The 72,089-nt window shown below is 42.8% G+C and overlaps 1 protein-coding gene across 5 annotated transcripts; it reads right to left on the bottom strand.

The window, feature by feature from the left end:
- Positions 1 to 12,917: 12,917 nt before the first annotated feature.
- Positions 12,918 to 55,107, bottom strand: FAM124A (family with sequence similarity 124 member A). Of its 5 annotated transcripts, none has more exons than XM_066989397.1 (4): positions 54,890 to 55,099; positions 44,957 to 44,988; positions 26,396 to 27,135; positions 12,918 to 14,657 (listed from the first exon to the last, which is right to left on the bottom strand). In XM_066989397.1, exons 1-4 carry the CDS (start codon positions 54,985 to 54,987, stop codon positions 14,058 to 14,060), a joined length of 1,470 nt encoding a protein of 489 aa, XP_066845498.1. In that variant the 5' UTR covers positions 54,988 to 55,099; the 3' UTR covers positions 12,918 to 14,057. The 5 variants fall into 5 exon arrangements, with proteins under 5 accessions (XP_066845498.1, XP_047924239.2, XP_047924238.2 ...); XM_048068282.2 differs by having other exon boundaries at positions 12,918 to 14,654; XM_048068281.2 differs by having other exon boundaries at positions 12,918 to 14,855; positions 54,890 to 55,090.
- Between the last annotated feature and the right edge of the window lie 16,982 nt (positions 55,108 to 72,089).

Genomic DNA, 72,089 nt, shown 5'->3' with positions numbered 1-72,089 from the left:
GTACAACATTGTTTCTCTGATGACAGTTTCCTACAAATAACGTTTGCATTTGTATTTATAGCAGTTTTTTTTGTTTGTTTCTTTGTTTTTCAGCAAGGAAACTGCCATAGCACACATCCTCTGTAGGCCTGAGCAGGTCTTCACCAACTCAAACCTGGACCTGGCATTTGGTTCCTTAGCGAGGAGATCCAGCTGTTGAGGCCACTTTGTCCCTTCTCTCCCAGTGGAGCATCTGAGGGCTCCTGTATCTCTCCACTGCATTTGAGAGAGAGCTAGCGGCTAAGGATAAGCCCAGGGCTTTTCTCACTAGGAGGCAAAGCAGATTTCTTTAGTCTTCAGGGAAGAGCTCAGGAAATTATCCACCTGAGTCCCCTGGCAGCAGCTGGCCTTGGGCCACCAGTTTCTCCTCCCTGCCTTTCTGCACAGGCTGTGATGAGCTAGTGTTGCCTGCTGGCTGTTCTCCAGCCTTCCTCCATCCTCCTGGGGCTTTGGGCAGCATTCGGTCTCTGGCACCAAGGTCATAGGAACATCATTTCTCCCCTCAGTGCGGAGTTAGGGCTGAAGATCTCGGCCCCCACAGGAGCAAGGGTTAATTCGCAGCCAGACCCTCCTACCCACCAGTGGTGGGATGGGATGGGATGGGATGGGATGGGACGGGATGGGATGGGATGGGATTGGGATGGGATGGGATGGGATGGGATGGGATGGGATGGGATGGGATGGGATGGGATGGGATGGGATGGTGCTCAGCTCTGCCCACTGATGGCCCACTTTCTGCTGAGGGGACAGAAAGCTGGGTACATGAAGTGGCAGGAAAAACTTGTTAGAGAGCCAAAATAGGCCTTGCACAGTGTTAATGCTGAACGTTAATGCTGCAAGAGGCAAGAGGGCTTGTTGTCTGCTGTCTCTTTTTCTCTGGGGAAACCGAGCTACCATGTGGCAGAAGGACTTGTGTGAAGCCACGCAGAAGGCATGTGCCATCAGCTACAGGATGGGTGCTGGTATTACAGCCTAGACTCTGCAACTGGAGTTGTTCTCCATGAACTTTTGTCCTGAGATGCCTTTCAAGCTAGGTCTCTGAGCACTGCTGTATTCCCAGCCCCTGAGGCTGTATGTCTAACAGATACATGTTCTGGAAGAAGAAATTCAGCCTCTAAACTATCTTGTTTCATCAGAAACTTTACTAGTAATAGGAAAGAAAAAGCTCTAGAAAGCTAATTGCTCTTTCTGAAGGTCACTTCTTTGAGGATACAACGATGTGCTGATTCTGCTTGAGATGTGGCACAGCACATATGCTCACTGCACGACTGTTGTAATTAAATATCAAACATTTATTTCTCAGCGGGTTTTTTTCTCCTTGCTTAATGTGTCTCTCTTGCTGCTTTGTCTCTTAACAACTCTATTAATTAAGAAAAAGTGTCAAAGGACCAGCTGATGAATGAATCATAAAATTAAGAAATTGCTGTTTTTCAACTTTTTTTTTTTCTTTTAGAGGTAGAACTGTTACATCTGTCTGTAAATGCTCTTGTCAAATATGGGGACATTTAATATTGCAGTTCCTTGGAAAATAAGACTTTTCTTTTACCTCAGTGTTTCAATACGAGATAAAAAAAATATTCACAGCTTGTTTAGGGAAAAAATAAAGCTAGCAGTTGTCATAGTGTCAAAATTAATTATTTTGGATTGATCCATTTGCCTTGATCTTTATGACTCTCAAGAATTCTAAATACTTATCAGTCAATCATTTAAATTCCTCAGCTAAACCCTGTGCCTCATTAAATAAAGAAATTGGGAAGGCCTGGATATGCTTTTCTTTAGGCCTGTCACTCCACAGTCTGATAATACAGATTATGGCATCTTAAAAGATTCTCAAGAGTTTCATTTGTAAGTAGCAAAAGAGCCTTACGCTCCCCTATGAATTTCGTCGTGTTCTCATCAGTGTCACTTTCTTGCTGGTCCCTCCCAGGACTAACTTCAAGTTCCAGCCTCAGCATCAGCGGTGGAAGGAGACGGGTGCAGCATGGGACATTGCGTTTACTGGTGACTGCACTAACGTCACCAAGCAAAAAAAAGATTGCTGGGTGTTGTGATCGTGTAATGAAAGGGAAGGGGAAAGAGAGAAAGAGTGGATTTAGAAGGCAGATATAACAAAGAATTACGATACACGTGAACCTTTTTGTATGGGTACTCGCTTTTTAAAGACATAGTGGTCTAATGGGAATATTGCAGAATGGAAGGAGCAACACAAAATATTAGATTTTAAGACTGCATATGTCCCAGATGTCATGCTCTCATCATTCTGGGTGCAATGCAGAGCAGAGGTCATCAGCTCTGTAGCATGTAGCCTGCTGAGACACAAACCACACTGAAGAAAAGCAGACATGCCTTTGGGCATTATGGGTGAGAGGGGAGATGAACTCCAGATTAAAAAAAGTGAAGATGTTCATACGTTCATATGTTCACACCTCATTTTCCTCTCAGATATTGGAAGGAGGCTCCCCTATATCGGTCATCTTTGTGTTTCTTTGGACCAAGACCACCGTGCTTTGTTGAGCCACAGTAACATGCATGATGGCATGCATGAGTGGCGTCATCTTTCTCTTCCCAAACCACCCTACTGTCACAGCCAACGTTCTGCTGATGTGTCAGATCCAATATCCAAACCATACCAGTAGATGCATTTCATGTACATCATACATATCTATTGATACATGAAAGCCAACTTTTGCTCTGATCTGTGTTCTCTCATGATAGATCATTTGCTCTCTGGGCATTCAGCCTAAATTATTTCCTGCTTCTTTAGGATGGCACAGTCGGTTTGTTTTCTACTTTCAGCTTTCCACCTCTCATCCACTTTCCCCCTTCTGTCACACCACAATGAGCATTAAAAAACAGTATTTGGACCTGGACAGCTGCCAAATGAAAGTCAGAGCCATTTACAAATCAAACCTGCATAGATTTTGCTGCAATTTGTGTCTTATAGTATTGCGTGCTGTGATAACTCGAAGGGGAAAGGCGTCTCTCTTCTCTCTTCTAAGGTATCCCTTCAAGGAAGAACTTGTATGTTTACCAAGCAAATGGACCACCATGGAGAAGGGAATTCAGTACCTGAGGGAATTGGCCGTACGGGAAGTAATTTATAAGGCCCTAGACGACGCACAAACATCCGCAGATCCAGATGCAGTCCGGTGTACACTACCCATGTGGCGGAAGTTTGTATAGAGTGCCCCATCATCATATGCCAACTCATTGGCAATACTAGCCTGGAAAACGGAGGAGAATCCCACAGTGAATGAAGTGACTAAAATACTCCGGCAGTACGAAGGAAATCTCTCCTCTTCCCTAAAGGCCTGTGTCTCAGCTGTGGAGAAACTCTCTGAAGAGGTCCACCAACTTAAAGAGAATTTATCTTCCCCTCCACCTGAACGAACCAGTGTCCACCAGCTAAAAGAGAATGCTTTAGAGAAACTTTCTGAAAAGATCCACCAACTTGAAGAAAGATTATCTTCCCCTTCACCTGGGAAAGTTTGTGTTTAAGAAAACAAGTGATGCACAATGCAATTGCTCACCACCCGCTGACCGATGCCCAGCCTATCCCCGAGCAGCCGGCCCCCCACCCCGGCCAGCCACCCCTATATATTGTTTAGCACGATGTCAGATGGTATGGAATACCCCTTTGGCCAGTTTGGGTCAGCTGTCCTGGGTCTGTCCCCTCCCAGCTCCTGCTGCACCCCTAGCCTGCTCGCTGGCAGGACAGAGCAAGAAGCCGAAAAGTCCTTGGCCTGGTGTAAACACTGCTCTGCAACAATTAAAACATCAGCATGTTATCAGCGCTCTTCTCATCCTAATCCAAAACATAGCACCCTACCAGCTACTATGAGCTACTTAACTCTGTCCTAACTGGAACCAGGACAGCGTCAAACATTCAGGGGGTAAAGAAGCTCAGGATGCTAGCATTTAAACTCAGTTCCCCAGATAGAGTCCAGACTCCTCAAGTTTCTCTACCCCTAGCAGGTAAGACTTCGTGCAGCGTGGTGGCCCTTGTCTGGATATTACGAGTTACCCCTGCCAACAGCCCATATTCCCCCAAGACAGCAGATCAGCAGTTGGATCCTTTCCTGGCCTTGGTGTCCCCCCAGCCCCAGTGGATGAAGCCCAAAGGCACACCACATATTGGGCCAGCCAGTTGCAGTTCGTGCACATGGATGTAGAGCAGGCAGGAGGCCAGGGTGTTGCCCTAGAAATGAGTCATGGATGTAGGGGGAGGAGTGGGATAGGAACTGGTTATGAGAGTCTTACACTGACCATTGAAAGAAATAAAAACGCCCAGTATCTTCCACTTTTTCTTGCCTCTCACTGCACAAACATCTTCAGGACAATCTCTTCTACATTCATCGCCCTCTTCTCCATCATTCTGATTAGCTTTTCCCCTCCTAATGGCTGTTTCATGGAAAAGTTGTTGCTCAGTCCCTGAGACTGCAGGTCCCTAAAGAATTCTGGGAACCAGAAATAAGAAATAGGGCTGACTGTCATTCCTGTCACTTTTGTGGAATTCTTTTGTGTAACTTCTTCTGATTTACTTTGCTTCATATACTGTTTTCTCTACAGCATTCTTTTCATGTGCCCAGAATCTTAACTCCTGTATCACAGATTGCAGTCCTCTGCCTGTACTTCTCATCCATCCGTGTCTCAAATCTTCTTTTTATTCATTCCAGTCTTTACATCATTGCATATCATTTTCAGAAGATTTCACACTTCTGAAAGTCCATATGGTTGTCAGATTCTTTTCTGATGCCACTTGTTTATGGCTTCAAAATAATCAACATGGATTCACACTTTTTTTTTTTTCTTCCCCCCCTTTTTTTTTTTTCTTCCCAGTCTCTTTTGTACACAACTCCAATAAGATTAATTCACTTCTTCTCCAAATGATGCTGCCAAACTTAACACATCAGCAGAGGATGCCTGGGGCAAAAATCTGTTCAATCCTGCTATTCATCCATGTCAGGCTGCAAGCTAGCTGTCACTCCAGAGAGCAGCCAGGTTTTGCTTTGACCATCTACCAGAAACCAGAAAAGACATGCTTTGGTGACCTGGCACGTCTATCAGACAACAAGCATCCATGTGCAGAGAAGAGTGGGGCACACCGGCAGCTGCGTCCTCGCGGATGTGACTGGATGATGACTCCTGTTGATGCTGAAAACAGTTTTGTGCCCAGCAGCTCTCTAGAGCTAAGCTGTATACCAGATCCCCCTTGATTTAATAAGGAGATGATCAGGAGAGGAGTTCCAGGAGGAAACAAGGCTGGGACCTGCCCTGCTCCATCCTGGATGCAGAACTGCAGGTGCAGCCCCAAACTTGGGTGCTGTCTGAAGAGATGAGAGCAACCATGTACTGAAAGGAGGCAGCAAAGTACCTGGCAGAGAGACGTGGGGGCAGAGTTTGCTTTGCTGTGGATTTATGTGGCTCGGCAAGGGAATGCTGGTGACTTGTCAAAACCCATGAGCAGAGTAATAAATTAAAGCTTTGCTATAATTGTGACCAAAACAACAAAAACAAGTACGAATAATATAGGAAAATCATAGATGTGTCATGGCAAATCATGCAAAAAAAAAAAAATCATAATCACAATTCTATTAAAAAATTCATCCATGCAATAGCATGTGAACTACAAAAAAAAAAAAAAAAAAAAAAAACGTGTCTGCTAATTCACCAAAGAAGGGGAGTTATGAAATTTGTGCTATCCGTTGCATTCTTAACCCGTACGGGTTCCTGGAGGCCCTGTCGCGGAGCGCATTGCCCCGCAGGAGCCGGCATGCACTGGTGGCACCGCTGGACACCGGGGCCTAAGAGGCAGCATTGTCTTGGCAGGACTTGGGTCATACTTAGCAGATTATCCCCGTACCAGGAGGGCTAAAATTTTCAAGTAATAGAGGAATTTGTGACAGGCAGCCGGCTTACCGCCCTGTGCTCTAGGGCTTGCTCACAGCAGATGCTCGGCTTGGTCTGGCAAAGCCGAAGGACACGGCAAAGCCATTTGGGCCACCAAACGATGTGGTTATTTGGCTCAGCAGCTCTGTGAGTGAAAGGAGGGTGGTGAAGCACGTCGAGGGGGTGGGAGCGCAGCACAAAACCAAAACGCAGCACACAGGCTGGGCTGGGTAGCGGATAGCTGGAGCAAGGCCTGCTGTCTTCCCCCCTCTGGAATGAGTGTCACCACATGCACGGCGTGCTCGCTGGGGATATTTACTACACCCAATATGCCTTGGGGAAGGGTGCACGGCATCGCTGCCTGGTGCTGAGGACACCCTGCTGGGGCCACCAGTCCCCAGTCCTGGGCCTTGGGGCTGTCACCAGCGTGGGCTGGCAGCTCCTTGCTCTGACACTCGTGTTCAGGGAAGCCACCAGATGGCACTAGCAACTCCTGCAGGCTGGTGGCTTTAAAAAAATAAAAAGTTAAAAAAAATGGTTAGCGTGCTGCATTGCTGTGTTCCCTTCACAAAACATGCAGGTACTCTGCAGTCATCTCCCCTCAGTCCTGCAGCTGGCCGGGTGTTCCTCTTACTGACCAGCTTTGGCTAAACCCCTTTCAGTTGCCACTTCAGGTATTAATGGTCAGAGGTTTTGATTTACAATGTGTAGGTGAGATTAACAGCCCCCATCTACCAAGCTAGTTTGCATTTTATGCCTCGTATATTCAGGAGAAAAGCAATTAAAAAGGGCAACTGATTCTAAAGTGAGGCATGTTTAATCCAAAAGGCTGAGTGAAAGAAGATGCAAGATTGTGCCTGTTCAGCTGTGAGGCTGTCAGACTCCAGATGCCCTTTCTGTGGCCAGGCAACACTGTCTATCTGTAAGTGGCTAAATAAAAGCAGGCTGAAGGCTGCTATCCGGCTCCCAGCCCAGCCCAGCACTGTTTGACTCATGTCCCTAGCCTTCAGAGCTATCCCACAGGCCACAGAATACCAGACAGCACCGGGCCTAGGTTTCCTCCTGGCCTACTGCAGGCTGTAGGACACCATTATCCCATTTTGCAGGAGAGGTTGTTATCTGAAATAATGTCAGAGGTGTTCTTACAGCATGACCCTAAGGAACTGTGGGATGCCAAAAGGCATGTGAGAGGACAGGAGGGTGCAAAGTCTGATCACAGAACCACAGCAGGGCAGAGGCTGTCAGGGAGCTCTGGAGGCCCCCAGCCCCAAGCCCTGCTCCAGCAGGGCTCCCCAGCGCAGGGTGCCCAGGACCCAATGCCTTGCAAGGGCTTTCTACACCAGGCAGTTGGATTCCTCCTTTGTGTACATGTGCAGGATGTTTCCTCCCATTTGTCTCTCAGCGTGTTCATTCCTGGGCTCAGCTGAAGTAACATTGCCCAGCAGTCTGCGCTGACCTCACCTGGAAGAGGAAGCACGCAATGAAATTATCTCAGTGAAGGCTGCAAATAAACACCAGTATCTTTTCATGTAGAGGGTGAATTCAGTGCTGTTATTGCCATGAACCATTGTGGAAATGAGAGGAATGAAAAGAAATTCAACAGGGAATTTGACAAATTCACTAATGATAAATCAATTGGTAGCACAATATAGCAGGTGGTGACACAATGATCTGAACACGGGGTTTGGCTCAGGAAGCCTGGATTCTGTGTAAATTCATCAATTTACACTGTGCTAAGTCCTGGAAGCTGGAAAGGGATGCTGCAGGGAGGAATGCTCTATACTCAAAGGACACAGATACAGTTGAGAGAATTCATTATTTGTACAGAAACCATTTTGAGTCAGTTTGGGGAAGAGTCAACGTGGTTTTATACAGGAAAATCACACCTCATAAATCTATTAGACACTTCAGAAGGCATCAAAAGATGTGTGTACAGCTAAGAACAGTTTTCCAAGGCCCTTCATCATATCCTCTTATAGAAATCATGTTGTGATGGTTTAAGAGCTAAGGTTATGTGAATAAAAAACTGTTTAAAAACAGGAAACAGAAACTAGAAAAGATAGCCAGTTTTGACAGTGGAAGGAGGTTGGTAGTGGAGTCATGCATGGATCTGTACTCAAACTTATATTATTCATCATGCCTTAAAGCTGGAAAAAGGGTGGGCTCATGAGATAGGAGTGTGTGGAGGACATTAAGCATTCAAGATAGTAAGGATGGTGGACAACTGGGGAAGTTGCAGAAGAATCTTACAATACAGAGCAACTGACCAATAAAATGGCAGATGAAATTCAGTGTAACTAATTCTAAAATAAATTAAATTGAAAAATAACTCTAACTTTACAAACATGATAGTAAATGGACTGACTTTTACTCCTTTGGAATTGGACCTTGGGACTACATAAAATTCTATGAAAATGGTAGCTCAGTCCTCAGCTGTTGATAAAGAAAAAAATCACAATTTACAAATTACTAGGAAAGGAACAGAGAACAAAATGGAAAACAACTTCAGTCAATTCTGTAAATCCACAGTGCATCTACATCTCCAAAATTATGTGTGGTTATGGACACCCTATCTCTAAAAGCACACTTTAAAATAAGATGCAGAGAGGTAAGAAGGATAAAGCATTGAATGGTTTCCCTGTGAATGTTAACTGATTAAATTAGGATTTCTCATCTTGAGAGGAGAAAAGAGAGCAGTGGGTGGATATTACAGAAACTTATAAAAATGTGAGTGATCTGGAAATGGTGAATAACATAACGTTATTGACTATCTCTTCCTGAAGAAATCTAGTGTTTATCAAATGGAGTTAATAGCTGGAAGGTTTGGGAAATGACACTTTCTGTACAGCATGTAATTAGGCAGTAGAACTCCTTTTCACAGGATGCTGCTACTGATAGATCAGAAAACAATCAAACAAATTCAAACAAGGAAACCATTTACAAAGGTGCCATCATTGGCACCACAGGCCTTCCTGAGACATACTCATAGAATCGCAATCATGGAATCATTGAATGGTTTGGGTTGGAAGAGACCTTAAAAACTGCCTTGTTCCAACCCCCTGCCATGGGCAGGGACACCTCCCACCAGACCAGGTTGCTCAAAGCCCCATCCAGCCTGGCCTTGAGTAATTCCAGGGAGGGCACATCCATGACTTCTCTGGGTAACTTATTCCAGTATCTAACCACCCTAATCATTCCTATAGCCTTCTGGTATATTCTTATGAACGCAGCTCAGGTGTCCAAGGTAGGCCACTGCAGTTCTTGTCACCTAGGCATGAAACTGCAGGCCTTAAAAAGCTACCGATCAGAATCGCAAGAGCTCATCTCCTTGCTGATACCAGCCATTGAAAACACCAATGTGTTCCAATATTCTGGTTTCTTCAATAGTTAACGTATCCTCTGCCTCGAAAGCCCTTCATTGGATTGGACCAGGCAATACAAACCAAGAACAGGATAGCTCCATGCAATGTCATCTTTGTGGCCCTGCTCTGGACCCGTTCTAACAGGTCCACATTTTCCTGTGCTGGAGGGTCCCAGACCCGGACGCAGTACTCCAGGTGGGGCCTCACGAGGGCAGAGTAAATGGGGACAATCCCCTCCCTTGACCTGCTGGTCACTCCTCTTTTGATGCAGCCCAGGATGCAGCTGGCCTTCTGGGCTGCAAGCGCATATTGCTGGCTCCTGTTGAGCCTTTTGTCCACCAGAACCCCCATGGAGGGCTGCTCTCAGTGAGTTCTTCCAGTATCCTTGTATCCAAATCAACCAAATGTGGACAGGATAGCTGGACTTCAACGAGAACCTCTTGAAGTTCAGTACAGACAAAGGCAAGTCTAGTGCCATCCATGGACTAAGCCTGTATGACAGCCCAGGCTGGGCACCTACTGGCTGGGGAGCAGCTCTGCAGAAAAAAGATCTTGGAATCCCAGTGAATAACATGTTGGACATGAGTAAGCAGTGCATCCTCACAGCGATAAGGCCAGCAGCTTATTGGGGGGTATAAGGAAGGGAGTTGCCATCAGATTGATGGAAATTATTCTTCCTTCCTACTCAGCACTCCTCAAACCACATCCAGACTGCTAGCTCCCCAGTACAAGAGAGATATTGACAACCTGGAGAGAGTTCAAAGGGGCTGTAGCCACTGAGATGGTCAGGGAGCTAGAGCTTGTGATGTGCAAGGAGAGCCTGTGGGAGCAATTGCAGTCTTTCACCACCAAAAAGGGGATTATAGAGAAGACAGAGCTATTCTCAGCAGTACACAGCAAAACATCAAGAGGATAAAGATCATGAGTTGGAACATGGGAAACTGTGACTGCAGAGTAGGAAATAATTCCTCACCATGACTGTGGTTAAACACTAGCATAGGTTGCCCAGAGACACTGTGAAATTGTCATCTTCGGAGGTTTTCAAATGTGACCGGACAAGGCCCTGAACAACCTGATCTGACTTTGAAGCTTTGAGGTTTGAACCTGCTTTGCTTTGGACTAAAGAACCTCCAGAGGCCTCTTACAACTCCTGATATTTCTACAATTCTATAACTGCCATATAAATATATACAAAACCCACAACATTAAACCATAAAAACTAAACAAAGCCAAACCTACATAGCTTTGCATGTACAGTGTAATGTTGACATGCAGACAAATCTCATGAGGAGAATAAAAAAATATATATAATAGATAACACCACACTGATGGAAATAATGGGGAAAAACTGTTATGAAGACCAACATACATGAAACAAACCAAGATAGGGTCTAAGTATGCAGGGTTACCAGTATTTGTCACAGCTCCTATTTCATCATTCAGCTTTACTGGAGCAAATGATTTACAATAATACAATGAGAAACAAAAGATCCGGTCTGCAGAGGCAAAGCTGAGTCGAACATAAAAATATTTTTGCTATGTTTATTTTGTAATTATCCCACTGACAGGCACTGCCAAGAGCTGGACAGCTTGTGTCATTGCATTCATTTCGAAGCCTAGTTAAAATAGTCAGCGAGTCTGCAATACCTCATAAATGAGCACACAGAAGGTTCAGCAAAACTCACTTTTTGTCTCTATTTTATTTAACAGAAGCAACACCTTCTGGGGTGAGGAGAAAGTCCAAGAAAAACCTGCAGTTCTCAAATGACATTGTTCATAAGTTAACCAAAATAATATGATACATAAATGTCATGAAATTTGTGCATATTCAGCTCTCCGAAGAGATCAGCCCCTTCTTAAATAATGGAAACAATGAATATTACCTTCAATGAAACACTCTTCAACTTCTGGCTTTCCCTGTTACAGACAAAAAGTTTTCTGTACACTATCATCACTGCTTTTCCTGACAGTGGCACACTCAGTTATCCCAAAATTTGGTTACAAGCACCATGAATGTAAACAATAAAAACCTTAATTTCTAGTTAACTATCAGTAAACAGAACAGACATACTTGAGGACACAACCAATAGAGACACCGTAAATTCAGAGTCCATGGAAGTTCATTCAGCTTTCTTCCTGTTAGCATTAACGGGATGAAATCTGGAGTTTAGATGTTTGTGGAGCTGCAGGTTAATACCACACGTGAACCTCACGATTGACACTTAAACTATCCTGTGCTTGTCTGTAGACTTCCAGTACCACTGCTTCCTGCCATGTCAGGAGATGGCCCCTAGATGCGCTGAACTCCTTGCGGAGGCACGCGCTATGCTGAAAGACATTTCAAAGCCTCCTCTTCATTAAAAACCCCAGTGAGTTTTTGTCAAGAGCTTGAGTGCTGGCCTGATTCCAGGGTCTAACAGATATGTCAGCTGAAAATGACTCTCTGAAGACTTTTTGGTTCTGTGTTCAGATCAAATGTTACCTGTTATTGAAATATTTTGAAAAGTTTATTTTTTTTCCCTCTTCCAAATAATGAACACTAAAATTTTAACAGTATTGAACCAACTTTATACTGTTTGTCATATCTGGAAGCGGTTAGCATTGATGAAATGGCAGTCCAATAAATATACAATGCTATTTCATCATTTATTTGTGTACTACTTTAAATATGACAGAAAAGATGTGGAACCTGGGCTGTCCTGGGCATTGCTGCTCACACAGTGATTTCCAAGCTGCTGGAAACCATGGCTGGTCTGACCTCACAGTGTTTTACACATATTCTGACTACAGAGCAGGTAAACACATGCATACCACGACAAATCCTTCACTGGTGCCATTTCTGGTCCCAGACATTTCTTAAGAAAACGATTTACCAAAAACTGCAGTAAATCTAAACAGTTGTGAGCACAGGAGAAGGCCAATAATCTCCTGTGCTCTTAGAGCTGAACAGAATTTCCTATTTATACATGGTATTTAGCACAGAAGACAGCCCTACCTCTGGTACATGCTACGATAGCATCTCACAAAGAGACTTGGACTTCAGCCTGATGCCTCCTTCTCTGTGAGGAGAAAATGACTGAAAAAGAAAAAGCCTTAGGGAGTGGTTTCCTGGCTCTGACAGTCCCTCTGGCCTCTTCTGGATTTGGGGTACAAGTTTAGTGGAATACTCCCTCCTCCCCCATAAAGCTGTGTTCAGTTTCCCTCAGACTTTCTTCCAGAATTGTTTGTGCAGACTGTGCATTTACTTAAATCATTACAATGGGCCAGGGGAGCTGTTTCACTTTTTGTAACTACTTTAGAGTATGTGTGTGTTAATTTATTTTTATTTTTTAAAGCAGCAACTCTTCCGAGTAAAAATCCCTGGTAATATAACAAACATTTTTCTTCCCAAATGCATTTTTTTCAATGCTGTCACAGTAGGTCTTCAGCATGTGCATATAGATTACATACAGCATTAAACATACACCTTTTATCAGGGTCACTTTCCTACTGGCTAAACCAGAACTGCAATCAGTGCCACTTCTCTGTGGCACCAACGTAAGTTTTCAGAACTATAATCAATCTATAAATCTGACTTAAATCCCGCTGAAGGTACTTAGCTGCCATATTAATAGCTTTGTACTTACAATTTATTTATTTATTTATTATTATTATTAATAACATTTTAATTGGAGCAAACCAGATTATCAAGAATGTGTATTTTAAAAATATAACTTGAAAAGCCAGTAAAATCTGACTTGTTTTCCCTTTGGATAGATTTATTTGAGAGAAAATGTATTTTACCCAAAACCAAGTACGCTTGCACTGAAAATATGAAGAATACATTTTTGCATCAACTGTTTTTAACAGAAAAATAACAACCCCTAAGAAAGCAGGAAGTTGCTATATATTCAGGACTAGTGGTGTAGCAATATATAAAAATGCTGGGTTATGTCTTTTGTTTTGCATTCCAAAAAGGTAAACTCTGTATTGCCTGAGTTGGAAGTAGTAAACATTTTTTACTTAGGTTACCACTGACTACACGAGTGATTCAGACTACAGTCACAGCTGGAAAGAATGGGATTCACGTGGAGATGGGTAGAAAATGTTCTGTAAGGTTTCCTGTTTGGCACTTTCCATACCCTGGACTGTCAAAATAAAGAGATTCAGTGGAGATTCCTCTTCCCTGTGGAAGAAATGGAGCTTCTCCCCCTCTCAGTACTGTAAACTCTCAGAGGTTAGAAGGAACCATGTGTGTCCCCGCTGGAAACATCTTGTCTGAGGCTACTGGAGATGTGCTGCTGGGACCTGCTGTCCTTAGAGTTGCCTTTGGAACCTGTAAAAGGGAAAGAAGATCCCTTTCTCCTGATATCTTTCCATAGTTAAAATAATTTCGCAGAAAAATTGAAGCTGTTTGGTGTCACAAATTACTCTTCAGTTTCTGCCAAAGAAAATTCTATTATTTTACATTTTTTCTGGAATTTCCTTCGCTGTCAGTCCAAACAACCGCTGTCATCGGTCACAGAAACCATCCACCTTGCACTGCCATGGACAAGCCTCGGTACAGATCACCCCCTCCAGGACAGAGGTTTTGAGCACCAGCTCAGACTGCTTTACAGTACATAGTTTGGGGACACCCATCTCTGAAAGATCTGAGAGCTTTTGTCAAATATTTATCATGCTCTGCTGCATCACCTTCTTCTTCGTGAGGAAATTTCTGTAAGCTCAGACTAGGCCCACCGTGGTCATCACAAGAAGAACACATTTGCCCTGGGAGACAGAGAAACCTCAGATGTAAAATTCTTCTTCGTTAGTTGGTGAAGCTGGGTAAATGCTACCACAGTCATCCAGAGAACAAGGGGCTGCTCTCGAGGGCTGTTTGGGCTGCTTGGAGAGAGATGCTGACCTAAACGAGCTGGAAGACCATTCAGAGAGAGAAGGTAGTGAACCATCCCCAGGCTCAAAGGTATTGCACATGACAGATACAGGCCTTCCACTGGTAGCAGCCTGCGTAGCCATAGTTTGCTTCTGTGGGGGAAGAGAGGCTTCCAAGTCACTACAAAATCCATTCAGGGCAGAGTATGCAGAGACCACAGACAGGTCTGAGAAGGACAGCTTCCTCCCCGTGTCTACATCAGTCTCCTGTGCACCCTCCAAATCATCAATGTTAAGCCTGGGGCTGCATCTCCATGTTTTCAACCTGGTTGCAGGTGACCCAGTATTTGAAAACTGAAATGGTTCACTGAAATGAACAGTCTCTGAGGTTGGGGAGGTGCTCACTGTGGGCAAGCAGAACAGAGACTTGCTTCGTTGAAATGACCACGAAATGCTAGAAGCACTGCTGGATCTGCGAGTGAAGTCTCCTCGATCACCGTGCCTCAAGTCCTGCTGGGAGAAACCAAGATGATGACCAAGGCCGTTTGCGTGATGTACCTTGTTTTGACTCGTTTCTTCTGGTTGTTCAGGGACAGGCTGGTGGCTCTGAGGAAGAAAGCCTGGCAAAGTGGTGAAGCGGGAATCTGTTGACACAGATGGATATGGTTGCTTGTTCTGCTTTGCAGACTTCCTACACCAACTGCGTGCTTGCTGCAGCAGGAGAGGGGGAAAAGAAGATCATATTAATACACAGTTGGCAGTCTTACAACCGTAAGTCTCCGTTGCTGAGTTGTTACTGCAAATAATTATGAAGCAGACTTCATTCAGTATGCTCACAGCAAATGTTTCACTTCAATAACAAAGAGAAACCACCCTGCCAAAATCCCAAATATTTACATAAGGAGCCTTGAAGACAACAAGAATAAATGGTAGAGGAGCCCTGCCTTGCGGGCTGAATTACACTAGCTCGAAATCCTCCCTTGCTATTGACTTGCTCAGATTCATTCATATCCTGCCTTCCAACTTTACTGCCATAGAGAAATCTAAAGAACAAAAATGAATAAACGGCAGATGTATGGTACTACCATTCTTATTTCTCATTTCTTCATTACTGTGGTGCACGTTTTTATTTTTTCCTCTGAGACATCAAAAAGCAATTTTAGCAAGCAACTTCATTCTCTGTCATCTCAATGGGAATATACCGCTTCTTTCAGCTCTGTCTCATTTTCTCTTTTACGTCTGGTTAGCTGAGCAGTGTGCTCCAGAATCCATTTGCTCTATAACTAACTCCTAAGGACAGCTTTATCATAGAATCATAGAATGGCTTGGGTTGGAAGGGACCTTAAAGATCATCTAGTGCCAACTCCCCTGCCATGGGAAGGGACGCCACCCACAAGATCAGGTCAGTGGTTGACCTTTAGACACCTAATTTGCTTTAGACTCCTAGAATGAAGAGCCCTGATGTTTTTGATCTGAATCTGGGCCTGTATCTCACCCCTTGAGCTGGATTCAGTTGTCTACCTGCCAGATATTTGAGCATTTGCACAGGGATAGCAGCTGTTACAAACAGAGAGCCAATGTCCTCAAGAAGCAGCTGGAGGTCAGGTGGCCTTCATATGGGGTTAGACACTGATGTGCAGATAACTAAACTGAGCCCCTAGTGTCAGAGCAATCAACATTTTTCATCATCGCACTTATCTAAGCAAGGCTTTTAGAAGTTTGCATTTTTAAAATTTCAATTTAGATTCTTCTTACTAGAATTTTTCACATAATTCAAAACACTAGATTTCCATTCCAAAAGGAATGGAAAAGGGCGAGGAACTAATGGGAAAATGTGGAATAACATACCACTGAGAATAAGCAATAATCTCAGCTATGGGACTTGTCAGTCAGAAACAGCAGAGGAGAAATAATTAAGGATCTTGGCCACTATGTGCTATTAAAGTGACAAGGCTGTGAGAAATATGATTCTGGGCTGTCTCAAGTTAGTTAAAAAGGTATTAATGTACTGCATAAAACACTGGTAAGGCCTCAGCTGGAATGCTTCACATGACTTAAATCACCCCTATATGAAAAAAAAAATCAAATTGAAAAAGATGGAGCCATAAAAAAAAAAATGAACTATCCATTAAGAAATATGTACTACAAACTAATAAAAGGTTTCTAATCACAACAGAAGTAGAAGAGCCTTCTGGGGCAAGTAATGGATAAAGATGGAGCTTGATTGTTTTACAAAATAGATTACATGACATGGTAGAAAGGGATGAGACCTGGCAGCCAAGGAGGTCTTTTTGTATACTCTTTCTCTAAAAGAACTCCATACATTGTTGCTTCTAACATCTCGCTAGTGCACATTGTATTGTCTTAGTGACCCAGATCTGTCACAACCATCTTCTCTTTTTTATTGATGTGATTTTACAGGAAAAAAAAAAAAAAAGAAAGATTTTTCACATCTGTAAAAGATTTTTGCTTGTTTGTGATTGCCTAGCTAGAAGTGATTTATAGGACAGCCAATCCCTAGGAATTCACTTAGGCATTATAGTTGAATATATACATTGCAATGTATCCATAATGAGGTATGTTAATCCATAACCTATTTCTGTGTAATAAAATAAGCTGTTTTCTTTAATGCCATAAGGAATTAAATGAATTCATGAGTACATTAACCACAGTACTGCAGCAGTTTGATAAACTGATAAGGAATCAATAGTGCAAAAGTATCAAATAAAATTAGTTAAATTGTCAACAAAACATTACCAGAAGTCATGTCTGATGTCTATATGCAACACTGTTTTATTTATGCAATCGGTGAGTTAATTCATTTAACAACTCACTCAACAAGATAAAAGACTTGTGTCTATGAAGAAAATACCAGTTGTTTCTTAGCTGAAGACACTTCTAGGTAACCCAGAAATAATAATGAGATATCCTGAAAGAGATCACCCCATTCAGATGAATTTGTAGAAGAAGGTCAACCTGGGAGTACTGGTTGATAGTCGGCTGAATATGAGCCAGCAGTGTGCTCAGGTGGCCAAGAAGGCCAACAGCATCCTGGCTTGTATAAGAAGCAGTGTGGCCAGCAGGTCTAGGGAAGTGATTGTCCCCTGTACTCGGCTCTGGTGAGGCCGCACCTCGAGTATGGTGTTCAGTTTTGGGCCCCTCGCTACAAGAAGGACATGGAGGTGCTCGAGAGAGTCCAGAGAAGGGCAACGAAGCCGGTGAGGGGTCTGGAGAACAAGTCTTACGAGGAGCAGCTGAGGGAGCTGGGATTGTTCAGCCTGGAGAAGAGGAGGCTCAGGGGCGACCTTGTCACTCTCTACAGGTACCTTAAAGGAGGCTGTAGCGAGGTGGGGGTTGGTCTATTCTCCCACGTGCCTGGTGACAGGGCAAGGGGGAATGGGCTAAAGTTGTGCCAGGGGAGGTTTGGGTTGGATATGAGGAAGAACTTCTTTACTGAAAGGGTTGTTAGGCATTGGAATGGGCTGCCCAGGGAAGTGGTTGAGTCACCATCCCTGGAGGTCTTTAAAAGACGTTTAGATGTAGCCCTTAGTGATATGGTTTAGTGGAGGACTTGTTAGTGTTAGGTCAGAGGTTGGACTCAGTGATCTTGGAGGTCTCTTCCAACCTAGATGATTCTGTGATCCTGTACCCCTCATTGTATTGCTGGTTGCACTAACCAAGGGTGCTCCTTTTTTTCTGAGCAGTAGCTCTGATACCAGATACACTGCATGGAATCAGGCACTACTCTTGATGAATCAGCAGAAGTACCTCATGTTTCTCCTACCTCTCAGAGAAAAAAAATCATGGACTGCCTGATCTTGGCATGTCTCCATGCTGTCTTTGTGTTTTAGCAGACTTTGTTGATAATAGAGCAGATTAGGCATCTAGAGAAACCAAGGTTGCACTAAGTGCAGTCTTCTTGTTTGTGAAAGTGTAAGGTCTGTGGGACCACAAGCACTGGTAACCACTCAGACAAAACTACATGGAAACAAGTTTTTTGGGGACAGACCAGGCACTTGCACAGGAGCAGTGGGCAGTATGAAAACCTCTCCTTTACCTTAAGCACATATCTATCTGTATATGTAAAACAGAGCCCACAGACATCACAAGTAGGATTTAGTTGTCCAGTTAGCACAGTCAGTGGCACCTGGAGAGCAATTCAGCTTTCCTTCAAGAAGACTGCTGCATTGGGTTAGCTGAATTGCTCTGTAGATCCTTGGGCTGTAGTGAGTACATACCCATTGACTAAAATTAGACTGTAGCCCACGGAAAAAAACATCTAGTTATACATCATTGTAGGTGTCTACAATCAGGAGCTGAACACAAAGCCTGCAGAGATAACTCCCATGTATTCATTTTGATCTGGTGTGTACAGGAGATATTAAGCACACCAGTAAGAGTTTCATGTATTTAAACGACGGTAATAATTTGCTTTTCTTATTTATTGTCAAAAAATACACCTCATTGCTTTCTACAACTTCCTGAGGAGGCAAAATAGAGAGGGAGGCGCTGCTGTCTTCTCTCTGGAAACCCATGGCTGGACACATGGGAACAGCATGGAGCTGCACCTGGGGAGGCTCAGACTGGACATTAGGAAACCACTTTGTTTTAACCGATTTGGGAATAAAACACAGACACAAGAATAGCTGTTTTGAGCTCTTTCTAATATTTACACATCCTGTGGGTAGAGCTCCATCTCATGAAATACCAGTAAAAAAGATTACAGTGTAATCCTGTATTGTAGGGAACCGGATTATGTGGACTAATAAGACTTTTCTATATCTACATTCTGTGGCTTGTCATAGATCACAGAGAGGATTCCATGATTTAACAAGGATTCAAACTCAAGCAAAACTAGCTCCTAGCCCTGTGCCAAGCCTTTTGACTGTACTCCTTCCTACCACCCCAGCACTGTATATGGATGTTCATGTGATGGCTCCTCTTTGTTTTGGCTGTACAGTGCATGACAGATCCCGAAAGTTTAACAGCTAAACCACATTTCCTTGCATTCACAGGAGAAACAAGGCCCTAGGAGTGAGAGACGATCATCTTCTGCTGCCCTTTGGGCTTTGTGGGACTGGAAACAGCAAGACCTACTTGTGTGTCATGCGCGTTCAACTGCTCTTCAGCTTTCTCCCTGCTCTTCAACTCTTCCCTTGGCTTTTCAGTCCCATAGGCTGTATTTTTAATGAATTATTTTCTTTATTTAAGTCTCTGCAGCCTTCTCCTCATTTGCGTTCTGCATTACCTGCTCCCTCACCACAGCCTGACCCAGCTGCCTGCATCAGGAGCCAGCATGGTGGAGATGCTGGTCAGGGAAGCAGCACCTGAGACAACAAAGACTCTATCTAAATGGCTGCGTCACCAACGCAGCTTCCACCACACCAGGAAAGCTGTTTTATTTAAAGACTCCAAATACAGGGAGAGAGATCGGCCAAACCCTGCCACAAATACGCGTATCAAAACCGGCTGTGGCTTCAATCGATTAGCTCTCTAACAGAACGGGTTTTTTCATCTAGTGCTAATCTGCTACTCATTTGTAATCTCTGCACAAATCTCTGTGAAGCCAGGAAGGATTTAGAGTCTCTGTGCATTACAATAGTTTGCAGAAGAATTTCATGACAAATATCCAGGAATGCAATAAACAACCTGGGGTGAACAGAGAGGTACTTTCAACTTCACGTGGGCTGCCCATACCGGACAAGAAAAGTCCTGTAGTCTTTTTTAAGTTATCTGCTTTTTAAGAAAAAGATTATAACCAGTCGAACTGTGAGTGCTGCAATGAGAAAATCAGTTCTTGCACTGCAAACTCAGATTTTGCCAGCATTGCTCAACAGCAGCACAATGGTGTTTGTTTAGAGGTATTTAAACCAGTGGGACTGATACAGATATAAAATAAAGTTAAAAAAAAATCAACTGGAGAAAATGTGGCAAAAGCTAGTCTTAACATCACAATAAAAAAGTCTTATTTGTAAGATACAATGTATTCACAGGGCAGAATATCAAAAGGCAAAATCCACAAATGCAATTTAAAATTGAATTGAACATATTTGAAAAGTGGCACATAATGTGTTTACAAAACTAAAATGGTTGGGTGTTTTGTAACACCAGATATTCCCTGTCAAGAGATTTTGCTGGATGTATAGAGCTATCAGAGATCTTACCATGCCATGAAAGATAACTGCATTAATGGAGAAGACAGAAAAAAAGTACCTCGGGGTGAAGAAAAAAATTGCAAAATTAACTCCTGTTTGAATTAGCGACTGACTCAGCTGTGTCCTGACCAAAAGCAATCATTAGCACTAAGAAGAATCAAACACCTAAGGCACTAAAAGGAAAGGAAAATAAAGGGCAAGATTTTGAAAACAGGAGGCCAGAATTAGACAGATTATTTAATTCAGATTAAGGCACCTGACTTGACTGGCCCAATTTTTGCCCCACAAGAAATTTTTTGCATCCTTGTTTGTCCTTTATGCTTTTCTTGCCTTTCTTCCTTCTTTGTGTTGAGGTTTGCTCTATCTGCACTATCAATTTAAGCAAGCTTGAAGCTCTTTACTCACCTCCATTTTCCTTCTTGTAGATCAAAGAGTTATCTTCCAAAGTGCCCCCTCTTTGCCTGTTTTTGTCTTTCCTCTTCCCCTTCTCTGCTTCCTGGTTTACTTGCTTCTCTTTCTCTCTTTTACATATGCTTAACTGTAGTGACGCAAGACTGCATTTGTGAGACTGTGCTTTCTTTCCTTTATTTCCCAGATTTTGTAGTCAGTGATGCCTTTGAGTAACACGGACTAGATAATTTAACAGAATATAAAACTACACAGAGACATTTAAACCATCCACTCTGACCTTGTGTTTATCATTTTAAAAATCATTAAGCCATTTCTTTACTGAGCCTGCTGATACTTCAAGTGGACAAAAGCATTTCAGTTTTCGGAAATTTAAGAGACTAAATGCTGTATGCTTCAGGCAGAGCCATAAGACAGAGCCCAAGCATAATGCCACAAAGCCCAAGACCCTTAAAAGGAAGCAAATTGACTAATGCTCCTAGATTATTTACACGTTTTATCAAGATCATACAAATGTTGAATGACCACCAAGGACCCGAACTGTAAACTAAGGGAAGGAGAATTAATATTGCTTTGTGTTGGAGATAGGAAATGAAGAACCCACATGAGGTCTGGCAGGGTTTAGAAGGTCACATGAAGTAAATTTCACTATGACCACACTGATCTGTGTCCTGGACCTCTGAACAGAAACAGAAGTGGACCTGAGCCTCCAAGATTTGTCTCTTGTTGGCCAAGATAGGCTTGAGATACAAACCATTGTACGTGCTAAAGTGATGAGTAAAATGATTCCTTTAGTCTCAGCTGGGCCTGGGAGAATAAAAGGAAGAACTTTGTCCTAACCTCAGATCTGGTAATCGGTTTGACCCTTAGCAGCTCAATAATGCTCATCCCTGCTGCCCATATATCTAACACAGGGTATTTCCTGCATTTTCAGAGTCCTCTTGTCCTAGCTCCTGGTTATGGCCAAGCACTAGTGCTCTGCATGACGGCACTACCTCACTACCTCTACTCCCTTCCCTCAGCCTAAAATATGTTTCATTATTTGTGCATCATGGAAAAATCTCTCCCTGATTTCTGCATTCATCTATCTTGACTATGAAGATTGACTACAACATCACTTCATGAAGACATGTACATGTTCTAAGCAACCTGAGGAAAATAAGGGCACTTTTATTCTCCTCATGGCCCCAGACAAAAGGGGATGAAGTAATGAGCTCATGAGCCTCACAGACACCTGTATATCCTACACTGAATAAACACAGAGGTTTTCAGCTATCAGCTTTTGAATCCCTTTTCTGTATAACGTATTTGCTGATGTCTGTGTAGGCTTGTAACCTTCATGCTGTTTCTCATTTTCAGGCACTTTGTGCTGCAAATGCCTCTCACAAAATGCAGGTGGCATACATCTGCACACACAGACTTACTTCTGGCAACTCCAAGGACATAGGCAACAATAACATACCGATCTTGTACATAAATGACTGCAGTTGACCTCATGAAACCATTAGGGGATGAATACTGGTCAACCATAGATGTATAATAGTTATTTTGTACACTGAGCGATGGAGAAACCTCCAAGGTAGCAGAGACCTCGGCTTGCAGGTAGCACACAGCAGCAGGTTAATGAGATGTAATGGTTGGGTCCACATGCAATGTTTTCTCAGAACCAATGCTTCAGTTAATAAAGCAGGTTTCCTGAATATGATTATATCACTTCTGAACTCAAGATTACAGTTGCCCAGTATAGGTAAGAAAAACATTGGTTGATTGCCTCAGCAAATTGGCTAAAAAACCCCTCTAATTAAAAGCTACAATCAGTTAACATTTGCACTATTATTTCAATGATGTTCTGTAAAGCAACACTAGGCAGAAAATAGCCACTCCATAAACAATATAGGGTCATCAACATAATAAATAGCCTTACAATGCCAGATCTGACTACATTGCTTCAGGCAGGATTAGCAAAGACTTGTAGCAAACTGGACATTTCTTGGGATTTTTTATTTATTTATCTTGGCTTTTTGGTACTGTTTGTCTGTTTCTTGGTAATGGAGATGGTGGAGGGGGAGGAATTTCAGCAAGAAACTGGATGAATCAGGTGCCTGAGCATAGATGCTTGATCCATTTTGATATCTCCTAGGGTTGCCTGTTTGGCATTCCTGTAGGTTCTGAGTCTAATCTGCCAGAAGGTCTCTTTTGGGTGTCTTAGTTACCCTTTGGCATGTAAAATGGCAGTAGATCTCATGCTTAAGCACTGAGTAATTCGTTGTCTGCTGTCTACCTTCCCCCCAAATATGTCTGCATCCCTACCCCATGCAGAATGTTTGGGAAATTCTGCCAAAATTGTATTTTTATTTATTTTCCTTATGCAAAGGCACTCTCCTAATTTCAAGAATCCCTCTGTGTATTTTCTTTCTTCTCTCTGCTCACTACTCCTTGCTTCCCAACCATGCATGGCCAAGCCAGCCCATCGCTTATTAACCTCTCCTGCTTCCCACACTGCACTGCCAGGCATGCAAATTCATTAGCACTCTGTGGGGGTTATGTCCAGAGGCAACCAGGAATTTGGACAAGACCTATAAAACTAGCGGTATGTTTCGTATACCAAAATATGGTATATTCTTAGCTACAATATTTATATGTTCTTCCCACTGCTCTTACAAGTGCCCCCACATCTCCTGCTTCTGGGCTTAGCAGTGGTGATGCAGCATGGGTCTTCCCACTGGGTGTGGACATGCTCTTAAGTCTTCCTTACCGCTTCACCCTGGCTGGCACAGAGGTGCACCCCGGAGCTAACTTGCCACTAGAAAAGTTACTGTGACAAAATAATTTTGAACAGCTTCCAAGCAAATGAAGGAATGAGGTCTATGATATTGAACAGACTTATCCTGCCCATGAATAACTTTATTTTTTCTTGCACTGACTTTATCTGTGCCCCTTGATAGTTCCATTTGCAAAATGTAATTTTGAAGAACATGGATCAACCTGGCTGGCAAGTATCCCAGTCCCTGTAAGCACACAAGCAAAAACACAGAGGTCACATTTTGTTAGTCTAATCATGGAAGTATCTTCCAATTTCAAACATTAATCACTGCCTGTTATTAACAAGGATGTAAATCAAACGTTTTAGGTATAATTGGTAATTTTACTCTGTAGAAAGTACAGTATCAATATGCAGTAAATAAAAAAACGCCAGTGATTGCTAAGCACCCCTGATGTGCAGGCTGGAAACTATGATGAAGTCATTCTTTGGATTTGCATAATTGCAAAGAGGTGAAAGTTGTTACTGATGCTGTGGCATCGATAATGTTGTTAAAAGCACTATTATATGAGAAGTCAAAAGGTAGTCCTGTACCTTGCTTTAAAGGGTAGACACTGTAATTTTTTAACTCAGAATGAGTTTGAAGAACAGAAGGAGTCCATGGATCACCAAATCAAATGCTTTCTATAACCCATACCCCATCATATAATTCCTTTTCCTTAACTGAGCACCCTGACTCAAATTAAGATATGAACCTGTTTGCACCCCCTGGGTGGCTGGCCATCAATATGAACAACTGCCAACTTAAATCCGTTTATCGGCAGCTTTTTGTTCCTGTGCCAGAAGAATCACGTAGGTGAAATTCCCTTTCCCAGTTCCTATTGTTGAGGTTCTGATGTATTTTCAGAGCACAGTCAGAGCTCCCCTCAGACTGACCTTGGCAAGGCTCCCATGGCCCTACTCCTTCAGTTTTCACTTGTAAGGCGGCCTCTATTCTTCTGCGTGTGCTGGGAGCCCTTTCCTGTATCTGCGCCTCTCCAAAGTCACCTTTCTGGAGGCCAGGACTGAGCACAGGTGAGACCCTCGGTACCCTGAGAAATGGTGCAAGCACTGCCCACACTCCTTAGGGGATATGAACTCTGAAGCACACTAGAGATTGCATTTCCCTTGTCATGGGCAGACTGCAGGGTGATTTGTAGTTGTCTGAGTACAAACAGGACATTTTCCTGATTCTAATTCTGATTGTATAAAATTATTAAGACCTGTGTACCAAGGCCTAGACTTCATGACTACAATTTCATGTTAGACACAAAGTCTGTTTTCTCTCCATTTTGCTTATATTAAACTTCTTTTGCCTCATCCCACTTCCAGAAGGTCTCTTCCAACCTAGATGATTATATGATTCTATGTGATAATTTCCAGTTCTGTAACCTCAGTCCAATTTGCCACTTTGCTCTCCTGTTCAGCATCACCACCCTCACTGAAAACAGAAATGAAAATCAATCACATTTGGAGGCCATACTTAACAGGCTTTCATTCTTCTCTTTTGTGCACATGATAAAAATCTTGTTTTAACTTTGCAAAGCTTACTTCAGCATGTTGTATGGCAATCTCACTTTAACTCTGCACTGCCCAGTGCCTGTTATTTCTGAAAATTTGCTGTTTAGAAATTGAAAGCCTTATTTACAAGGTCTGTTTGTTTTCTTTTCTTTATTTTTTTCTTTCCATTCAATTTACTTGGAACCAGTGCAAAGATCTCATAAATCAGTTATATCACATAGGAAACACCTACCCCCCCCTCAAAAAAAACCAAAAAGATAGGAAAAAAAACTAAAAAACACACAAACACATACAGAAAAAGGATTGGGGGAAAAGGGATATAGATTAAAGTGGGTGCTGTCTAAAGGTATTGTGGTGGCTCTTGAAAGCTTATGTTTACAAGTTATCTCAGCCTAACACAGATATGCCTACACTGCAGTCAGTAATCCTGACAAACTGGTGGCTACCTTGGCAGAAAGGTGGGGAAGCTGAGGAAGCTGAGCTCATGAATGAAATGCACTCCAAAAAAAAAAAATACCCTACTTCAAAATCTGAACAAAAGTCTTCTAAAGGTGAGGGTCTGCACTCCTTGTTTCTCACGCTAAGCAGCAATAAATTCCTTCACCTCTGCTGTGAAGGAATGCACGTGAACCTCGTTCTGGATTGCCAGACATATCCCTTTGCAGAGCAGGGAGCTATTGAAAGCTTGTTGCTTGTTGTCCTGCTCAACTCCTTTGGATATAGTGCATGCTGATGCACTGCCCAGATATCATGCCTACAGATGTCCTAACAAATAAATTCTCTTTTTGGACTTGGTTATGAGGACCTGAGACTAATTTGAGAGGACAGACTGTGGGAATGTATCTCCCAGGCTGCATTTCTTTTCCTTCACCTCCTTTCCTCCACCTCCATCCTGATAATCACTGTGAAAAAGAGAGGTGCAGCCTGTCACCTTGTTTTTCAAACTGATTCTAGAAAATAATGTGTACCATCAGGAATTCTGCTTGTCTCCCATAAAAATCTTGTAACTGAGAGCTATTTTATAAAACCGTCTGTTCTGTGCCCATATTTCCTATAAAACTACACCCATCAGCCACATTTCTCCACTTGGGCTCATAATTCCCTCTCCCCTTGTTCCTTTAAATAGCCACCTCATCTCAAATCATTCTTTGCATAAACTGAGGTTCAATGATACCTGGATAGCATCTCAACTGCCTTCCTGAGTAGCTACACACACAGCAAGGGGTTTTTTTTCAGCAGTAAAGTCCTTCCTCTTTCACCTAGAGTAGAGCAATAGAAAAGCCTCCTCTTCTGGTTGCTGTTCTAGATTAAGGTTTTCTGGACAAAGTCAATAAATGTTCTTCTGTTTCCCGGCATACTGGGCTTACCTGCAAGAGGATCCTATTTCCATCGTGGTCTTCAGTCTGCCACCTGCCTTCACTAATTGGGCTGCAAGGGTTGGGCAAGAGAGGAACGAGCTGTCCGACATCTTTCACTCTGAATTCCAGCACTGCTGACTCTGTTGGCACTGGTATTTGGCCCTTTGGAAGTTTTTTTAAAGAAAACTGAATGTCTATTTCCATGTTTGAATAGACAGGAAAAACACAAAAGTCTGCTTTTTTCTGACATACCGGTCTTTTCAGTATTAACTCATACAACTTCAAAATGTCGGTGTAGTTTTCATTCCTGCAGTATATCGTGAAGCGGATAATTTCCTTCCCGTAATGCACTGGGCGAATGGCCCACAGAGGGGTCTCGGGAGCCAAGGTGTAAAAGTCCTGGCTGCATGGCATATAAGGGAGGAACTTCCCGTGCACTCGCTCTGTGTGGTGGTAATGCCAAGGTGGCCGCTGAAAGGTTTCGTGGAGCTGCAAGATGGGCTCCTCTCCGTATTCCTCCTGCAGGAACAGAATGACGGCAAGGGCTGGCTGAGGAACCCCAGCCTTACCTGGCTTCCTGTGCTTCTTGGACACGCGTCTTTCTGAGACTCGAAACAACTGGAGGTCTGGGTGGATCCAGGCTAGGAGCTTATCGATGGCTTGCTGAAGAATCTTGGATTCACCTGGGTCGGTGATAATATGTACACTAACGAGGAATGGGTCCTGTATCTCTTCCACAGAAAGTTCACCTGGGAGTGTAAAAAGAAAAACATCCTTTAAGATTTTTAACCTACTGATTTCCTTGACGGAGAAACAGTCTACTCAGTCACACTGGGCTTTTTTTCACCTCTCTCAGGCTCACCTACAATAAAGCAAAAATAATGTGCAGACATAAAGCAACCAAGAAAGTAATCGGAAGACAGAGAAGTTTCATCAAGCATGCCATAACAGTTGCTGTTTCTACTGGGATAGGACCCAAAGGACATTACCCATAGTGTATTTCTGTGTTAGGAAAGAGCTGCCTCCTACAGCTAAGAGGTAGGAAAGACAAAAATATTGACATAGAGTTGGGGTGGAAGGGACACTAATGATGTGCGGAACAGTTGGAGTGGACAATGTTCATCCCATCTTGTTTTAATTTGCCACTTGGCTTGGGGCATGGAAATTGCACTGCTGCACCGCTGAACTCCACTCTATCACCTTGACACCGGAGTTTTCCACCAAGTTAAAAGTGTTCTGTGTCCTGAAGGCAACTGTTTTAATAAATATCGCAAAGTTTAGAGGGAGAGGCAATATCTTTTGTTAGACCAATTGGTACAGTTGGGGAAAAAAAACAACTGAGGAGTCTTCAGACAGATAAGCCTTTCTTCAGGAAAAGATATTAATTCTCCCTACAAATCCTGCACTGTTTATGTCCTTAGACAATCATAACTACAGTACTACTGCTTCAAGGTTTTTATAAGATTAGGGACGACTGGTAAAAGCAGGAAGCACAAAAAGTTACATTTACTCAAGGGAGAAAAGAAATCCCTATTTTGCCTTGGGAGCATTCAAAAGGGCTGTCTGTGCTGCTGTCCCTAAAACCTCTTTGACAGCTCAGCAGCAGAGCAATGGCTGGATGGAGGGCAGGGGTGGAATTATCACTTCTGTTCTGCTGGAGCTGCATGCCAAGAGAGAAGCATGTAAACAGAGATCCAAGACAGTTTAATAAATCATGCAGGTAATCTGGATATTTTTGCTGAAATGGTTCCCTCTATGTGGTGTTCTGAAACTACCTACATGTCTGAGACCCCAGGCCTGGGCACAAAGCCTAAGTGTGTGAAGACTTAGAAAGGCTTCCCAAGCTTTTCATTGTACAGACCACATTTAATAGAGGGATTGTCTCACAGGCTGTTTCCCCTCCTATTGGCAATTGTATGAACCTCTCCCTCCTCCATCCTGGCATCAGAACAACATTCCTGTGATACTTCAGCAATTGCTTTAATGGAAAAGCAGCACTATACAAGTAGCGTGTTTTAGGTGTCTTTTAATACAGGATAGCTGCAAGACACAGAGAAAAGCTAGATGCGACTGTGCAGCTTTCCAGAGATGTCCAGTAAGCATACCATCAGCCTCAGTTTAGAAGCTGCAGAATTATATGGCATGCAGAACAAATAACAAGCATTTTTCCCAGGGGAGATACAGAAAACCCAAGGAAATTATCAAAAACACAACCATTGTGGAGTTCTTGTATCTGCATGAAATGGGTGATGCAGAGTGACTTTGTCAGATGGTTCATGGAAGAAAATTGAAGCAAAAGAAAAAATCTGTGTCAGTAAACAGCAAGAGGCTCCTCTGTGACAACTGTTACTGGTAGGTAATTCTTGGAGATATCCCCTGTGGATAGTCACAGTGTGGGAGAAAGACAAAGGGTGTGTGGGGGGAGGCCCTGTCATGGCCTTCTTCATGGGACAGCAGGACAGGAAGGCAAACAAATTACAGAGGACAGTGATCTAATAAAACCAGAAAGAAAATAATTGCCATAGCTACGCAGCCATTCGTTTTTTAAGACTGGAATAGAAGATGTTCAGGTCTTTTCTCCCTCTGTTTCCTTTGTCACAGAAATGCTATCAGAGCATGCAACAAGCTACAGGCTTGATATTTATGCATATAAATGACTGCAGCTTTGAAAGAAGCCTGGGCACAACAATGCGAAGCAAAGAGCCATCGTTGCTGCGGGCTTCTTACTCTGAATTGAAGAAAAAAAATTCCCTGAGCGTGGCTTTTCTGCCCTCCTGTTGCTCAGCGTGGTGCCTGGACACTGAATGGTCTAAAGCATTTTTCATTTTGCAGCCAGCACCAGTATTAGTATTCTGCTGCCTGTGCCCATCAGCACCAGATGCTCAGAGAGCCAGCCGCAGAAGACCACCAAAGCACTGCACAAAACCATAATTAGCAGTTAGGGTTATATATATCTAACAGTGAAAATCACCTTTTTTTTTAATCTTACGTTGTTTTTTTTCCTTCCCTAACTAGAAGCAGCTAACTACGCTGAAGGTGGAAAAGTAACAAAGCAGTACAGAAAGAGCTTCAGTATCTATTTTTTTGTTAGCAAGGATGCTTTTACTGCAGTACGGGTGGGTGCCACTTTTACACCTTTCATTATGTGGCTTCTGTGCTTATAAAATGGCAGCCCTTTCTGTTTTGGTAAGAAAACCAGAAATTTAAGAGAATCAGAAATGAGAGGTAAGGAGCTGAGATAAACTTCCCCTGAGCTGATGGTAAGCTGCAAATTGTTTCTGTGTTACTAACAAGGTTTTTTGCTTCAACTCACAGGGAAAGGGGAGAAATGGCACCGTTTCTCATGACACAGTTCAATTCGCCCTCCGGCAAATTGTCACAGAAGCAAATGAAAGCTCTGCATATGTATTAGCCCTTCTGTGTTAGCAGTTAATCCCACGGAAAATATCAAAATGCTGAGACATCTATTTGGAAATAAGCTCTGCAGTTCTCACAGCTACGACATTTTTTCCCCCCATGACAGAAGGGGATTAATTCTTTTTGACTTAGCAAAGGACCAACATTGCTAAGAGGTAATTGCTCTCAAGGTTGAAAGAGCATTTCACAATCCTAGACTTTTTACTCATCTGCTAGGTAGCATTGCCACCAGGAGAGGTTACAGCTGTTAGCAAACAGCCCAAATGCTGAGGGCTCTCACACTTGATGTCCTAAAGCTGGCAGCAGAAGGTGGCCTGGTATTTTATGACTGAGCTTCTGATGGGCCATTATGTGTTGTTTTTATTGTGTTGCTGATGCAATACTGCTGAGCAGAGAAAAAAGGAAGCCCTGCAAAGCAGTATGGCAGTCTTATCCTGTGGCTCTTCCTCCCCTCCTTTCCCTGCCCAGAAGCTGGGGTCTTTTCATCAGGAAAAGACATCCTGACAGAAAGCAGTGGGCGCTGTCAGGTCTGTGCCAGCTGCTTCACCAAAATTCAGGCTGCCTTGTCCTGGGGACAGACAGGACAAGTCTCTGTCAGCGGTGGCCATTTAGTGACGCAAATGGGCAACGTGGGAAGCCATGGGTTAAGGGTGGAGGGTGCGGGGACAGCAGCTACCCCTGGGAGGTGCCATAAAGTTCAGAGTCCAGTATCTGGGTAACACTGTCCTTGTTGAAGCTGGCCAGGAATGTAGGACTCATGGTGCCAAAACTGTACGAGCAGCTGTAACTTCAGGTCAGTACCCAGCAGCTCAGAAGCTAGGCTCAGGTGGGAGTTTCCCCATGGCAGCTGGATAATGCTAGGTTAGAGAAACCTCCCTCTTGCATTTGTTTTTTGGCACTAGGGCTCCTCTAGCAGAAAGGCTGCTGTGGTTATCCGGCCGCAGCTGGCAGCCTGGCCCCTCTTTTACAAGGCCCAGATTACGTCCCCCCTGAAGGGGTCCTGCATGAAGACCTGTCCATTTCTGGGGTAGCGCTCCAAACACTTGTTCATTTCAGAAGTCACCACCATTGGCAGCCTGGATGACATCTGGTTTTCCTGGCTTCACCCTCCTTGGCTGGAATTCCATTAACTGCCCAAATCCGGCCTGTAGCAGAGCTTAGGAGGGAGATGAGCACCTGCCTTCCCAAAACATCTCTCTTACACTTGTCTTGGTGAATCAAGATAGGGACCTAAAGACCCCACACACTAACCAGGAGATACTTCATGAAGAGCTACCTACAGAGTTACGCAAACCTGGGAAGTATTTGAGCTAGGATGGAGACTGGGGCAATGAGAGATTTTAGGCAGACTGGATCCCAGCCCCAGTTTCTGCATAGGAAAGTGCATTTCCAAACTGAGGGAGATATTTTCAATCCTCTCTGCATCTACATTTTCAATTTTCTATCAAGGAAACTGAGAGGAGGTACTCGGCCTATAAATATTTGACATAAATTTTTGAGCTGAGCTGGAACTTTGCGTCGTGAACCTGAGCACTAAAACACGAACCTGCATTTCCATGCTATGGCACACCACTTCATGGGAACCAAAGTCTGAGCCTCTTACAGCCTTATAGACTGGATCCCTTCGTCACTACATCAGTAACATTTCAGACTGAATTCTGATGCTGTGAAGCACTACAGGAGAGGTAAAAGAGGCAGTCAGAGAGGATCAGAACGAACATGCTGAGCTCCAGAATTGCAGCACCCATCAAACAGTACTTCATTACTAAGAAATAATTGCTAGCAGAAGGTAATGAAATAACTCAAAACTGAACATCATGGATCAGCATATTTTGTTCATTGCTAATAAATAAAAATCTTCTAACTCTGGGAATGTAAACAAACAAACAAACAAAACACAACACTTCCTTGTATAAATAATGTCAGAAAAAAAAAAAAAAGAAAAGCAAACCGCTATAATATTTACTAATTGAGTCTTCCTGGGATTTTTGTTGCACAGATAATTTCAATATTTCCTTATTTCAACTCCTTTCCAAAACACAAATAAATGTTGAAATGGTACCATGTCTCACTGAGCAGGACCTTCACATTTCATTTGATTCTAACACAAGACTGACCCTTTTAGGTGTGTTAATTGAAAGGCTCTAGGGCAGACAGAGGATATTTTCATAAACAAGGAGCATTATTCTGTCAGCAGCTGCAACAGAAGTGGTTACTGGCCACCTCTGGCAGCAGAACCCACTGCTAGGTCACGCTCTGATGAATTATGCAGCATCAATAATCTTTTGAACAGGCAGGATGTGACAGATTCACCAGCTCCTCCGTTCTCTTTTCCCACTGTTTAATGTCATCTGGCAAATGCAGGACTGCAGCATAATGTGTTTCTCAGCATGCCCTGCTTAGCACACCACCTCAAACTCACGGAGGATGCTCAGAAGCGATAAGAAAGGGGATATTCTGCATGGCACTGTGACAAGAAGAGAAACCTCTTTCACACTCCCATCAGAGCAGCATTTTCCTGTGGAGCTGCAGTTGAATGTTCTCTAACGGAGGTAATGGTGCCAGGATGCTCACTCCTCCATCCTTGCTAAGGCAGTATGGAAAATGCATAGCAGACCTGCATACAGAGAAGCAGGGCAAAATGGTCAATCTGCTCCTCCAGACAGTCACATAATGTTAGGCTCTTTGTGCTTTTATCTAGTTGCTCTAGGGCTCAATAAAAGGTATCGAGGAAAACCAGCGCTGGAGAATGAAGCCTGTTATCTGCTTGATGGAGATAAAAAGCTTTCTGACGCATCAATATGAACAGTCTTCTGAGGAGATGTCATTGCCCTTAGTATACAGCATGCAGCCAACCCTGCAGGACTGAATCTTATTAAAAAGTGATACTTGATGCCCACAGAGGCACTGCATGACCGAGCAAAGGCAATAGCAGATCTCACCGTGGGGTACCTTTGCTGTTAGATGGTGCAGCAGATGCTGAAACTCCCTACTGTGCTACAGACCCAATGAACTCCCCACCTGCTGTGTTACAGACCCAACGCCTCCCCACCAGCCCTGACCTACCTAATGGCATTGTTTCATGCTCAGCTTAAGCTGCTGTCGATAGGGGCCATCTCGCTCTCCCTCCTTCACCCCTCCATGCACTCCTGCTCACTGTTTTGTTGGCCTGGGTACTTGTGTAGCAACACGTCTTAAGCTGAGCATGCAACTGCACCTTGACTTGCTCTCCTGTTTGTGCTCCTACTGTCCATGGTGCCATCTCGGCTCGTCTTCAGAACAATGTAACACCCTCCTTCTCCCCTTCTTCTCTGGGTCTCAACCACTGCTGCCCAGAGTCATCCTGTGGAAGGTTAGGAATCTAACAGATGTCCCTCCAGCAGAGGCTGTCCTGGACTCCTTTTGAAGTCAATGCCAAGAGTCAGAATCAAACCTGAGATGAAGCCCACAGTGCTCCACTGTCTATAAGTGTAGTAGGAGCTAAGTAACTACGCTTCTGTCTTGATACCTTAGCTGTGCAACTCATAGGGAAAGGTTGTGGGCCTATGTGATTATCTTGAAGATCACTCTCGTTCCGGATGCTTATCTTGCTGTACCACTTTGTCAACAAATAAGACATGCTTTAGCGATGATCGCTACAGAAGAAATACTCTTGAACTATGTGATTACATCCTCTGAAAACAACTTCTAAGATTCCTTTAGTCAAGCTGCTGTCTGATCACACCAAGGTGAACACTCAGGCGCTCCTTAGGTCACAGATGTACCCTCAGTCCCTGTTTCCCTCAACTCCTCATTCTCAGTGCTTCAGCCTTTTCACTTACCCCCTAACTACCTGGCAGATGAGAAGCAGTTCACACTTGGTGTAAAGATACATCTGTGTTGTCTGCAAGCTGACTGTCCAGCTGTAGGTTGAGAAAACAGATGGCTTCAACTCACATTGCAGCCTTTTTAATCCCTGAAGGCAAAAGTTTGTCCCTCTGCTTTTCTTCCAGTTCTGATGAAACCTGTGGGATGTTAACATCTCTGAGTCATTTATTTCTCTATCAAAATTTGCTGAATGTGGTCAAGGGCCTGAAAAAAATGATTTTTTTGAAGAGAAATGACACAATTGTTTCGTGTTTCACTTCAAAAACATGCTAAAAAGAAAGTGACTGGTGTGCCACAGTGTGTTTTTAGCTGTCTAATCCTGCATCCCTCACACTACAGCCTTCTCTTTGCAAATCCTATATTTTCTATCTAGGCTTCATGCAGCCTGCAGGCATGTCAAAACAGAGGCTGTGCTTTGCTGTATATTAAACACTTAGCAAAAAGACCCCCATCTCCAAGAAAAAGGTGTATCTTCACACAGGCAAACAGTAGGAGCCCACAGTAGGTGGTTTCAGACCCCAATTACAAGCAACCAAACCATTGACAATCTCTTAAACGTATACCCAAGATATGGATTTTTTCCACCAGTGCTATGGTCTACTTCATCAGCTCCTTACTCTTCATGCTGCTGATGTCCTTGCAATCTGGTGTTTTCCTCTAAAATATGCTGCTGACACCATACTTTACATTGGCAACAGCAATGTTAGAAACAGAGTCTCAATTAAAAAAAAAAATCCTTATCATGTACTTACTCTTTGGGGAGAGTTGAGGTCTTATTTCAGTGCTCTCCACAAGCACCACAGATTTAGCTACAAGCTTGCTGAAAAGCAAGAACTTCAAAATGCTGATGTGCTCACACATCTCTGGGACAGTCACTACTAAATCAAGACTAGTGGTAAAATGGCAGACACAGGCAGTACTTTTAAATGAGCACTGCCTGCTTGCTCTTCCATCACGATGGTGCCAGGGCCTTCTAACCAATTTTTCCAAGAGTACTTTGCAGTCCAACTTGTGGTGCTCGCCCTGTACTTAGGTACTCCTGATACCTGGAGCAGTCCGGGGCAAATGTTCACTGAAAAGCTCTGCAAGCTACAATAGGGAAGGTTAGCATAAAGTATTATTCTAGGAATTTAGGGGCACTCTCCTAGAAGCCAACTGTTTTTATTTCCCCTCTTCCCTCCCACAGAGTTCACCACAATTCAAGAGCTGTCTTGGGAGTCTTAGCCCAGTCTGCACTGCATGTGTGTCCATACCACAAAATGGATTCATGTGATTTGGCATCTTCCTTACCTGTCTTCACTCTAAAGCCACAATCTACCTCTATTTCCCCATCTAGGGGCTCAAATGGCTCCATCACATAGCGATTAATTCTCATGGGAGACCCGATACCCATATGAGAAACAGTAAGTGATTTTTTTTTTTTACACCCTGAAAAATATTCCTGGTTTGTGGAGAACAGCTGGCAATTGTTATTCTGTATGTATCAGAAACAATAAGCAGAAAACCCCTCTGGGGGGAAGTCAATCGTAGCGGTTAGCTTCTGCTCACCAGATTTGCCCCAGTGAGTTCAGTGATGCTGCTGGTGCTGCATCTCCAAGGCAAAGCACGGGATGTTACACAGCAGCCTATATTGCTGCTAAATTCAGTCCAGTGGAGAAATATAGGAAAAGTGCACTAATTATTAATGCTCAACCATTACATTATTTTGTTTTATTGGTATTTTCTATTGCATGTAGAACTGAAATAAGTTGCCCCACTTTTTTAAGGGGATAGGGGAGGGAAGAGGGTCTGAAACTGAAACACAGAGAGAGCGGTATTCCAGACGACTCCAGCTTTCCACGTTAGAAAGTTTAAGCTTTGCAAAGACGTAAGTCCTTTCCGATCATAAAATCTTCCTACATAAAGATATGGGTTGTTTTACTGGGCAAGAACCCAGGTACTGATCCTTGGTATTCATTTCAGATCTCTGTTTGGAGTTTCAAGGTGTGGTAATTCAGTAAAAGTCCCATCAGCAATCCCCGATAAATCAGAAGCTGTACTCCATGCCTGTCAGCATTCAAACTGCATCCAGCAACATATAGTTTAAAGTCCTTTGACTGCAAGCATTGCATTTTCTTCTGACTCCTGTATAAAGCTGAGATTCTAAAAAAATATGTTTTTTATAAAAGCACAGAAAGAACATGGCATTTGAAAAAAAAAAAACACACAAGAAACTCTGTACACTTGAGCAGCTGACAAATTTGGTCTAACAGTGAGCTCCATACCTCACACAATGTACTCTAGTTAACTGAGAGTGTGATTTTATGATTGGCTTAAGACAATTTAAGACTTCACTGCTGGCACTCTTCCCCCTGCTATTCCCAGCTAAGTGTTTCCACTGCTTCCCATGTGTCACATCTAGATGCAAGTTGAAACAGCTTGCTGAACAGACTGGAAAGAAAGACTCAGACAAGGAATAATCAGGATTGTTCCTTCTGGTGGCAGTCAGAGAACGGATCTGGCCAAAAATGTTAATTCTCAGGAAGACTTCTTTTAATCAGCTTGCTCTCACAAGGAGGTGGCTGGGAAACCCGGCCAGAGAGAAGGCAGGAGCCACGACAAAGCGTCTACAGTAGGGATGCAGCCCAAATAAATCATGGGATCAAGCCCTGAGGCATGATCAAGCATTGCCACATTTGTGCCTGTCTAGACAATCAACTGTATCAGCTTCAGAACAAAGGATACATTTAGACTCACCAGTTCAAAAACTATTTTGAACCTCAGGATCCTTGCAGCTGACAGGAGTGTGCCATTCAAAAGACCAACCCCATCCATACCAACTGCTGGAAAAGGGAAGCTAGCAATAGAAAGCACGCCTTGTGGTCAGCGTTTCATTCTGGTATCTCATGCAGAGAGATTCAAGCCAGGAGTCACCTGGTAAACATTTTATGTATCTTTTAAAATTACAGATACAAGATTTTTCCCCCAAAACTATTTATCAACAAATACAACAACTATTTACCAACAAAAGTGAGGCAGGTGTTGGACATCTACTGCTCTCAAATGCAGCACGCATCAATTAGCAAATGTCCCAGCTCCACACTGAACCTCCATGATAATTTTATTTATTTATTTATTTAAAGGAATTCAGATAAAAGAAAATAAACCACAATAATGCACTGCAGCAACACAGTGAGAAAACTAATTGCTGGCATTGTCAACATAGCAAGCATTTAGTAAAAGCTGCCTCAGTAGCTTCAGCCTTCACAAGTGTTTTGCCATTTGACTCAGTGAATCCGATGGCGTTTCCCCTCCTATTATAACTGGTGCCTCTGAACCAGGAGTTGCCTGACAGATTTATTATGGGACAGATTTACTTTTTTAGCTTCCCTCTGTGGGCTTTAACAATTCAGACAGATGTCTCAACAATTTTCAGATCATTTTCATCGTTGTACCAGATGAACTTGGGAGTGTCAAGATCTTTCCTGCAACCCATTGCTCAGGGTGGAAGACCCACTAAACAGCTGCCTAGCTCCTTGTGGTTTTCTGGGACAGCAGCAGTAAAGCTTCCACACAGGGAAATACAATCCACATCACCTCATAATCCCATTTAACTCTCTGAGATCTTTCTTGTAAATTTTTACTAGAACTGTGTGGTACTCCATAGCTCGGTGTTTATCAAAGCTGCCCTGTGCTTCTGAATCACGTCTGGTAATGAGAAAGAAGAAAGATTTGCTTATGTGGTTTTGATTATGGCTATGTGCACTAAAAACAGGAGCTAGAAAAAAAGTCAGATTGTCATTCATACTTACTATTTTTTTTCTGTATAATTGGTCCAGTTTATATCTGCTGCATCTATATAACAGGAAAAAGAACAGCCTGGATGTGGTCAGAAAATAATACATAATGGTGATATAAGGAACAGCAGAAGTAGAGTTCTGATAGCTCTGGTCCAGTAACTGTTTAGGGTAAGCTAACACTCCTTCAGTACTGAAATCCCAAGCTAACACTAAGCCAGGAGGAAGCAATTCAACCACGGGACGCACAATTGGGTGTGTGCTAAATGATCCTAAAGACTAAAACTCTGGCTTTAACACAAAGCATGGGTTACTCCAAACTAAAGATGTTTAAAGAGGAACTTCAACCTTTACAAGAGGAAGGGCTTGCTTGTGGTTAACAGCACATACTTGACATGCAAAAATCAGGATTTGGTTTCAAGCACAGCTACACAGATGTTTGTGCATGTTCTTCCATGTGACTCTGCCTCAGTTCTTTACTGTCTTCTGTTTCTGGCCACTGGCCATCTTTAATCGTGTCTTTAAGTGCACGTGTCTTTAAGGGCTTTAGGGTTTTTATATTTCCCCTCTAATCCTTATGTTTCTAAATAACCACGTGCAGTAAGACCATCCTCAACACATTATCTCCCTTAGAAAACAGTGTCCTAACCTGGTCTTCTAGAAGGTAAAAGTGCAAATAGCAATGTAAGTTCTTTATCAACAGCCCCGGCACAGCTCCCAGGCAGCGGTGCAGCAGCAGCGGTAACTCCACACAGTGCCTAACGCAGAAGTGGACACTTGTAGATGAGACTGTGATGTTGGTGGGGCTAGGAGGGTGGGTGGTGTTGTGCCATCAAATGCCATAGCAGAACAAGAGATAGATTAATAAGTATGCAATGGAGGTGGCAAATTAGGGACTGGAGATGTTGCTGGCCTGATTCAAAATTAAACACAGGAAATTCTGTTTAAACATAGGAAAAAGTTTTTTTTGCTGTTGTTGTTTTGTGTTTTTTTTTTACTGTGAGGGTGGTCAGACAACCATCTCCAGTGATCATCTCCGGACCATCTCCAGCTTAGACCAGACCATTTCAGTCTTCCAACCTCAGCTTTCTGTGATTCAGCACCGTTTTCTATCCTGTATCCAAGCATTTGCATAGAATCATTTAGGTTGGAAAAGACCTCCAAGACCATCTAGTCCAACCTTTAAAAGGAAGAGGAATTTGATGATGAGCATGTATACCAACACATTTTGCACAGCCAACTACTGCTAGGTGGCATGTAGCATGACTTTTTCCTTCTTCACACAGCTGCAGTGGGCAGCAGCACGCTGCTCTTTATCTCTAGCAGCATGACACAGGCCAGGTAAGATATGCAGCAGATACTAACTGTATTTCCTGTGGAGCTGCCACTTCAGGTTCCACCACTACATAAAACACCTGAACTTGCAACATTGGCAGATGCTGCAGGCTAAGAGCTCTACATGATTTGGGCCCAATTTCCTCTTTCATTTTTCTTTACACTTTGATTCATCTTCTTTTTGTAATACTACCTTCTGGGAATATAGCATGATTCTGGCAAGCCCACCATAATTTGATTTTGCAATTTTATTTAATAGAGCCTGTTGCCAGCCATTGTAAAATCATCTCAGTTCTCTGTAGAAATAAGAAACAATATACTATGGTATATCTTCATATTGCAGTAAACGAATATAGTTATATCCTTACACTTACTAAATGACACTTGTTGAAGAAATACACTGAGAATATACCCACTCCAGCAGTCCTGGGACAGAACTGGTTTGAACTAACTGAGCTTAAAGCAGGCAAATACATTACTAATTTTTACCTTTGTAACAGATTTTTAATGGCCCTAATCAAACCCACCCCCCTCCTGCTCCTGATTAGTTTTCATCACCTTTAATAGTTAAGTGAAGGCAACCAGATTTCAAAATGGGGCACGAGTAACAGGAATCCATTTCTCCATGTGCTGTTGTTGAGGATACTTATAAATCTACGTAACACTATAAATCCTTACACTCCTGTAGCTCCTGTTATCTCTGCAACCAGGAAGGCTAAATCTATTATCTCTAGTCAAAAGCTCCACTAGTGCCCATTTTGACTGATGTGATCCCTCGGTCTCTAGAGTGTTCGGTAATAAAAACTCTTAAGAATTATAAATGGGAGAACTTCTGAAGACACTGACTTTGCTTTCCTGTATAAATGACCTAGTCCTCAGGGTGGATATTACACTTTTTTCTATTCAAGGGTACTTTTTCTCCTTACATTTCCTTCCAACAGTGGTTAGAGTCTGAGAACTTGAATAGAGATGGAAGAGCTGGATTCTTCTGTGGTAACATCAAGAAATAGAAGCCATGGGGAGAAAAAAAAATAAAAGAATGGAAAACAGAGAAAAAGAGACAAAACAGAAGGATCAAAGGAGAAAGGCAGCATGTTGTTACATACCCATGGTATGAAAACGGTGTGACAACTGTGCATTGAAAAGCTCTGAGCATGGACGGGACAGATGGCCCAATCCTGACTATTCATGCTCTACCTGATGAACAATATCTGTACCTGAGAAGCTTTTGCTGGGTCCTCAGGATGAAAACACAAGCAAATACTGAATTTCCACTGCTGATGTTGACCCTGGGTGCAGCAACCTCACAGCAGGGTTCAGAGCAGAGCTGCTCAAAATGAAAGCAGTCTGGCAGAGCACCGAGTCAGAAAGGAGAGGTGGCACAGCCTTGGGAAACTACAAAGGTTTACCTCAAATTCAGGACAGCACTCAGTTTTGGGCAACTGTTATTTTTCCTGTTTGGATGCTGTGACTTGACTGCATGCCGTTAACTTACTCTAATTGTCTTTAATGAGAGTTGTGAGGTGTTTAAGTAAGACTGGGAAGAAGTCTGAAAGAAAAAGAACATTGATTTTGGTATGTTGTCTTGGACGGGTTAATGGCACATGTGTAAACATGAGGTTTCAAGGCTCTTTTCATAAAAAGCTCTTTCTGTAGTGCCAGAGATGGCTTGTTCCCCATGACCAGGCCCAGTATAAAGAGTGTGCTGCGGCTTCTTTTTCTTCACAAGGAGTGAAGAAAAGGAGTAATGAAGGAGAAGGTTACTCATCTGTTGTGGCTCTGTGACATTTTAAAGCAATAATATCAAAGCAGGAAAGGAGAAGGAATAAGTATTGGGACTGGCAAGCCTTCTCAGGCAAGTGTCATTCAGGAGATAAAAACTGCTGTTCAAGCCTTCATTAGGGCAGCGTGCTGCAACGCACAGCTTGTGCACAGAGGTAAGAGCCTTAGCCACTCTCTCTGCCTCTGGCATCGAGACTAACAGAAACCTCACCACTCCTGTCCCACAGTAAAGACTTCAGTTTTACAGGTGAGGATTCTTGACACTTGTAGAGAAAATAGAGTCCAAACACAGCCCAGGTGAGCTGAAACGGGCAATGCCAACAAACCATTGATCCAATCCCAGAACAGAGACCTGAATTTATACTAGCGTAGGAAGAGAATACAAACAAAAAATAATTTAAAGGTAAATTTTAATAAAAAAGACACATGCTTGGTAACTCACATAGTTGTAAATCTGTAAATTTGTAAATCTGCCAAAAGAAACCGTCCTGTGCTTAATTTTTAGAACCCTGGGTTACAAGTATGTGCAACGTGGAAATAAAATTTTAATAGCCCTGGCCTTAGGTTTACAGTGGAAGAACACAAACTACCTAAAAACAACCCAGAAGTGCTGAATTATTTCCTACTTGCTAAAGTAAAAGCAGAGGAGCAGGGGAAGGTAACTTACCAGCTTTCCAACTGCAAAGCAGGTGGGTGACAAGCCTCTTTTACATCGGTGAGAAGCATGACATGAACCATGGTGTAGCTACACGGTTTTGCTATCTCGAATGCTCTACAATCTGCCATGAGCTTGTGCCTTATCCCATAGGGCCAGCTTTGTGTTTCATTTACTGGCTTAACTGACAGGGTACAAAAGTGTATCCAGGCAGTTCCCTATTGATTTCTTAGCTGAAAAATGTCAGCAGTAAAACAAACAAATGAACAAACCAATCAACCAGATAAAAACCCACCTATTTTTACAGTTATTTCTAAGACAACCTGGTTAAATTGGCTCCAGATCTGACTAAGCAGGGAATACTTCACATCTCAAATCACAAAAATCTTGCTTTGAAATGCTTGCTTCTGGCTTGGGTCTTTCGCAAGCTCCACAAATGCAAAGACTGTGCAGAGGAGGATGTAAGCAGGCTCCATCAAAGCTCCTCCTCCTGGATTGAAAGTCATCCCTGAAATGCGCAGCTCAAAGCAGCTTGAAGATAATTGCAGTGTTGATGTGCGGAGACCGTTGCTTGTTATGCTGACCAATCCTAATTAATTATTTCTTTGTGATTCCAACTGCCTGTATCCATAAAGCACCGACGGCCTTTATATTTTGGTATTATGCACTCTGGGTAAAGGTCTCTTCTGTGTTTTAAAGTGCCTAGCACAATTGCCTCTCGTATATGATCAGGGATCCCTAACGGTAATTGAAAACTGTAATTGAAAAGCTAATTGAAAATATGAACAAAAAGCAGCTTATTGCATTTGCTAGATTAATGAAGAGCACACCAATGGGCAAAACATCCTATTAGGACGAAGCACACCTCCTGCTAAATAACAAAGGGAGAAGTGGGCTATGCACATGAGGATTCAGAAAAGAAGAATGTCAACATTAATTTAGCACGTACATTCCATGAAACCACACTGCTGAACCTTTCAAAGCCGTAATGCCTCAAATCCCAGCATCTATCAGGCAGGTTTGCCTGGCCTATTTCCTCTGCTCGATAAGAAAGGGAAAAGTGGCCCACAGTCACCCTAGCAACAGCCAGAGCCGGCACAGGAGGTGAGTGGCTCCATTTCTGCACAGAAATGAACACAGACACACTCTGCAAACTTCAGTACTCTTGCCCAAAGTACCTCCTATAAAAAACCCACCAATGTTAGCTGGATGCTGTGGGGAAGAGCATTCTTTGGTTACCCAAAGCTGGGACACAAGGGCAAAGAATAAAAGGACTGGGATGCTGCCTAAGACCAAAGGTCCAACCAACGTGCCAGAAAAGGCTTTGAGCTGGTGAACGTCTCCCTGGGGAAAACAAGTCCTGGAAATAAACCGTGCACAGACTGGTCTTTCCATTGCCACAAACCAGCTGTCGAGATTTCACTTGACTTGGGTGGTGCCTCCTGCCACTGTGTGCCTTTGCACTGGCACGAGGTCCTGCACTTTGCTCAGCTGCTCTCATCGCAGCAAGCAATACAGGCAGCTGTAGTTAATTCTCTCCTACCCTCAAATCCTTTGGAATGTCCACGGAAAATCTTTGTCCAGTGGAGTTTATCCAGAACTTCACAAGACAGAATTATTCATTTATTAAATGCTGAAATGGGAGCCTCATTGGCACCAGAGGATAAGACCCCTGAAAAAAAGAACAAATGAACCAGTGGTACTTCTGGCTTAGATAAATTTCATTTCATTAGAACGGGAGCTTCAAGTGAAGCAGCTGTAGATAATGGAGACTCTGCTTTTTAATTTATGAGAGTTTACTTTGCATTATATTAGGTCCTAATGGCACCATTGACCAGACTGTTTTCTGTACAAGTGATGCCACTTTCTGAATCTCTTCCCCAAATAAATTAAAATGTTCATATCATAGTTGTATTTTTTTTTCTGATCTTTCTCCCACAATCTTTTCTTCAAATGCATGATGCATCCCCAACTGCCAGCCTCCAAAACAAAAGCATTTCTCTTCCACCTAACTTCTTTTACATCAACGTTACTGTTGCTCTCACACTGTCTGACCAGACTGACCACAAAAATCCCACACAAAATGCAAAGCTAAATACTGCTACTTGTGAAGCTGCATCAATATAATTTGCCTTGGAAGCAGAAAAGAGAAAGAGAGAGACAGTCCTGTCTCCTGAACTTTTGTGTCTGTGGTGGGATGATAATGCATCCTTGTTCTGACAAATTACCAGTGTTGAAATACAACTGTAATCCCCACATATTGTGGATAGCCTTGGTCAGCAAGACAGCAAGGTGACCACACAACGTGACAAACTATAGCTGCCATACGACTGAACATTACTTGTGCAAACAGCTAATTTAATAAAAATGAAGACTTAAAAAATTAATGTTACCTTTATTTTTAAAATATGTGGCAGCCACACGAAGTTGTTAAGAGATCAAAACCTAATGAGAAATAATTTACTTATTTGTGCCTTGCCTTCTGAACTTACTTGCCAAATAAGCATGCTTACTAGGCAAACCCAAACCATCACCCAAAACTGTGATTTGAGGGGAAAAGCACACACCTGGGGTAACCAGTCAAATTCAATACGCATTTACTATTTGTGGAAAAAGTCAATTGGCTGGATTTTGCCTTCCAATCATTTCAAGAACTATGCCTGCCAGTGGGAAGCCAGCAATGTATTTAAACAACAAAGTTTAGGAAAAAGCTGAGTTGAATTCTCTTTTTCTCAGTTGTGTGCACACACACAGAGCAGATGGAGAAAAGTCAGCAAGCTCCCTGCTAGTCACATCGGCTCAGGAGCCAGACATTACGAATACTGTCTGATCCAGCTCTTGCTGAAATCAATAAAAGCCCTCCACTGAAGACCATGGAGACAGAAAATAATGCTCTCCATGCATGGAGAGTGTGTGAATGAAGAAAAAACTGACAGCTTTCTTCCCCTCTGATTTTCATGGTGCTTCAAGATCCGGATTATAAAATGCAATTACTCATCTATGAATTCTTGATCTGCTTCCTTGGCATAAGTAATACCCTAGTCTGTGTGTGTACCAGGGAGACAGGCATCATCTTGCCCTTTGATGAGCGCTGTAGATACAGGATGTCCTACAACTAAGAGAATGGTTTGAGTGGGTAGATAGAGGACTGAAAATGCACTGCTTGAAACTGCTTTAAAAAGTGCCATTTTGCTTTGGTGAAAAAGAACACTAATCCAGATACTAGGATTCATCTTTTATCAGTAGGATAACCTGGTATTCAGCTATCATAAACAGAAAGACTGTGACACTCGCTAGAGCATCTATCGCCTTTGAAATCAACAAAACGCTTCATAGGATTTGTTCTCAATTGCGTCCTTGGCATCAGCGTACAATAAACATTCAATTATTTCCACATGCCCCAGCTCTAATGACATTCATCATTACAGATTCATTCAGTTGCAGGACCCATTCACATTGGCCAAGCCGTATTTACAGATTTTGTTCTCGTTTTGCCTTGCGTTCATATGACCTCTAATATTTACGATTTTACACATGGCTTGTATTTCAGTCACGAATCTCCAATCAGTTTAATTTATATGCTGCTTCTAGACATAGATCCAAGAAGAGAAGGAACGAGGGCTTTATTGTGTCAGTGTGAGCTCCATCATAGCATTGGGTTGACGTTAATAAATAGAAACAGTCAGGAAAACAAGAAGATGAGATTCCATTTCCAAAAAGTCTCAAAGTTATACTCACTGCTGGTAGAGGACATGCGGCTGTACTCAGACCTGCAAGACAAAGATTTCAGTTAAATGGGGCTCTATTGTATTACATCTAACAGAGAGAATAAAAAATGTACCAAAACTAATTCACATTGCATAGTAAACTAAAGTCTACTTCGTATGCTTATTTATTTATTTATTTATTTTTAAGGAAGGCAATAACTGGAACGAGTTTTGAACGTGGCCTCAGAAAAACTTGTAAAAATTTTGAAAACACTTATGTAGGCTGAGTAAAGCAATGAGGGTTTTTTCTAGGGATGGCAGTGGCTGGTAATGCTGCCTCACTTCAGGCATAAAAATAAAGCTCAGAGGCTTTCTATTTGGAAATAAATAGGTTGCTTCAGATAAAGATTAGGAGCAGAAGTCGACTACATTTTGACCCTATTCCTCTTCTTTCTTGTCTTATATCGTCTACAAGCTGTTTTGCAGATGTCTTTTTTTTAATTATTTTATTTTAAGAGAAGTCTATTCACAAAATTTTTATTCTTCTTTGGACACAACTGGCAGGGAAGACCCCAAAAGAGAGGACTGAAAGGTAAGCATTTTAGATTACAAAGGGTTTTTTTTGTTTGTTTTAGAAAACCCTTTTCCTCTTCAAGACATCTCTCAGCAAAAACACGGGCTAGAAGTTCTACTTCAGTGCATACTGGGTTATCCATGAGAGCTGTTAAGAGTTTTGAGCACTACTGCAGTTAATTTTGGAGCTGCACATAACCCCAAACTTCTGAAAGCCCTGTTCTGGGCTGATTAAAACTCATAAACACGGCCCATTCATGTCCTGAAGATCCAGAAACACTAAAGTAAAACAAATATGCCAAACAAATGTACTTTATTTATTTATTTATAATTCATTTCCATTTCTGAGGCCCTGCGTATGACTTCTGAGTGCTTGATTTTGGTCATTCACAGACCCCCCACTTCCTTTCTCTCTGATTCCCCCAAACAGACCCCACTCGCCAGAGCCCTCTGCCACTATTAACTTCTTGCACATATGCCCTGCAGTGCCCTGAACGCAACAGGCAAACTGTTCATGGAGACATAACACAGTTCTTGGATCCAAACCTATTATTATTATATTGTATTATATTGTATTGTATAAACAATTCCAACAAGTTTGCGATATTTCCTTAAATCAAAAAAATGTGTGAGCCTTGACTCCCAAGATATTTGTCTGGAAATAGATACCATCTAAGCATATTCTTAAGATACCTTGATACTCTAGGTTCTCAGGCATCCAAGGGAATAAAGGCTATCACCCCCCAACAACTATAGTGGCTGCTTTAGGTTCTGATATGAACTTATCTCTGCAGAGGAACCAAAGCAATGACAGTCATCCCCGTGTTTCATAGTCCAATGCTTAGCACTTGGTATCCTGCAGGTAGGATGCAGGACTGCTTCTTTAGGTGAGGAGGAGCACAAGGGACTACCCCCAGCTCTTTTTGCCCATCCTGCTGGACCAGTGAAAAGTGACACCACCTGAATTTTTTACAATACCTGTATGTGCCTGCTACACAACACCTCCTCCACGAATAAAATGTCCCCCCCCTTCACCCACACTTCCCCAGGACCCTTGTATAACTTGGAAAGGTAGAGGCAGTGATGGCACGGGCAGAGGGAGATGTTCTTCTTCTTCCTTCTTCTGGGCCATCTCCACACCACTCGCCCAACCCTGGGCAGGTTCTGGGGGAAGCAATCCCAGGGGCTGGTGCTGTATGGGGGCAAAAAGCTGCAGGGTTTGTTCAGCAACGAGTCATGCGGGTATCCTTTGGCACCATGCATATTTGTAAGGGTGTTAAAACTGTGTAGCATGCCACTCTTCACAAGCCCAGAGGCAAGCAATATACACCCAGCTGCCTCCAAGCATCCCAAGCAAGGATTCATTTGGTCTGCACTTCTGTTTGAAAACAGCCCGAGGCTTTCCTTGCTTGTATCTGCGTTCAGCAGTTGGCAGCTAATTCCAGCGGATCTGCGTTGCTTGTGTTTCAGATAGGAGCGAGACAACATTTTGTCTTTTGCTTACTGCAAATAGAAGCAGCTTTCTATTACTTCACACTGTTATTTTATTACCCCAGAGGGCTGCAGGCATATTACAGGGCATGGAGAATTAATGAGTCCTGAACCAAGGGAGTGTCATTCGGCATACAGGCAGGCCATGAAAAATGAGACAAGAAGAAAAATAAAAAGATGGGGAGTGAAAAGGGAGGAGACAACAGCGTGCTCAGAGACTAATTGCACAGACGCATTTTAATAGGCTTTAGAAATGTATTGTGTTTTTTTTTTTTTTGTAATTCTAATATGGTTCAAATTAATATTTAATTCATGTTTGTTGCATAACTGACATACACAGAATTAAAATTTAAAAAAAAGGATAATTAAGCTTAAAGGCTTACGTTAACCTCAGATACTGAAATAAGGACTGCACTTTCCCTGAGCTCCATCTATAGTTGATAACGAGAGGTCTCTCCCGTGCTGTTGGCTAGAGATGAAGCCTACAGAAACTATATTGCTATTGTAAGACCCTTGGCTACATACGTAAAACCAAATGGGATGAATATGAGCCTCTCTGTGTACTCTCAGTGCCAACCTGCATCGTCTTTTGTCCTTCTTCTGACTCCTTCCCTACAATTTCTTTTGTCTTGAATCTACTACTTCTTAAGAGCAAGAATGACAATTAGTAAAATCCTTAATATTTCAGCACATTAGCACAAACCATTCAGATTCATGGCGTGCAATGGTAAGTGGTTTACAAAGTAGGAAAAAAAGAATGTTTTTCCTTACAGTCATCCTTGTAGGATACTGAATTCTAAATTAAGTACAGAAATAAACAACTCCTGGGTCATGTAGGCTCTTGACATGAAGCAACTTTGTTTCCTCCCATTCTTTCCATCCCTGTTTTAAACATCCTGAGCATCAGCTCCTATCAGTTCCCCTGGGAGATGATTCTCCCATTAGGATAATTCAAGACTAAAGCACTCTCTGGCTCTAATGGTGAAAGACTGGGGCCATACTGCTCAGAGGCTCCCAGCCAATTACGTGGCCTTGCAGCCAGCAATTTCCCCTGTGCTACTGATAGATATTACAGTACAGATAAAAGGAAAGAGATGTTCAGGACAGAAACTGAACAAATGGAGGACTGTTCCCTTTATGGGCACATAATGAGAAAAAAACGATCAAAAGGGGTATTGGAGCAGTGGGAGGTACCAAAAATTAGGGCAAAGAATTTGTGCTTAACGGTCAGCCCACCAGCGAAGAGGAGCTGTGAGCATGTCAAGAGACATTAAAGTAGGAATGCAGAAGCTTGAGATAAATGTGGGACCTAGATTCCCACTAGAGCTGTTGAAGGATCAGGATGGTGCATTATCGGAGAGCGTAAGTCCATCACGAGCACAAAGGATCCTGAGCAGTCCTCTGAGATCAGCCTGCATTATTCATTGATGATTATTAATACAGAGCCTCAAAATACCCAAGAGGGGGAAACAGCTCACTGAATATCAGTAGCTGCTAGCACAACTTGCAATTTCTGAGTACGATACATAAAAACACGCTAAACCCCTTTCTTTGTGGAAGAAGTGCTGCTACGTAAGGTCTCTCTGAATCACAGAAACAATCCAGGTACTTCAGCATCTCACTGTGCTTGGGTTACTTAGGTCTGATGATCAGCTGCGGCACAGCATCTCATTAGCAGTGCCGCACTGGTGACATGTAGGGTAATTAACAAATGTCATCACGGGAACTGTGTGGGACTGAGGTCAACCAGCGTGAAACAGTCTGCACCTGTACCATTAAAACCTCTTGCCTTCCAAACCAGCCTGGCAAGAGGTCTTCTGCAACTGGTCTCTGGCCACGGTAACATGGTGAAAAAAGCTCCTGGCTCTCCCAGGAATCCCATGGGAGAATTAGATGGCCCCATCCAAACTGATGCCATTGACCGTTTTAAGTATTCAAGAGTATGGACAAAACTGTCCCAGAGCTCAGAACACCCCCACATGCTGTTTAATGCACGAATATAGCTAAAAGTAGAGTTTCTGAGCCAAACAACATCTCCACAAGGCAGTCTGCTGTGTAACATGAACACATCTCTCAAGTTATCCTAACACACTACTACACTGCTTTGTCCAAGATCCCCATTGCCAAGACTCCTTAGTCCCTAGAAACAAAATAAAACATAGCAAAGCAAAACAAAACCAAATCAAACCAAAAAACAAACAAACAAACAAACAAAAAAATCCCCCACAAAAAGTCACTACCATGTAAAGTTTACTAGCTCCTCTGTTGTGTGCTCCCTTAGCTTGCCTAGGACCAATGGTATGGTACCTGACGTACTCACATTTTCCCCTGTCTTCTCTGCCTACAGTTGTTTCAATTTCACTGTTTCATATAAGAGCTGCATTTAGCAGCTTCTTTGCCTTCCCTCCCCCAGAAAGCACTCCACAGGGCACACAGGAGGATTTTATAGCAGTTAGAGCACAACGTGTGAGACAGATTTAGGTTTGTAGCTCTGCCTTGGGTTTCTTCTCACCAAATTCCTGTGGGTCAGATTGCAATCTGTTTCACTAATACCTATCCAACACAAACCCATTACCTTCGCTGTACTTCTACTTGTGTAATCAAGACGACTGCAACGAAGTAACTCAGAGCAGCTCGTCTCAAAACACCTTGCTCTGGATTCCCAACAGAGTGATGAAGTCAGAGGATGGATTCCCACAGCCCAGCTGTCACCACCACGCTCAAGAGCTTATTCCCAATACCTATGTTTGAGGCTGAACATGAGAGACATCCCTACTGTCATCCCCATCATCGTTGTATCAGGATGAAGTGTTGCTTCTAACCTTCCACAAGGCACCTGATGAGGCAGGACCATGGTGTTTTGGTTAGCACCCCTGCCTTGGCACCCCATTCACCACACCGTGCTCCCAGAGGGATGGATGCACCAGGATGCAGATAGCACAGATCTACCTCCATGTAGCATCCCCTCCTGGGGTCCTGTTCCTCTCAGCCGCAGTTAGCTGACAGAAACCTCATTCCTGCTGAGACCTAACCATCGTGGTTATCAGTCAAAGGGGATTTACAGTCAGTTTCAATATTGCTTTCAGCACCCAGCCCTAGAGCAACACACTGGAAAGGTGTGCCTTCCCAAAGGTTCAATGAAACAGCTTCACTCCAATGGTTAAATCTGATCAGAAAGGGTGCCTCAGTCCCAAATCATGACAAAAAGCTCAACTTCATGTTGTTTGAATGTCAAATCACAGATAAATTGTACAGCTTGACACGCCTAGAATGATGTATATCTACGAAGTGAAAGTTTCAAGAAAAAAAAAAAGCAAAAATGAAAAAAGCCCCAAGGTTAAAAAAAATAAAAATAACAACCTCAAAATAGGTTTCAGCAGCAGTGATTTGTATTCCTGAGAGTTTTGCATAAATGGATGAAATCTGTGACAAGAGACTGACGTCATATCGAAGGACTACCGTATACAGATGACAAAGTCTTAAGTGTTGAAACCCTTTAAGCTGGAAGCATATGAAAATGACATGGAAACAACATCTCCTCACCCCAGACAAATGGCTTGTCTACTCATTCAATAATTTAAGCAGCCCAATCTGACTGAGGACACACGTCTACTACAATATTCTTAATACTTGTAAGTGGGGTACACCCTCTTTTTTACAGGTTGTCCTGTCTCCCATTAACAACTGTATTTTCTGAGTCTCACACAGGTTACAGAATTGCAACAAATGAGAAAAGGATTTTTTATCTGCTTAACAGATAAGTAAAAGGAGGCTCAAAGAGTTTGTGACTTATCCAGGGTCATGCATGCAGCTAAGGACAGAGCCACAAGGAAAAATAATGAATGTGTATAGCACAACCAAGAAGTTTTGACAATCTCTGTAGAGATTAATTTGGGGAAGATAGCCACAGGAGAAGACAAAAAGGATGGATTAAATCCCCCATATAATAACTACAACTAAATAGTAGTGGATTTTGCTAAATATACATTAAAAATAACTGCTGCATGGTACAGTGCCCTAAGCCTATGCAATTTTTTGTCTCTGTTTTGAAAGGGATTTCTCCATACATCTTTAAACTTTCCTCAGCAGTTTACTGCTACCAACTGCTAGTATAGTTTTCCTTCTTCCTAAAATTCATCAAATACTCAGCATTTAACTACTAGTGGATGTGGTTTGCACCATTAATAAAACCTTAATATTTAGGTTTTTAACTTATACAGAAAAAAAACCCTTCTACTTCAATACTTCTGTGCATTGAGAAGGGCATTGTATTTCAAGTCTTCGGTTGCTCTAAAAATATGAATGAAATTTTTGAAGTACACGAGGAAAGGCTCAAGTTGCAAATTCAAATCATTTAAGTTGAAAGTTATAACTTCTCAAAACTGTAAATGACTTTTAAGTGAGGAAGGCAAAAAATGAAGGGCTTAGGCAAAGTTTGACACTGTTAGCAAGCTAATGATTAAAGTGTGAACCTCTTTAGGCATTGTCTCTTACAGATGTCTAAGGGAACTTGTGCAGTTCTGCTGGGAATTGTCACAAATAGTGAAATCTTCATTAATGCCAGTTATCTCGCTGAAGTGTTATGCTCAGTTAAGGCACATACACTTAATACAAAGGAGGGAGCATACCTATAAAAGCAATCCTCGAATACAGCCAACTGGGCCTAACAAAAATTTAGGAATCAAACATTTAAGACTTTGGGTCTGAGAAACTACCAGTTTTCTACATTCATTATGCTTCCCTCTGGATATCAGTCTTGAATGCAATGAATTGAACCAATGCAATGCATTGAACCAATGCTTCACCACTAGCATCAGTGACAGCAAGAATCTTTCTCGTTGCTTCAATTTGGTGTGCCTAATAACTTCTAAAATTGTTTTAGTTTGCCACTTTGGGTGTTTCAGACCCGCCCCAAAACTGAGCTCTGCTATTCTGAGTAATGATAGTGAAATAACAGCGTTTGCATGGCTTGTGAAACCAAGAAAATTCAACAATGCACTTTTCTACAACTCATTTTAAGCAGCTTATTATGGTTTTTTTCTAGCCTTTTTGCTTTTCTCGATGATTGATCTACAGTTTTAAACATATTTTTCCTCCTTTTAAATCCTTTCTTCTACTTGTCTTCCACTCTGTTGGCTTTCTAATCAATGTCCACCTCCCCTCCCCAAAAGACCATTTTCTTCCTAAAATTTCCGGTTTTATAGTACCAAAACACTACAAAAAATGTTATAGCAGAAAACTCTCAGTCTCCCATACTTCTGGGCTAAAAGATTTCAGTAGCAGATGAAATAAGGGTTTTACACAAGAAAGCTCAAAAATACATTTCCTTAGAAGGCACACTTGGTACAGGCAATGTCTCTTAGACCCAGGATGGTCAAACTCTTTCAAATCTCATTAATAAATAGCCAATATAAACTAATTGGCTTATACGTTCTACTCACTCTATTTAGGTACTTGACAACAACAGCTCAATCCATTCTGATTGGATTCAGTCACTTAAAATACACTGTTTTTGTTCTGCAGCCTCTTTGCCAACCCTATTTACCGAGGCAAATGCAGTACGAGGAAGATGTTTTCCAGTGGATTAGGAAAACGAAGGCTTAAAACTGTAACTGAGCTTTCCTGGAGCACAGACCTTTGCCTGCACTTGCAGGTGGAAGCTGCAGCAAAACCTTAAAAAGCAGACGGGGTACTTGATGTACGAGGCTGGCTGGTTGTTACAAACAGCTTCCATGGCACAGCCTCCATGTCGGAGCTCCCACGCCGTTACGTGCAATTATCGGGATGACAGCGGCTCGCAGCGCCTGGCTTTACTGCAGGCACTGCACGCTATTGTTCCCTGAGTGACAGAAAGGGAGCACTCGATGTAAACCTCTTACTGAATCACTTGGACAGTCGTCTGTCCTTATACTTTCAAGGGATGGCGGCTGAACTTGAAAATTGTTATTTATTTAATTTTTAACCATTGAGTAATTAGAGAAAAAGGCAAACAGCTCAATTCAGCAATATCTAGGATGGGACTGAGACAAAGCAAAAAGCAGATCATCTGGTAAGAAGAAAAGGCAAGTGCTGCGAGCAGTTGGGTTGGTGAGAAAACTGAAATACAAACATTGTGAAAGAGACATACGCAACGTGTTTATCAGACTAAATAGCTGCTAAACAGAGCTAAAAATAATAATCGAAACGCAGAGACCTATTGCTTTTCCAGATAAACTCCTGTAGTTATCAATTGCCATATGTCCTCGTTAAAGTTCCTCAGACAGACTCTTCTGCTAAGCTACACCTTCCAGTGTCAAGCCGGTGACAGGGATGCTTCATAAAATCATCAGCTTTAACACCTCACCAACACCAGACGTAAGCGGCTGTCGTGCTCATCACTGAGGTCTGAAGGCTAACATCACCAGCTGGGGCAAACCCTTCCCAGCGCCCCTCCCAAAAAATGCAGATTTCTCTGTTCTGGGTAAGCACAGCAAACTGAGAGTGACTTGACCCATCGAGGACGTTTTGAGCTTTGAACCAGCCATGAATTCAGTGATTAGTTACTCTTCCTTTCACCCACATTCCCTAAAGATGCTGTCCCAAGAACTAGAAAGAAGACATGGATTTTTTTCCGTCACGTGACACATTTTAAAACTTTCACTGCCAGGTCTGTCTGCAATACTACAACTATGTAAGATGAAAGTCCTTAGCTTCTCAGACCACAGAAGAGTTTAAAAAAAAAGTTATTTGAATTAATAGTTGGTAAATGAAAGAGAGAGCCATATTTTATGTCTTTTCTTTTTTTTTTTTTTTTTTAAAATTTATAACACTGCAACTTCAGTTTGGGTGCCGTGCACCTGACACCACTTTGCAAAGAATTCGCTCTACAGTTCTGTTACGCTCTCAGTCTCATACACCAGGACAGAGCCCCAGCACCCCTGTATGCGCTATTATTTATCAGTATCAGTTTGAGAGCCGGATACCGTCTTTTTTCCCTGAATCTCAGCACGGGTTGTCAGGGCAGCAAGAAGGGAGAAAGTGAAGGAAAGAGTCGGAAGGCTGTCCGACCTTGCTGCACCTGGGTGCATGCACACCCTCGAGCCCATGCAGACTAGGGACCAAGTGAGACACACTAGACAAGGAGCTGGGGCAAATACAGTCGGAAAGCAGGGAGGGAGGAGAGCTAGGAGAGAACAGCGTGAAGGGGAGCAGGCAACCTCTGTTCATGCTTTTGGGGCCGGAGAACGAGCAAAGGCTCGCTGCTGTTCCCCACACGATGAGCCGGCAGCAGCACACAGGACGGGCAGGGCAGCAGCTCCCTCTCCCTCCTGCGGAGGTGGGCTGAGGGTGGGAGCTGAGCGGGGGGATCCCGTGGACGATCCCTGCAGCTCCGTGGTCCCAGGAGGCATCCAGCTTACCAACAGAGCAAGCTGGGGCGCGGAGCCAGATAAAACCGTCACTCTGCCCGACTTTAGTGAGGCGCTTACAGGTCGGACACCTACCGGCAGAGCTGAGGGCACTTTATAGGCCGGTATGGTGAGCATCGTGACAACGCTAACCGCATTTTGGGGCACCCACGAATCTAAGCCCATCCTCAACACGAACTGTCCCGGGCTGGCACCAAGCCCTCAACAAGGCACCCCCGGGCCCTGCCCGCAGCTTTGTTACCTTCCTCCAAGGTGCGTAACGAGGACGATGACGGTGGGGGAGGCTTTATCCCAACCAGCCCTAAGAGGCTGGGGGGACCGAGGGCTTTCCCAGCGCGGGGATGCCTCAGGACCCCCGGAGGCTCCCACCCCCCGGGCGGCGGGGCTGAAGGACGGAGGGACGGAAACACACCGGTGCTCTCTGCCCCCCCCGCAAGCCTCTCCCCCCTTCCTTCCCTTCCCAACCGCGTCCCTCCCAGCCCTCCCCCGCTCACCCTCCCGTCTCGGCTCCCGAGTCCCCGCAGTCCTCCTCGCCGCCGGGGCTGCTGCTGCTGCTGCTGCTCCATGGCGGCGGCGCCGCGGCTCCGTCCATGCCGCTCCGCTCCGCACCGCTCCGCGCCGCCGGCTGCGGGAGGGAGGCGGCGGCGGGAGGCTCCGGACCGCCCCTGCACGGGGGTCGGGGCCGAGCCTTTCCCTCCCCGGCCCCCCCCCCCCCCCCCGCTGCAGCCCGGCCTCCTGCCGCAGCCCCGCCGGGCGCTACGGGGGGCTCCCGGGGGCGGCCTCGCAGTCGTGGGCTGAGTGCTGCGGCCTGCCGCCAGGCCTCCCTGCGGGCCGGGGAGGGCGCTTTGAAAGTGACCTCCAGCAGGGTGCCCAGGACCCCGTCCAGGCGCCTTGTGCCGCTCTCCCAGGAGGAGACCCCACAGCCTCTCTGGGCAGCCTGGGCCAGTGCTCAGCCGCCCGCCCAGCACACAAGTGCTGCCTGGTGCTCAGAGGGAGCCTCCTGCCTGCCCCTCGGTGCCCACTGCCCCTGGCCTGGCGCTGGGCACCCCTGAAAAGAGCCTGGCTGCGGCCTCTTTGCCCCCTGCCTGCGGGGATTCACAGCCCTGGGTGAGATCCCCCTGAGCCTCCTCTTCTCCAGGCTGAGCAGTCCCAGCTCTCCCGGCCTCTGCTCACAGGAGAGGTGCTCCAGGCCCTTCCTCACCTGGGTGGCCCGCTGCTGTATTTTATTCAACTGCTGTTATTCAGGCTGTAGCAGACTACAAGAGAATGGGGCAGAACTGATTTGTCACCTCCCGGCTCCAAACTGGGAGACCACTGCTTGTGTCTCCACCAAATCAGGTTCGCACAACATCGGAAGCAGTGTTCCTGTGTTCCCTGCAATCTAGATACTGTGTGACAATGTAAAAAAAAAAATACCAGACCTGAGAAACTTCTTCCACTGATGCTCTGTGGAAAATGTCAGATTTGATGAACGGGAATTTTCAGAAATCTCAAGCAACCGCCTAATTTCTGTCAGCTGTTGGAGATAGCTATTTGCAGAAAGTGATCAAAAGTTAAAAGTCAGCATGGTTTTTGTTTGTTGGTTTGCCTGCTTTTTATACTTTTGTTCCATTGCCTTTCAGAAAAGAAGGAAAATGGTCAAAATCTCAACATCAAAAAATACTAGACTGGACCAGGAGGTAGAAATGCATCACATAAGCCAGGAGTAAGAGAGTAAGACATGGTAAACTGGTTTAGTTTTCCACTAGTACTCGTTTAGCTATGTCTACGTTGTACAGCATCGATGTCCTTTATTTTAAGATATGTTCATGATTGCCAATGGTGCAGTAAACCGTGTATAACCAACCGTACAGTAACTCAAATCAAGAGTAGCATTTAATTTTGTTTAAAAGGCTCATAATGGATATAGCTCACACAACTGTTGTCTCTAATAGTTTGTGGCCATGGTTGTCTAAAATAATCTGTATCTGGGTGTGAGTGCTGTAAAATGAGAGGGAACAGCTTGGGAACAGCTGCAAAGGTGGTTTCAGCACACTGTAGGAACAACGAGCTTTTACCAAACCCAGCAATGCTTGTCCTGGCACTGGTGAATTCCCACTGCTCTAGCAGAGTGCCACAGGACTCGTGCACAGCCCTGCAGCCTCTTGGCGTCACAGGTTGATCCAAAATGTGTCTCCAGTGGTCTTTAGGAGAGTCTTTCAATCTCTACTACTCAACAATTAGAAAAAATCATACCATTGCATAGGAAACTTGGTATTTTATCTGTTTTGAATATGACTTGTTTTGTGTCCATAGCATTTTGAAAGCAGTAAAAATGATTCTTCAGTTTCTATGGAGGATTTCATGTAAGTATTTTAATAAATATAGTGCTTTAAGTATGGGATGAGCCCTTCTAATTAGAATCCCTATTCCGTCTCTCCCTCAGCGGTTACTAAAAGCTAGTTTGGACAAAATTGTAGAAAGTGCTCATACAAAACTGTCCCATGCAGGCACATACGCAGTACTGCAGAACTTAAGGAAACAAACTCTTCTGTCCTTCATGACTGGTATACTGCCATCTAAATCAATGTATTCACTTACACAACATTACATGCATGCAGTTTCTTTTAGGATTGGGACCAGAATTCTGTGCTCTCAACTTGTTAATATTTGAATCATCATATTCAGGTAAAAGGCATTAACGTGTTTACAGACATTGTGTGTGTTTAAATGACTGATGCAGGGCAAGAGAGTGGCAAACCTGAGACAAAGATTCAGTATATCTTCATTTCCAGCTTGAACATGTTTTGGGAGCAGCTAGATATTTATTATCCAGCAACTGCAGTGGTGATGGAAGACCCTGAACCCCCGAAGGGCCTATTCAGAAGGTATTTATTTACATTCTGTATTACCAGGATGGGACAGACCTTGATGTCTCTTAGTCTGCAGACGTGTATTTATTTAGTTAGTGTAACTGCCTTTAAAAGCAGGTCGCTTCCACTCACTTTTAAGTGTGGTTTCAAAGTGAAATAAATTGACTCTAGCCACCATTGAACTGATTTAAGATGTAACCAAACCTCCTTAAATATTTAGAAATAGATTTAGTTAAATGGATATATTTCTGTATGTTAAATTTTAGGTGGTCAGCTAATAGATCTTTTCCATTTCTGACTTTTATTATTCTAGTTAGTAATGTTTGAGCACTGGCATATGAGAGGATCTGGAATAGATTTTATGCTGCATTTAAGATTAATTTATTCCATCTGTCCCAGGGAGGGAAAAAAGAAACATTCTAAGGAAATATATAATTAAGATAGTAAGTAAAGCTACCACAAACTCTAGGCTCTCTTATTTATACATTTGCTTCATTTAACTCTGTTTTATTCTGGTCTTTCACATAATTATGGTGAAAAGAAGACTTCTCTGCATTAAATTCCAAGCATTTCAGAGATTTTAATGAACGAGGTGTTAAGTCTTAGCCTTTAGCTAGCTTTTCTCTGCTACCAGCGCTTCACATTACCTCTTCTGTATGGTTTGTTGAAAAGAGAGGTTAAGTTTTAATTACTTTCTTACACTTATGAGGCTGTAATAATGGTGTAAAGATAAGGATAATAATAAAAATATTCCTGGGTTAAGTTTGCCAAAATTTCAAGCCTTTCATTAAATAACATTTAGTAGCAGTGCTCAAAATGTAGCAGGAGAAATCTGCAAGGAAGACAAAACATTAACCCCCCTCTCTTGTCAAAAATGAATTAACACTGAGGACATGCAAACCTCCTACTCATCCCTCGCACACTGGTCTGAGTAGCTGAGAGCAGGCTGCAGGAGGGGGCCGGCTGCTGCTGGATGAAGGCAGAGTAGAAAGCTGAAAGCCGAAAGCTGAAACCGTGTCAGATCATAAATGCACTAAAACAGGAGGCAAAAGCATCGATTTCCCTGGTGGATCTACACCTGGGTTCAGATTTCAATCTCTTTTCTACTCTCGATCTGGCGGGCTATCATCTGTCCTGCATGAGCCGTGAGGATGGGGTGCGTGATGAAAAGCATGAGTCCAAAAAGGACTCTCTCTAGCCCAAAAAGGAGTAAGCAAAAAAGAGGTGGTTGTTCTGTTTGTACGGACATCCTACTGATCGAGGTATCACATATGGGATATTTCTAGCCTCACATTTCTTTCTATAGTGGTGGAGCTTCACTGTAAGGTAGGGAGAGAGAAGAAAAATGTGTCCCTTCTCATCTAACTTAAATTCTGGTGGAAGGTGACTCTGCTAGGAAAAAAAAAGTCCTCAATTCAGTTCTTTTCATGCAGCATTTTGGATTTCTCTCTCTCTCTCTTTTTCTCTCTCTCTTTGGTGCAATTCCAGAAGAAAAGCGACAGATGCCACAGCAGTTCCTTCTATACATTAGAGTCTATTTCTGAAAGAAAGAAAAACCACCTGGCTTAGAAGGTTGAGAACTGCTGATAAAGACAAAACACAAGAGGATTTTTCATTCCAGACTAAAACTTTTGAAAACGGCCCATATCCATGCTGGCCCCATCCTCTGCTATCTCATTCTGTAGGCGGAATCCTGATCCTCCTGTGGGGTTCTGGGCTCTGATCCTGGCACTTACCCTTCCATTCTAGGTGCTGCAATGAGGAACGTCTCGATTTACAGGGCCTGGCCTTCATAGAAAGGTTTTTCTCCTTCAGTGGTCCCAAAGGAAACTATCACTCTGCAGATCAAGATTTTGTTATCATTCAGCACTGGACTTAACACACTTGGTTATGGATTAAAAAAACATAAAGACGATTGCTGTTTTGGAAGGAAGGGGAGTTACGGCTTGGCATGTGGTTTAGTCTTCATGCTAGGTCAGCCCTAAAGGGCTGACTTTCAGACTGGTAGATGTTGCCAAAATATTTGTGGCAGTTTCTCACATAGGCTGTTGGGTCGTTGTTTTTTTTTAAAGGTTATAGTGAGGTCAGGTCCATTTGTGGTAGGTCTCAAGCCAGACACCCAACCTCCTAAAATTCTACAATTTTGAGGTAAAATACAGCTATGCAATAAAACGCTGTTTCTTCAAAGCACCGAGCAAGGGTTTTCAGTGGCGTTTAAGGGAGTTTGGTTTCCAGGTCCCACTATTCTAAACTTCATTTGAAAACCCTAGCATGCACACTCCCACCAAAGTTCATGGTACAGCACAGCAAATATGTATTTTATAAGCAAATTGCTCTTTTTTTACTTGAATTCTAGTACGTTAAAAATTTTATTGAAAACTTGCAGCACTCAGTAACAATTCCTATAAAAACTTGAGTATTTGGAGTCCTTTTCTGTATCATCCCAAAGCCGGGGACTCAAGGGGAGTACAAGGGGCTTGCTGCTCATATGTGCAAGGATCAGCACCCCATTTGAGCATCCCTAATGTGGCAGCCTGGTGTACAAGGGCTACCTGTCACAGCTTTGCAAAGGGATGTGGAGATCACACAGGTGAATTTCCCTTTTTCTGGTCACCATCTCCTGTAAAGAAGCCTTGAGCTCAAAGCATGGACAGGAACTGTCAGAGACCATGGGTGTTACTCTGCACCTCTCCTTTGGTGCCCCATAAATGTGCATCAGCACAGTTCTGACAAGGTTGTATGGGATTGCCACTGGCCTGGAGAGGTACTTTCAAGATCTCAGTGGCTGGATAGTCCTACAAATTTGAACATATTTCCAAGTACTCTTTGCCTGCTTGGCAAGCAGCTGCTCTCATCTGTGCTGGCTTGTGGAGAGAGATTGTAGTTGCCTTGTGTGGACTTGTTGAGTTGGGGGGGGGTAATGTTTTAGCCAGAGAGAGAGTTAGGTGATGCTCAAGCATTTACCTCATTTCTTTTTTGATGGAAGTGCTAGAATGCATTAACTCACATCCATTACAGAACAGTGGAAACGTTTCCATTGTCACGTCTAAAGGAGTGCTAGCAAGTGTCATGTTGTGCCACGTATGTGAGAAGATTGCCAGGAGCGCAGACAGCAGACCTTCTGTCCATTTTATGAGGTCAATGAGACCGTTTTGGCTTCTGGCAAGTATCTAGAGCCCTTCACATATACTCAGTGTCACTGCTCTACGAGGAATGATGATAATGTTCACAAAAGCACTCCTCTGATGGTAACCATGACAACTTCCATTAAACAAAGTTTTTCGTGAAACAGTGTGTTTTACAAGGCAGAGGAAACATTTACTTTCAAGTACCAGTCTTGTACCCACTGGTGTTCAAAGAGGAAGAATTAAACCCCTATGGCAGTAGTAGTAAATATTATAGCAGCTTTTATGTGTAGACTCTTCTGAAGGGAAAAAATGATCTTCTTTTTTTCTTTTTTTTTTTTTTCCACTGCAGCTGGTCGTGACAGTAAAACATTTTACTCTGGAAAGCAGCAGCTACACTCAAAACACTGTTGAATCTCCAAGGGAGATTTTATTTCTGAATTGTTTTACCACATTTGTAAAAATCCAGTTTTGAATTACCTGTGGCATAAATTTTTAATCAGAAGATTGATAATCAGATGGGCTTATTGGGTTTCAATATTTTTATTAAAACTCTTCATTCTGTAGTTGTGGGATTTACTAATGGTTTTTTCAAGCAAACAACAGGAATGGCTGTTTAATGCATAATCTAAACCAGGGTAAACATCACAAAGTAGATCACAGAAATAAAACTTAAATAATTTTTTGCTAGAAGATGTTTGTTTCTGTTTCCATTTCTGAGATCCATAAACAAGGGTAGATTTACTGCTGCAGAGGGAAGTGGCAAAGTCCCCTTTACACTGGCTGGTGTTGCAGGAGCTCCTGTGTCCAGTGGCTGTGTCTCACTGGCTGTACAGACTTTCTTTCCCCTCCCTCATTAGGCTGAGGCTATAACCACTCCTTTTACTGGTGTGATGGGAGAAGAAATGTTAAAATATCCCTTCTCTCACGTTGGAAGTAGCCTTATATGCATGATGCCTCTGCCTGTGCTGAGAATATTGGAAGGCAGTGATGCCAAGAATATTTTGCTTCAGAGGTATCTTTTCTGGTCATCAGCATGGGGAGAGGCAGAAGGGAGGGAGAAATCCTGCTTGATATAAATGTCAGCTTCTGTTAAAAATTGGCAAGGAATGAAACATCACTGGGACTTAAAAGGAGGAGAAACACTGTCCCAAGATATGGGCCAGGCACTTTTCTAATGTTCTCTCACAGCAGGCAGGTCACTGAGCAGATGTGAAGCATCCCAGAGGACAAAGAGTTTTCTGGCTAATCCATTTGTACCAGGATGGCCTTTTCTGAGAGCTGATGGATCAAAGTAAAGGTCTCAACTAAACTTGCAAATTGCATCCACTGACCTGCAGAACTAGGGTGTCTCATGCGTTTGTTAGCATTAGTGCTCCTTAGCAGCTAATACGCTGCTAAAATGAGGCTGCAGAGATTTTGCCCTTCTCTCTTGTCCCTAACCAGGCAGGCACGCCTCCTCGTCTCCAAACTACCTGGAGAATTTCAAGGAGCTGTTCTGACTGAAAACCAGCCCAGCGAGAGAAAAAAGTGGCTCATCTTCAGCCAAATTATTTTCCTGAAGAGACTCACCTTCTGCTTGCACAAAGGCCAGAGACAAGACAACAGGGAGGGACGGGACAGCCAGCTGTGCATGGCTTCTCCGGGGCAGGGGACAGGACCATGGCAGCCCTGACTCATTTTGACTTCAGCTGCTGCTCTCAAACTGCACTGAAAGCATTGCAGAAGTGTAACTGGGCTATATAAAAGCATTGAGGGCAGAAACTTGGCCCAAAATCCATTAGCCAGAAAGGATTATCAGGAAAACATTAGGTTGCTATTTCTTTGGTCTACAAGTTTCAACTGAAAATTACATAACTTCTTTTGGCTTGCATAAATCAACTTTAAAAAAAAAAAAAAAAAAAAAAAAAAAAAAAAGCTTTGATGTTTAAGAAGCCCAGACATATAATAGCTGGTTTTGGTATTTTGTGAGAAGTTCATAAAATGGCTTAAGACTATTAGTATTTGTTGCTGTAAACTCATACTGTAGCTTGGAAGCCATCTGCTTATCTACTTGGTTTATTGCCATCCTTCCACCTTAGAGTTTTGGATGGCTGCCCATCACTGGAGTGTTTGAATGCCTTCTCTTAGAATAACTGCCTCCAGGAACCCCTGGCTGCTCTTCAACCTTCTTTTATTAGAGACTATAAGAATGGTTGTACGAGGTCATGTCCAAGACCCATCTAGCCCAGTATCTGTCTCATTTAGTGGCCAAAAACAGATGTTTAAGAAAAGCATAATGACAATGCACATTTCTAATGATACCTTGCTGATCCATCTCGAGATGCAACATTGATATTCAAGAAGACCAGGGATAATAAGAATCTACAAACTGGATTAAAGCAGGGCTATGCTTAGCCCACGCTCTTATCTAGTTTTGGTAACAGTCTGACTATTAGAATACATGGCTGATTTTGTCTGTGCTGTTTAGCTAGTGGTGGAGAAATATCTTAATGAAACAGGAAAGCTGCCTTGACAGCAGTTATGCTCTAAATTCATTTTCTCTAGAAAGCTGCATGGTGTAGATGACAAAGCCTCTAATGGCTGTTGTCCTCAGCTCTGGTATGCCTCAATCAGAGATTCGTGACAGATCAAAGCCTTCTTGGTAAATCTGCAGGGGCCTCCACAGGCGTGGCTGGCCTCCAGTGATTTATGGGTAGCGTCCTGGGCACAGCTGAGTGGCCATGTCCTCCTAACCTCTTGGTTTGACCCGATGGGGGAAAAGATTTGTCTGGAAGGATAAAGGTAACAATATCCACCACCATGGAAGACATGTCAAGAGACAATGCCCAACTATCGAAGTTGCTAATTGCACCCATAAACCTCAAGCTATTTGATGCACAGACCAAAGCCCAGCTGCTCACAAGTGTGAAGAAACCAAGCTGGTGGTGGTGGGTGCACTGCAGTAGGAAGTCCCACATCCCAGGAGAGTGCAGGACCACAGCAGCCCCCAGGTCACCATGTGCTATAGCGATCACAGTGTCTGGAGGACAGAGACGGATAAGGTGCTTAACTGCATTTGCTGAGAAGTGCAAGTGAGAAAGCTGTCTTCAGACTTTAAGAACCCACTGGCTCCCAAAGATGAACAAAAAATGCCTAACTGCTGTTGTACTCACTGTTCTATCTGCTATAACAGATTTCTTGGGAAAACAGTTACTTCCACAGTCTAATAGGTAAAATATCCATAGGCTGAACCTAGAAATTATTGCACAAATAAAACTGTTTACTCTACTAGGCAGTATAAGCTTTTGCAGGACAGATGGAAATAAAATGGAAAAATTTCTTTCTAAGCTTACACTTTTTCTTACTCTTACTACTGATTACTGGATTTTTCCCCAGAGTTGCGCTCACACAGCTCACTAGCAAATATATCCTTGGCCCATCTTTGGGAAAGCTGAAGTGGGCAGGAAAGGGACAACTTGAGGAAAAGGATTCCAAGAGCTATTCTCAAGGCACCTAACATATAGCAGCTAAAAGAAAGAAAATAACACGTGCAAGACACTCTTAATCCAAATCCCAGTAATGGAGTTACATGATAGGCTGCAGCCTCTTGCCTCTTAATTTATAAAGGATCAAGTGGTATTAGAGCCAGTCGGCCATGCATCATAAAGTGCTCATCACAGCACGTCAGCATGTTAAAACAAAAAAGCAACTCCACATAGAGTGGGGAATAAAATCATCATCTCTCCTTTAACTAGCCATTCAAGGAAAAGCTGATCATCACATTCTTGTATGTGAGTGAGGAATGTTGTTTATGCTCAAAGAAATGGCGTGTGACTTCCATAAAATGATTTAGGCATGGATTCTGGGCTAAACAGAAATGCATGAAAACAATGAAACAGTAACCTTCATTGTCTGAAAATGTACTGTTAATCTTAACACTAAAACAATGCTGTTCCTTATTTTGAATATACTCAGTAAATGGCACTAATAATTAAAATGTTAAATTTCATTTTGAACATATGCATCCTTTATACCCTCATACATATGTGTGTATGTTGGCATTTCTGGGACTATTTACTGTGGCCTATTACTGCATAGTATTTTATAGATCTGCATTGTGTTTTTTGGATAAGCACTTTGGACAATATTCTGTATTTGCAAGACCGATCTTATAAATAGCTATTTTCCATGATAATGCTACAGCTGTGAGTGCTACAAAAAAAAACCCTTAAGAAATAGTTAAGAGCCAAAAAAAATGTATTTGGGCAAAAAACTTGTAAAAATTTCATTCCAAGTCTGTCAAAGGAAGAAAAAAAATATATGATTTTAAAGCACTTGCCTTTGTTCAAAGAATGTGAAAAGTTTTACTAGTTACTTCTGCTTGCCCAGAAGTTGCTCCCTTAACTGCTCTCCAGAAGTTCTGTGGCTGGAGTAATGATTCAGATGCCAAGTTTATTCACTTGGGATTTATCAAATAAAATCTGATGCTACATTTCGACAATCCCTTTCAAGCCTATCCATTCAGTGTTAGGTATTTACATCTGTGTTTAGGTTCCCAGGTGAAAATTACAAGATTTTCAGAGCTTACTGTCCATCGGAAATACAGATACTCAGCATTCTTTAAAAACTATATCTCTTATTGCTCTGAATAAGAGCCATTAGTTCAAATTTATGTTGTAGAGGACAAAGAAGGTCTAAAGCATGTAAGAAAGGATGGAATGATTATAAGAAAAGCACAGAGGATCTTCTTATCCCATCTAAGGTTAAAACATCCCTTTATTCTGCTCCCATTTTCATATAAATTAATATTTTTTTGCCCTTTCTTTTTCATCTCATTTCCCTAAGGAGATTATTTTTCTAGAAGTATTTTTTTTCTTTTTTCTTCTTTTTTTTTTTTTTCCTTTTCCCCCCTTTTTCATTGCCACAGTTTAACCTTCTTAAGCTCATTTTCAGGGTCCCCGTTTCTTGTTCTTGTTCTTGTTGTTTGTTGTTGTTGTTGTTGTTCTTCTTCTTCTTCTTCCTCTTCTTCTTTTCCTCAAAAATCCACTTTTCTTCATTGTTTTCCCAAGAACCCGCAGTGAAAATGCCTCTTCCTGTAAGTTCCAGCATCTTCCTATTGTCCTTAGACAGATGAAGTTTGGAGAATACTCAGTACAAGGCAGTGCAGGAACAGAGAAAAATCTGTGCTGCTTTAAACATGGGCTGTGTAATCTCCTTCCAGCCTCACTCTTCATGAGTCTGTGTTGAACGTACAAAGAGAAAGACAGATTTTTGCCAAGAGAACTTGGTCATGTTAATTTCCAGGTAAAACAAAAAGCAGATTTGTCACAAGCCCAGAGTAAAAGCACAGGATAGCAGAAATGTCTCCAGTTGGTGAAAAGATCAAAGGAAATGATTTGTCTAAAAGAAAATTTTGAAAGATAAAAGCAAAGATTGTCTGTGCATGAATATGTGGGGCAGTTCCTTGTGTGAAGATCTGTGTGCAGCTTCGTTTTGTATTCCAGGGGAACACCAAACAGGTATCAGACAAAATGAATTTTGCTTAATTTTAGACACTCTTGAGCACTGTTTGGTGAGGAGCTTAGGTGACCTACTAATCTGCCTTCCTTAGTCACTGAAAAAATATAGGCACCCTCAGGTGATTCACATCCCATTGGGTCTTTCTACATCGCTAGAGATGAAGCCTACACGTGGGTGGTAGGGAAACTGTGTCCAGGATAATAACAGTATTCTCCTATGTAGACAGATGCCTACAAATTCCTCATTCTTGAAGGAGCTTTATTACACTAACTAATAAACTGTAGTTAATGTAACTCTCTTAGCTTACTGGCTATTTCTGCCAGGCAAACATTTCTTGTGGGATAAGATCATTTATCTGGGGTAGAAAAGTTTCCTTTAGTAACTATTATAGTTACTGTGGTTGCTGTATCGTGAGATCAGCCACATGAAGAAAATGTTTATTGGATTGTTTGAGTGATTGCTTCCTTTCTTGCATTTTTGGCAAAGCTTTTGGGCACTGGAAGAAGTAAATGGACCAAAAAAGTCTTATTCACCTCCCCACCCACATTGTCAGCCATGATTATATCAGCCATGATACAATAACACTTTTAAACATTCTGTAAGTAAGGAAGAATTTTAATGGGTGATAATGGTGCGAGCTTATGGTATAGCTTGTGACTAATTTTGCAATGACTGTGGAAAGGGTATTAGATGGCTCAGGGAAGTGAGTGTGGGCTCTGGATCATTTCACCACCACCAACAAAATAAAATACTAGTGGTTTACAGTCTGATAACTACACAGTGATATACCTGCTGTAGGTTCCTCTTCCAGTGCAAGTGACAAAAGGCCACAGCCATATCTAACCACCCTGAAGGGAAGGTGAAAGGCTGGGTAGCGCAAGGGAGGCCAACACAGCAGATGTCTGGACAAAGCCAGGTCTTGCTGGGGTATTGAGAAGATCCTGGGGTTTGCTGAGGTGTATGACTAATGTTTACACAGTGCTATGACGATATAAAGTGCTGTAAGGATGTTGTCTTTGTTATTTTGCATGCGTTAGTAAATCTAAAGGGCAATGAGTCCTGCTGGTAATCTGATCTCTTTATTAGCTAAGCGCAAACTCTGCTTTCAACGGCATCCTCAGCAGCAGAGTATTTATTTAGTCTATAATAGAGAGATGCTGTTATTTGCTTTTCTCACTATTTGTACAGATCTGGTTATAAGAGGAAACTTTCCCATGTTATTCATTGCATTGCTTTTTGGACTATTTTTAGGGCTGTTCCTCAGTTCCAGTGTGGATTTCCTTTCTATCTCCATGCAGTTAAGAAGTGCACTAGGAGTAGCCATTACACCTCTGCATCTCAGTCTAGCAAAAAGCCCTTGCACAGAAAGGACTTTCCCAGATTTTGAACGCCCTGCCAAGGGGACAGGGGTATTGCTGAAGCAGTTCCAGTAAGGCTCTTGCCCACAGGCCGCCTGCCTGCTCTGTCCATCTGCCTCACCATGCTACCCTGTGATGTGCCCACTGGTGATGTGGTGCCACAGGACCAGGGCTGTGCTCCCACCTGGCCTCCAACGTAATGGAGGTTCTTGGAGAAGATTTGTAGGCTGAAGATTTGTAGGTCCAACTGCTGAAGTTTAGGTGCCCAGGCTAGGAAACTTCCTAGCTCCCTCTGGGCTTCCTTCGAAGTCAGTGAGGAGAAATAGGTGCTCTGAAACAGCACAAGATGACTTTGCTCCCTTCCACTTACTATGCTGAACATTTTTTTGCAAGAAGACAAGATCTATAACACCTAATTTTACTGCTTGGAGACAGTGAAATTAGCAGTGCATTTGTGTAATCGTAAGGCAGACTTCTTCCTGTGGTGGTGTGGCCCAGCAGGCAGCTCAGCATCACCCAGCTCATTGCTCAACTCTCCCCATGTGGAATGGGGGGAGAATCGTTAAGGTAAAAGTGAGAGAACTCCTGGGTTGAGATGAGGACAGTTCACTAGGGAAAGCAAAAAACACGTGCACAAGCAAAGCAGAACAAGGAATTCATTCGCTGTTTCCCATCGGCAGGCAGGTGTTCAGCCTCTCCCAGCAAAGCAGGGCTCAACACACCCAGCAATTTCTTCGGAAGACAAACACCATCATTCCAAATGTCCCCCTTTACTCCTTCCCCCCCCTCCCCCCAGTTTTATTGCTGAGCATGCTGCCACATGCTGTGGGACATCCCTTTGGCCAGTTTGGGCCACCTGCCCTGGCTGTGCCCCCTCCCGGCTCCTGGTGCCCCCCCAGGCTCCCCTGCTGGCAGGGCAGCACGAGGAGCAGAACAGTGCTGGCTCTGTGTGAGCGCTGCTCTGCTGCAAGCAAACATCGGTGGATTATCAGCAGTGTTTTCATCACGAATCCCAAACACAGCATTGTGTGAGCATCTACCAAGAAAATGAACTCTATCCCAGCCAAAACCATGGCACTTACCTTGAACCACAAGATTCTTGTCATTAAGACCTCGATTACACTGACTGAAGAAGCTGTTTGATCGGATGCTGAGTTGTGTCTGTATTACTTTTACATACTATTGCTGTATGATCTTTTATGTATCTTCATGGGTCACAGATCAGTTCCAGCACAGTAGCCAGGGCAGACAGAAAGGAGTTGCAAAGAAGGCAAATGTTGAGTGATGAGATGCTACTTGTGTTTATCTGAATTACATTTTACAATAAAATCTCTAGAATTGGCATGCTTCAGGACTCCTGGAAGCACTCAGTTTACAGTTAAAGTCCCCAGCAAATCAAGAACTCTTTTATAAGGAAATCTCTCTTTAAAGGATGGACTCCTTTTTCCACTTTCTACATGTAGGCAAGAGGAGAAAGGGACTGCTTGTAGATCAGTTGAAATCCCCTCTAGCTTTTTTCACTTATCGTGAGCCCAGGCCTTTGTACTAAAAACTACCAAGTGCTTCCTTTCCTGCTCCACAATTAAATGTCCTTAATGCGATCTGGTGCTGGTGGAGGTCCGTGTGTGTGGAGGGGAGTTGTCGGGAGGGATGTCTACACAGGGGCATGGAGCACAGTACTGAGATCACGCTGACTGAATTCACCTAGATAAGAGATCTGAAACTGATTGTAGTGCCATGGGAACACAGACTGCTTTCAGACATGATCTGTGTTGTATCCAGATACCTTCCTTCCACCTCCACAGTATGTTTGGTTCTGGGCTTGGTGCAAGCAGAACCAGCTATGGGTCTTTGGGATCACCCCTGATCTGACCCTTGCAAGGGCAGTCACACGGTGATCATTTGTCTCATCAGTGAGAATATTCCACGTAATCTACTCTGTGCTTTCTAGCCCCTCCTTGCCACCTTCTTTTCCACATTAAACAAGAATGAGATTATGACTGAGAGTATATATTTATTTTTTTCTGAGGAAAGAAACAACTAGAGCCAATCTATAAATAGCTGAAAACTGACTGCCCCAATGAACGTGTCTATATAAAACAGGTTCTTTCTCAGTAAAATTGAGTAATGATTTCTATATAATCCACAAGCAAGCCCACATGACAAAGGATATTGTTCAAGGTGCAAATTGCCTGTATCTACTCCTCTGTAGAAGAAGAACAGTTGTGGAGGGAGTGTACAGATGTGACATCAAACATCGCAGCTTTTTGGGGAACAAGAAGGATGAGAAAGTGCTTGGAGACAAATTCAATCAGCAGGGAAGGACAGAGCTCTGCAGGCTTGCCATCGAGATCACACACTTGAAGAATGAGTGAAATAAGCCATTATATAGCAGGAACAATGTCCAAGGAGGATGGTATGCCATTCATTCCAGTACCGACTTTGTACAGCTAACCTAAAAGACAGCTTGGAAGCAGGCTGTTAGAAACTAGGAAAAAAAAAACTCTGAAAAAATGGAGACAAGGAGCAGAAAGAAAATGGGGAGAAAACTCCTACACCTAGGATGACTGCCACAAGAAGTTTCACACATTAGGGACTTTCCTGGGTATGTGAAAGTCAATTGGGATGAGTTCTCACTTCCAGGGAGACCTCATTCTGATGCCTCCATATGTTCTCATTCTTCTACTTACGTAAGGAAAAACTCAAGCCTGTGGAGTGTGGCAGTTCACATCTTTCATTAGACCAAGTTCTTTTTTTTTTTTTCTTTTCTTTTTTTAAAAAAGAAATATATATATATATTTGTGAAAAGTTCTCTGTCCTCATCCAGAAAAACCTATTGAAATTTCTATGAATTGGGAGTACTTTGTAGGACAAATGCCTATGGGCATGAAAATGCGAGGAGAGACTGACAGTTTTTATTTCCAGAAAGATGCCTCTAGCCATTGTTGTCATTGCTGTTCTCTTCTCTTTGACAACAAGGGCAAATACAGTCCTTGGTCTAGCTCCCGGGCCCAGAGCAGTCTTCCTGCATCAGCACCCTCCAGTGGCTTCATGCCATTAACCTAAATGTATGAGACGTAACCAGTGCAAATTTCTCAGCCTTTGACTTATATTTTTGACTGGTAAAAGTATATTAAACTGCGTAAAATTGAGCAATCTAAAAAAGTTTTCTGTGGGCAACCTTATTAGTAATTACATTAAGGGACAGATTGTGAATCTACTGAATATGGCGAATATCTTTAGGCAGCAGCTGGCTCATTAATGGCAGAAAATATTTTAGCAGTTTGGCCCATAAAATGAATGTTCACATGACTGTGTTATAACTATCTATTAAAATAAAACAACTTGAATAGTAATTCAAATTTTAGCCATCAGACTGGCATTCTTGCCTCTTCCCATACACTGTGCTTCACTTCATTTATTTTCCACTGACAAAATCCCAGGAGTCTGCAAATCACAAAAATTGAAAATGGTTAGTAGTACAAAAGGTAAATATTTATTATTTACAGTTTTCCATTCAATAAACACTGGCTGTACCACAGAAGACAATGATGAAATACTGCGACATCATCCTGTATTCCATGTTGATCCCATTGTCTATGAGACTTCTGTTTCTTTTCTCCAAATAGATTTCATGTTTGATGGCACTTCTTAAAGTGACACTGGCAACCTGAAATGTGTTTGGTTTCAGAACTGAGTTCACAGTATTCTTAGATAATAGAGTCCCCAGTGATTCCTGCCAATTGGTGGTTTTATTGTCTTGTTTATTTTTGGTTTCAACTATAGCGCCTTCTCTTCCTCATTACCACGTGAAAGATATATGCAGGCTGAATATTGTTAGTTCAGGCTATTGTCCTGTAATGCTGAAGTTGAAGAGATCTTAGCCAGAAACTCCAGCTGGTGCAGGACCGCACCCTAACCCATACAGCATATGACAGTATATGCCACAAGGAGTGTACAGGAACAAAATGCACAAAGAAACCATGCCCAAGCCCAAGATTTTCCATCCCTTTCAATTAAAATAATCTCCACTGTTACTTGTGGTAACCAAACAAAGAGTTTTCCAGGAAAAGTTTTTTTTTTTTTCAGTGTCTTTTTAAAGTTCAAATGTACTACATTTAGACATTAAGTGGTTTGTACCACTGAGATAACGTGTATGTGGTGTGGACTAGATCACACATGAGATATTTTCCTTCTTGTAATAATTAGTATTGCTTATTACAATGGATTGCTTCACAGCAATGGTACATACTCCCCTTACTGCCCCAATCCACAGAAAGAACACCCAATAAAACCAAGCACGACTATGAAATACTGACTCAGATGAAGAGAATGGATTTATGACAGCTAGAATAATGAGAGCACAACCCTAACCCCAAGTTAAACCCAAGAGAAAAGAGCTGTCTGTGAAGCCCTTTAGAGTGTTGGCTTTGCTGTCTTTGTTACATACAAATCATTTGCAAATGGCAGTGTGAAATTCCCAGGTATGTTATGAAGAAAACAAATTTATAGAAGTTTTCTTTCCTAACCTGCACTGATCTGCACTAGTGTGGACCAAATCCTTGAGTAGAAAAAATGTGTGTGAATCCGTTGAATTAGCTTATCCGTATCAGCTCAGGGCCTTGACTCTAAGAGCTGTGTCTGTACTGGTGGATGAAACGGGTCCATGACACCATGGAATCATGACTAGCCTGTGGCTGTCCACACTGGTTATGTGCTTTTCATCACTTTTGGCTGGTATTAACTAGCACTCCATCAAACAGTGCCTACCACAAGTTGGGTGACACAACAGGCTAGAGATCTTTACAGTTGGCGTTAAGGACAAAGCCAGACACTCTGAGGTAAAAGGAGAATTTA

This window comes from Anser cygnoides, chromosome 1, assembly GCF_040182565.1.
Source record: "Anser cygnoides isolate HZ-2024a breed goose chromosome 1, Taihu_goose_T2T_genome, whole genome shotgun sequence".
Lineage (NCBI taxonomy): Eukaryota > Metazoa > Chordata > Aves > Anseriformes > Anatidae > Anser > Anser cygnoides.
This window is presented reverse-complemented; position numbering and strand designations above follow the sequence as displayed.

Bases quoted from the DNA above. Each gene is read 5' to 3' on its own strand.
- FAM124A (XM_048068281.2), bottom strand. From the start codon at position 54,987: ATGGACGGAGCCGCGGCGCCGCCGCCATGGAGCAGCAGCAGCAGCAGC. The intron at 27,136-44,956 runs GTGAGTATAACT...TTACACTCCCAG, and splicing joins CCGCATGTCCTCTACCAGCA to GTGAACTTTCTGTGGAAGAG. The intron at 14,856-26,395 runs GTAAGCCCAGTA...CTCCTGCTGCAG, and splicing joins GAAATAGGATCCTCTTGCAG to CAAGCACGCAGTTGGTGTAG.